The sequence below is a fragment of the Telopea speciosissima genome, chromosome 3 (assembly GCF_018873765.1).
Source record: "Telopea speciosissima isolate NSW1024214 ecotype Mountain lineage chromosome 3, Tspe_v1, whole genome shotgun sequence".
Taxonomy (NCBI): domain Eukaryota; kingdom Viridiplantae; phylum Streptophyta; class Magnoliopsida; order Proteales; family Proteaceae; genus Telopea; species Telopea speciosissima.
In genome coordinates this window covers 1740641-1812729 of record NC_057918.1, presented here as the reverse complement: position 1 = coordinate 1812729, position 72089 = coordinate 1740641, and the positions used below count along the sequence as shown (strand labels likewise).

Below are 72089 nucleotides of genomic sequence, written 5' to 3'. Positions count from 1 at the left end.
CTCCTTTGAGACATGAAAAATTCAGCGAGACCAATGTCGTGCAGCTATCAGGAAAACAGCTCAGCCACTGTCCCCTGCGATCCTCAACATCAATTTCTTGCAAGTCTAGCTCCTTCAGAACCCTACATATTTGAATAAATAACAACATCTTAGGGTATTACTCTTCGATTTCAACTTACATTGAACAAACACAAGAACATGCTCTACACCATCTTCGGCAAAGAATAAGGCAAATTATGGTAGCTCACAGTAAAAATAAAAACCTTCTGAGATTAAACAACATGCCATTAAATATTAGCACAGCAACAAAAAAAAAAAAAAAAAAAAAAACAGCAGGAAATAGCTGAGATTATCTCTCTCAATCTTTTTTTTTTTGGGGGGGGGGGTGTGGGAGGGTGGTGGGGGTTGCTGTGGGTCAGCAGCAGCTACAAGACATTCAATGGTGTCGCTAGTGCAACCAATCAACTAAAACATGGAATATAGAGTCCAAATCAGTATTGATTTTGCAACAATTAGAGACATTTGATTACCCAGTAAACGAGTTTTCTAATTAGAATGGTTAGAATTATTAGATGATCGTGACGACTGGTGAACTCATCCATCATTCCTCCTACATATTTGATAATCACATTTCGGAGGTCATAATCAAACAACAGATTGAATACTCAAAAACAAGTAGTAATACATGGAGAAGAAAATTGCATATTTCAAGCTAATAACAGTTACTACAAAACAATGCTGGAAAGCTAAAGATAGATAAATAAAGAATAGAGTGATAGACGATCTTACCTACAATTGGCAGCTATGGCTGCTAGGCCGTCTGTAGTAAATCCTTCACAACTAACCAGAACCAGAGACTTGAAGTTTGGGAACGACCGAGAAAGCAGTTCAAGGCTCTCATCGGAAACCACTATCCTCTTAAGCCTGAGCTCCTCGAGACCCGGATAGCTCTTAGCCATGGCCTCGATCCATGGATGCACGAAACCACCCCAATCATGAGGAACCAGATTGAAGTCGGCAAAATGTGGCTTTCCTTTCAACGTAAGAGCCTTAATTCTGGGAAACCTTGCAATTAATCTCTCTGGAGTAATGGCATAACAATTCCCTACAAAAACCCTCTGTCTACTCCATCTCTCCAACCTATACCAAGACTTGCAGACGAGAGACACCGCATTTCGATCCCGGTGCGAAAGGAAATCAAACATGTGCTCTACAACCTCTTCAGGGAAATAAGTCATCTTTCAACACGGAAGGATGAAAAACAGGAAAAAAAAACACACACACACACACACTCGACACAGATTTGAAGAAAATGATCTGCTCGAAGGAATCTAAGTGGTGACCTAGGGAGAAAATTTTCTGGTGTCGGCTCTTGCAAGATAAATAAATCACTGGGCTTTGTCACCCAAAAACCCTAACAGGTAAAAAAGAGAAAGAGAGTAAGACCAAGATTCAACAACCGAAACCTCCCAAAGCCTCTACTCAACAAGCTTATATACAACAGAAATTAAGATCTCAAGAAAAAATTATGCAATCTAGCGAGAGCCCCGCTTAGATCTGCCATGACGACTAGAAATCTTAACATCGAAAACCAGAGATCTACTGACCCAAAAGTACTTATGCTTCACATAAAACTACATAATAGGAAAATTCTCTTAAATCCCCTCCCTTACATTAGATCTACGCGGAAGATGAAAACTAAATCTCCATGGAGATATAATTTTAAAAAAGAAAATGAGATCTTCTTTTTCCAAGTTATCACCCATACATCAAAACGTGATGATTACAGTGATGAGAAACCTTCTGCAAGAGATAAAATTCATAGATCTGCATCTTAAAAATTTCCATTTCAAAAGGGAATGGAAAAAAATTATCCCAAAAGAAATCAGATCTAATCTAAACTTAGAGATCTCTCCCTAAAAAAAAAAAGTACACAAAAGGGACAGGGAAGGGAACCCTCCCTCATCAAAGAAAAAAGCAGCTTTCTCTCCCTCTCTCTCTCTCTCTCTCTCTCTCTCTCTCTCTCTCTCTCCCCTACCCCAACAACAGTAAGTAGTACTACTCAGGCGTCTCACTTCTCAGTTTCTCCCTCTCTCTCTCTCTCTCATACAGTCAGACTCTATCTTCCCAGCAAGAATATTTGGAGTATCATCCAAAAACATTCAAAAGTGTTTTTAAAAACCCAACTCAGATAAACAGAGACACCTAAACTGACCGTGGTGAAGATTCCAACTGGTATTGACTAACCACGGTTAGGTTAGACTTAACACTTAGATCGGACGGTAGAGATTGCTTTGTTGAGACTGGTCAGGGGAATCTTTAGGATTTGAATAATGATCTGTGATGGCAGCAGGCGTTTGTCCTTATCTCTCTGGTCTCAGAGAAAAAAGAGAGAGAGAGAGACTTTTGTTTTTGGTAGAAGAGAGAGCGAGAGAGAGAGAGACATTGGCGCTTTAAAAATTAAAAAGAATAAAAAGACACTGCTACGTTCCACGTTTACAGGATAGGATATGGAAAATAAAACAAAGGAGAGAGAGAGAGAGAGGGAATTGGACATTTGGATTTTGGAAATGAGTGAGTGAGTGAGGTCTTTAAGCTGCATTTGGTATGATTTTTCGGAATGTATCATTTGATTCAATAGATATGTATATATACGTACACTGTCGGTATATCTATAGGAGACAAAAATAGTATTACACACCTAATCAAACATGTCCATTTCAGGGCTGAAGTGTTCACTATGTGGAAATTCTTCTGTTTTTTGTTTTTTCTTTTATATCTTTTTGAAAATTCCTTTTTTTTTTCTCCCTAATCAAATTTCATTTTTGTTCTCCTTTCATTTTTTTTTTCCCCTCCCTTTTCTTTCGTATAATGGATAAGATTTCCCCTTTATATAATCTGAATAACACCTTTTTTCTTACCAAATAAAAAAGAGACCTTTTTATTAATCTTGACACCTTTCGTTAAAATGTCTTTTTTTTTATTCTTAAAAGTTATTAAGACATGGGTGTAAAAAGGTTTTCAAAAAAAAAAGTTGGTAATGACATATCATTTTGTATATCATTATCAAAAGATTTCATTGTTATGTATATTTTTTCAAGTATGCATGTGACATAGAACTATTATTCTTGTTAGAAATTTTTTTTTTTTTTTTCACACTAGTAGGTCAAAAAGTATGGTTACAAATTATTTGACATCCTTCAATAATTTGTAATCTTATTTTTTTACCAATTTAATATTATATCAATTTTTTTTAGTAGAGGACAAATATTATCGTTTCACATATACACTACTCTAAATATATGTGTATGATAATGATACATTTTGTCTTACCAAAAAAAATAAGGTTGATACCTTTAATAATGACATAATAATATATTACTATCAACTTATTTTTGAAAATCCTTTTATACCCCCTATCTTGAAGAACTTTTAAGAATACGATAGCAAACAGTCAAAATGTGTCAAGTTCTAAATACACTTACAGAGATGTCATTCAAACACTCTCCTTTGTGAAAGGTTTTGTTCTAAATACAATTGTCACTTCAATTGTCAAATGAGCATTATTGATAATATGTGTAAGATTATTTATGCCTCCTACTAGACGAAGTCCCAATCATTTATTTGAAGTGTATTTACTGTTTAATGTTCATGTATTGTTTTGGACTTTTTGTGTAGTTGGGTGAATTTTGGGTCTAAGATAAAGTGATCTAACCAGCAAATGGTTGGGGGCTCACATTACATCCCAACTGCAAATAGTTGGATAATTCATCCATCATCAACAATACTCTTCTCAACCATCCTGATTTCTTGTGTCATCCTCATCTTATGATTGATATTTGGAAAGGGTTTGGGTGGAGATGCATGCCTAGAATTGGAATCTATGAACTCAGTCTCAGTGGGAAACTTCAAGCTTTGAAAAGTTGGGGAAAGAATTGGATAGTTGATTAATCATTTGGGGAAGTTGTTTACTACTAAACATGTTTTAGCAACCCAATTACTGATGCAATTTAATGGTTATCAAAACAATCAATTTAGATGGTAAAATGTGAAAAGAGCAATAAGCAGAGGATATAGTTATGATGATAAGGGCTATTTCCTCATCCAAACCAATAAACATAGAGGATATAGTTATGATGATAAGGTATATTTCCACATCCAAACCCAAAACCAAAAGGGATGAAAAAGGCACTTCAGTATCGATAACCAATTGGACAGGCCGGGTACAATTTGGCCCACAGGTTGGGCTATTGATTAGTGGTGAAGGCCCTGATCACTTTTTTTTTTTTTTTTTTTTTTTTTTTTTTTGTCTTCCCTTTTTTAATAATCACAGAGAGAGAGAGATTATTATCGGGGCTATTTATAAAGTGAAGGAGGAATTAATGTCTTAATAGTGAGCTTCATTGGATATGGGAAGCTGCTTTTTAGGCTTGGTATCATTAGAGGTTTGAGTTACTAAAAGGGATGATTAGAATCAATTATAGGGTAGTAAAGCAGTGGGTTTATTGGTAATTTTCTTCACTGTGACTATTCAATCTGTAGGTATATTTTGGTCCTACAATTTTAGTTCCCTCTTCTCCCCCCCCCCCCCCCCGGCCCCTCAGGTAAAGGCAAAATCCAATCCTAAGATGTAGTGACAATAAGCCATTATCCTTGTCAGCTATACCTGTTGCCACCTTCACATGTAAGCATAGAATTATTACATCCAAGTAAATGCACAGGTTGGCCACTTTGCTTTTCCTTTCTATTTTTTTGCTTCTCACTTTTTAATGGCCCATCAAGAGAACCCTCTAATGAAGGCCTGAAGTTCTATGTAGTGTTGGTTTTGTTGGTGCTTAAACTGTGCACACTAATTGCCAATCTCATCACCTATCTAATTGCAAATCTCAATTTTGGTAGTTGTCTTCTTATTATGAGAAAGAAAAAAAAAAAAAAAAAAAAGATGATTCTTGTTCTCGAAACGCAACTCTTTCTCTCTTTCAAACTAGGAGAATTGGCATTTGGACCCCAAACTTGTCATAAGTATCATCCAATGGTTTAAAACCATGTTTGTGGTCAATCCAAAGCCATTCAAAAAAAAAAATGTTATCACCATTTTCTTTCCAAGAAATTTTCAATCTAGTTGGGACTTAGGACAAATATATACATATATAGATGCAAAGATTTAAGTTTCTTTCAGCCATGGAGATGGAAGAATTCCTTCTCCACCATTGGTGATGTGACCTTTGTTCTTGGACTCACGTATCATAATCAACTCTCGATCCCCTATTGTAAGGACATAAAAAAAATACCTTTTTCCAACCTAATCAAAATGTCAAATCTCTATGATAAGGAGATTCTCTTTTCAACATAAGTGGGGGGAAAAAATGAATCCTAAATGCAAACTGGCAATCAAAGCCAACCAGGGCATCACCATTGCATTTTTTCCAAGCCAATGTTCTAAGCAGGGTTTTAATGCATTGGTATTGGTATTGATACCGGTATCAATATTCTGATGCAGATCGGACAATATTAGGTCCAAGTCAGGCTTGTGGTTCTCACCTGAAAAGTGACCATTGAAACCTAAAATGAATCGATAATATGAATGGAATAGTATGACTGTTATCGGTTGAACCCAACCAATTTGATATATATACAATGAAATCACTGTATAGAGAGAGAGAGAGAGAGAGAGAGAGTTAAAACATGGCTATTCGATGCTCTTGCGTCGCCATCCACGATTCAGCCTCTAAGTCCTTGGCATACACACGGGCTAAACACGACAGGGCATTCTCTTCCAAAGGAAGTAGTGACAAGTGAGTCATGTGTTCAAATGAAATTAAAGAAATTGTTTTGAGAATGGTGGTGCGTGTTGCCTTGAAGTTGAGCTGTTGCTGTTGATCATGAACATGGAAGTTTATACATACATATATAAATATATTAAACAAAATAAATTAATCTAAGTGGGACTCGGAAGGGTTTCTTCTTTCTTGGCTGGCTCTCTTTGTCTGCACTCTGAAATTGTGAGCAGAGTGGCGGGACCAAGTTGTCATACACACTGGTGTGACCAAGACTTGTCGGTCGGCCAACGATTAACTTTTATGATGGATTAATTAGAGGGCTAATCACAAATGAAAATAATTATTAAGATTAAGAGAGAGAGAGAGAGAGCATCCTTGTCAATGGGTTTCATACACATACCACCACCATCCTCCACCTTCTCTAGTGTACCATTATTGGCAACAATTGCAACCAGCAGGATGTGACATTATCTTTAGGAACCTGGCTAGGGTGTATTCTTAATGCATCAAAATCCTGCTTGAAAGAAACCGCTCGGTTTAAGGTGAGAAACAATCTCTTCGCAAACCAGTGGTGAGGTTACGAACATTCTGGGAATACCCTTAAAAGAAAAGAAAAAGGAGGAAGAATAAATGCTCGGAAACCTTTGGCACAAAACCTTACATGTTGGCTGCACCATCATGAATTCATGATAACACATGGTAATTGGAAAACCTGAATGCAAACCCAAGTCATAACTTCAAGGGTATTAAGTTGTAACTTGAACCTCCAATATATATTTTTGTTTTTGAGGGGAAAAACAAAGCTTTACTGACAAGAATTTGTAGTGAACATAGATTCTAAATTACAAGCTTCATAAACCATAAAATGAAACATTATATGTAAAATTATCACTCAATAGATATTTGCACCGGCCTAGGGCCCTAGACACCAAACTAGAAAACTACTCCCATATGATTATTGGAGGAGGAGGATTACGACGGTGACGTTGACTCTCTGGATAATTAGAGCTCTCCCCCCACTGGAGTCCAAAATACAGACCTTTTATTCAAAACTTTTGAATTCCGCATAAAGCCCTTAAGCATCCAATTGACTCGTTGAGAGATTTGAGATAGAAGAAACTAGATTAGTAGAGTAAGAATTTAGAAGTAGAGCAGTGGCCCAAGGAATGTATAACCAACATAAACCTCAAGGTTTCTTGGTCTACGTAGATCATATAATCCTCTACCTATACCATACGCTCATTTTCTGAGACAGAAATTTTGGGTCTATGTGGAGCCCAATGATCCCTCATATCAATTTTCAACCTAAAACTCGATTCCAGAGTTATACTACACTCCGTTGCTGTTTTTCTTTTTTTCTTTTTCTGCATGTACTATAATGAATTAAAACCCTCCAACCTTCAGCTCCAGGTACTGGAATCAAAATTTCGGACAATTGCTCTTCCAACCCTAATTTTTCCACAAGAAAAAAACGAAAATAGCATTAAAGAGTGTCTAATTATTCATCCACCTGTTTTTCCTCTCCCACTTTCCTCTTCTTTCTCCAGGTCAGATTGCAAAATCCTGTAAGACAACTAAGTTTATTAAGGTCCAAGTGCATACGAGTCATAGTAGCCACCGAAAAAAACAGGATCTTAATACAATAGAAAAGTGCTAGCCATTAGATATGGAGAGCCTTTGTTATTAACCAAATTGCTAGTATAGATTGTAACGGGCTGTATATCCTTGTTGAGAGCAGTACATAGTGTTGGCTATAAGTAGAACAGTGTAAGAAAAGAATAAATCCATAGGCTGTTAAGAATCTTCCACTGTTTTTATATCTAACATTACTCAGCTGTTCTTAGTTCATGGAAGTAACATAGGCCTCAGCTCGAAACCTTCCTAATACTAATAAAGACAAGCAGTGACAACTATTCCTTTTTTTTTTTTCTTTCTTTCTTTCTTTTAGGCTAAACACTGACAACAATAGAGATTGGTTCACAGGTAAAGGGCTTCAGACAACTCCTACAATAATATTTTCCAGAGAAAGGAATAACGATTTACAGTTATTCTACAAAGAAAATAAAAATATACAAATTGCCTTGGTTTCGGGGGATTTGGCATATAACGATAGAGTCTGCCAGTGTTGGAGGCTATACTTACTTAGATAACAAAATAAGTATTAAAGATGGAGAAAGGAGTTTGAAATATGCAAGTCACAACTATGAAATAGGAACAGTGACAAAAAACAAGTGTGTACGACAGAAGAAAGAGGGGCAAAAAACTTCAATGTAAAGATACTGCATAGTCCAACTCAGGTCACACAAAACCACTTTCCACCATGAAAATTGTTAAGGTAGCCAAGCAGGCAGGGAATAATATAATCTACAATAATATCATGTTCAACCATATTCCAGGGGAACATGAAACAAAGAAATCAACAGATGCTCAACTGAGCATGACACAGTATTTGCAAACTGGAGCTGCTATAGACTTGATCTAAGATGCACAAGGACCCTTGCTCTGGCCTTTCCATCTTAAGACAGAAGTGGATGATCAAAGTGTAACCACATATACTCCACCAGGAAATGTAGTTACTGTTAATTGCTGGATGAAAACCCTGGCTTTATTGCAATCGAAAAGTAGGATTTTATCATTCTAGTCTTGCCTACAGTGAATGAACATGCAGCCAAGCCATGGATGTCAGCGAACAACAAAATGCTGTCAAAGGCAATAAATTTGGTTACAGTGGATTAATGTATACCATCCCCAGCCCTATTGTAGAGGGTGATGCAGCTTTGGTCATTAGATGGTCAGGCTCTGATGAAAGTGAACCATAAGTAATGCATCTGGTTAGACACACAGCATTTCTTCCTGCCTCTCGGAATATCTCATTCTGTTGGAGGGCTGGATTTACTGACTCCTCAACAGACAAATTATCTAATTAGGTACTGCTAGAGCTGTTATTATATAGGCCCATATGCCAAAAAATAATAACAGTCCAACATTGTTTCATTTTACATTATATTATAAATGCACAGTTGCTTGGGTAGATGCAAATAGAATTTTTATCTTTAGGTCATTTGTAGACGATAAAGTGTTACAGTCTATGATGTGATTTTGTGGTCCATGGTGGACTTCAGAATAATCCCTCAGATGTTAGCCTCTGAAATGCCTGAAACAATGAAGACTCAGTCTTGTGTGCTTTCATGGATGTTAGAAATGACAGGTATGGGCCTACGGCACCAAATGGCAAAATTTTAGGCTTCAAAAGGATGTCCGCCCTGTACTTGCCAATAAAGAGAATTTACGAATGCAGTAACCATAGAGAAAACACACGATCAGGATTATTTTAATTAATCAATAATTAAGAGAGTTAACAAAGAGAACTTTTTTCCCGTATTAGATAGATAAAACATAAAACATTTGCTTCTTGAGGAGAAGCTACTAAGAACCGATAAGCTTTTCCCAATACACACATATAAATGTAGATATGCGGGATCTGTGCAAGGAACCAAAAACTAGTATGCAGCACACTGTCCAGAACCTAGCTACCTTACTTACAATGGTGAATGAAAGAGCAACTACTCTGTAGGCTCTCAAAGTAACTACCATTAATGGCAAAGGGAGGAAATTTTCACACTATTGAGAAATATGAAGGCAAATAAACTGTTCCAACATCAAAGAATAGCAATTTAGATTGTAGAATAAGCAAAGCCAACATCTTGATATTTTACCTTTAAACATTTCATAGCTGGAAGTTTTAAAGACAGTAAAAGCCAAAGAACAATCCATTCTGGACTCGAAGTGTAGGTCTACTTGGTGCAGTTGTGGGGACAAATGCCAAAAATGTCACCAATATGCCTGGGGTGGGGCAAGAGGACCAAAGAGAACCAATGGCATATAAAAAAGTTACCTGACTGGCTGACTCGCTCCTATTAGATCCTAAGATCAGAATTAACTTGGGGAAGCTTTACAACCCTTAATTCAAGGTAGGTGAATTGGATATGATCAAGGTCAACATCTCAACCAGATGAGATGATCTACCAAAGTCAACAAGCTATAACTCAACCTGGCATCTAGACTTGCAACATTTCCTTTGTGCTTGAGGAACTTGGACAATGGAGGTTAGGAGATCCAACTTTCCAAAAAAACTCAATAGCTACTTCAGGCAGTCGGAGTTTAAGAATAATACTACCAAACAAAGGGAGTTAATGGCATTTAGCCTCTAAAACAAACTCTTTCAGTTCCAATTGATAACATATATCATTCAATCCCAATACTAGTTCAATTCCAGCATGCAACTTTGAGTGTTCTATCCTTTGGGATCTTGAAAACAAGGATCATGCTGAAAACAACTATCAGCACAACCTCCTCTAGCACTTGTGAGTAGATCTATATATATGGGCTAAACTGCCGACACATACAGCAAAATTTAGCCTTTAAATTATTAAATGGTTCTTGTAAAGTCCTGAAAAAATAACAATAATGGTGAGAAGTACTATGAAGAGTACATACAGTTTAAAAACCGTCTAATGATTCATCAAAATCACTTTTCTAAGTCTGCCAGAAGCGAACTAAGATATAGAGTATATAAATAACTACCTTCAAAGTTCAAACTAGACATTCCACGGTTCATCTGCTTTAGAAACGCCAAGACAAGCAAAGAACCAAGTGTGATGTTGATCCCAACTTGACGGAGACAGAAATCATTTCCATGACAAGCAAATAGAGGTATTATATAGAGTCATTTGACGGCAAAAGAGGAGACAAAGAGGGGGAAGGCGCAGAAGATTGTAAATTTAGGTCATTAATTGGTCCAATTTAAGCAAAACTAAACATGTCGCTTAAATTGACCAATATCATGTACTCGGTCATACTACATTGTATTCCAGACAATGAATTAGCAGACTTCCATCTCCAAATTATCATCTTGAACTCCAAAATTTAAAACCTAAAATGTGGTTCAGACCAACTGACCTTGTTCAAATTAGGCATCACTATCGTCACTGTCATCATCATCGCCGAGATCGTTAACAATATAAGCTCCCGGCTGGGCGACCCGCCTCCGCGTCCTTAAAGGTAGGATGTTTTCGAGATCGACTTCAGCAAGCGGATCATCGGAAAGGTCAGTGTCCTCGTCGGAGGGATTTCCATCGTCGCTAGAATCATCTTCACTTCTGTTTTCAACCTTCAATTTACCCTTCTCTTTGTCTTCGACCATTATTCCTTTACCCTTACTATCAATCACAGATTTTCCGTTGGAATGCTCACCGTTCTCGTCTACAACTTCATCGTCTGAGTCATCGCCATATTCATCTTCGTCGTTTCCACCGTTTGCTTCTGCATCTGAGTCATTTTTGCTAGATTTTTCTTCAATGAGTGGGGGATTATTACCAGAAACCTCAGGTTTTATCTTCTTTGGATTATCATCCTCATCGAGTAATTCAAGATCAGATTTTCTCTTCACATGAGCTTCTTCCAGAGTTTCTTTTACGAGTTCCGCCATGATCTTATCTCTGAGGTGTCACTCAATAGAGTGCTACTAAGTCTAGGGTTGTGGCGGGACCGGGCACGGAACTGAAAAACCTTCCGGCAGGGTTTTACTTCGTGCTGTTATGTTAGGGCTTTGCATCAGCGTATCAGTCTCTCAGGGTTTTAAAACATGGAATCGGGGGCGGAATCGGTCATTGGTGATTCTTATCAGAATCGGCCCAAATCGGTGCTCAAGAACCCTAAATCGGTCATCATTTCCCCCAAAAAAAAAGGAATTTATAGGTTTAGTTTACTCAGAAACAAAACCTTGCCCAAGATAGTTTCAAAGAATCAATCCAAGTGCTTGATCAAAATAGGTGGAGTTATGAACTGGATCTGATCCTGTTGGAGATTTCCTGTTTCAAGCCATTGTGCTCTCAATCTGAACCTGATGAGGTTTTTTCTTAGATATCCATGAATCTGGTGAATCTTGATCACCAGATTCATGATCAGAAGATATAAACAGTAAAATACATCTTCTAAAGACAAAAGTTTGACAAATTTTGTAACCAAAAAGCAAATAAATAGATAAAACAACAATGAAGTTTAAATCGAAAATAAGACGATAGCAATTCAGTAAGATCTTGATATAGAGCTCTTCTAATTGGCTAAGATGGTCATTAAATCAGGGATTTAGGTTCGTTTGAATAGGGCTTGGACCTGATGGTCGAACCAAACGGTTCAAACGGTTGACATGGTCATCTGACCCAAATTCATTGTCCATTTGAATAGGGCATGTCCTTCTATTATGAATTATTGGGCTTGGAGCTGATGATGGAACCAAACGGTTGACATGGTCCTCTGACGTCCCAAATCCATTATGAATTGGATCCAGACCACCTGGAACTTCATGTTGGACATGAACACCTCCTTGTGGGTTTTGACCTGAGGGAGTTTTGCTCTTTAAATCCATGTGCATTGGTCTTGCTTCAGCAATAAGAGCATGACTTGAATGCAATAACACAACGATCAGATCAGAATAACTACTAGCATCTTTGGTACAAGGTGACTTTGAGGCTTCCATTGCTTCAAGAAGAAGTTCTAGGGAAGATCTGATCGATGAGTCTCCTCTGCTTGGGAGATGGTTGGTTTATATAGGAGTTTTAGGAAGCATTGACAATACCCACTTAAGGAAAATTGTCAAAATAGAAATATTGGAGAGATCTTGAGCTAAAATTGGAAAGAGATCCCACTCCCCAAAATTTGGAAAGTAGAAGAGCGCATAGAGATTTCTCTTCCCACCTTAAAGACTGAATTTTCTTAGCGGAAAAAACGCCCCTTCACGTTGTCAAGGGTAAGAAGGAGAAGAAAAAAAACTGAAGAAGAATTTTATATTTTTGGTACAATTTTACAATTCTTACTTCCATTTTAATGAAGCGGATTTGAACTGTTTGGTAATGACCAATTGGGTCTATTTTTGTAATCTGTGTGAATAAACCCAGTTCTATCATGCCTACAAGGCTACAACATAACTTTTATTGAAGGTGTATTCACATAGGGTAAAGACAGGATCTCTTCACCATAGTGCTTTAACATTCTGATTAGACTCTTAGAATAATAAATATCATCATTAATCCCGCCCACCAAGGTTCATATTACTTGTATTAAGAGATTCTCTCTTCACGTCACAGGTATACAAACATCAAGTCACTCTTGCTTGCCTGAAGTGGTCTGTCTTCTAACAATCTAACCCATCTGAAAATTTGAATTGGACCTCAGCTATAACTAAATCCCAACACAAAGAAAGTTTTTGCTGGGCTTTTTTAACCAAGGGCTTATGCTACGTCTGTTCAAGTTGGCCCAATATGTGCCAAACCTTTAAACTTTTTTTTCCTCTTTCCAACGCATGGCTCTAAGCATTGGTATCAGATTTTTTTTTTGTTTTTTTGATAAAGGCATGTGTATCAGATAAATCCAATATGATTCAAACTTTAAACGTGTTTTTTCCCCTTCCCACGAATGTTTCCGAGTATTGTATATCGAATCAGCAGTGTCGGCCAAAAAGTGAATCATTTGTAAATTTTCATCCAATACAGACCGATACAGTCAGATAAATATTATGTCGGTATTGGCGGTGACCGATATGGCCACTGATACTATACTTACAATTTTGTACCATGGTGCTAGAGTTCAATTTCTCACCAATTGACGTTAATTTTCGCATAGCAGGAAATAGTTCGTTTACGTGGACATTTAATATGGAGAAAAAGTGTAGGGCCCATCATAGAATATGAGTCAGCATAGGATAGAATATTCACAGTGTGATGGGCATCTTTTCCCATTTGCGATTTCAAGGGGAAACCTTCTCCTTGTCTCTCATAAAGTCATAATAATGATCGATGGCTTTTAGGCCACATGGTGGGTGATTCTTAGGACCCATGACTAATGGTTTGTAAGCCCTATAAATTAATTATGGGTAGGAGATTGTTATCTGATCATGTTGCGTCAGTGTGGGGTCAATGAAAAGGTATGTAAATGGATTAGGATCGTCTCTATGGAGCCCAGTGCTCAAGGGGCATCCAACGATTAGATTGTGCCACATATATCTCTATGCACGCCTAGGGATGTGATGCACCCTGGGCGTACAAGGTTCTTTAGAGACGGGCTAAATCAATATAGATATAATTTTTTATTTCATGGGACAAGGTGGTATTTTCACAAACTCTTGTGTTTGAGAACAGAGTCACATGATTAGATAGCATTCTTTTTCCCATTAACCATGTATCAAATTTGGGATTTCATTTTTCACCAAAAATTAAATAAATAAATTGGGATTTCATCTCAACAATATGTCATGCTATTTTGAACATTTTTGCTTATATAGTTCAATAATTTAACCTAATTATATTTTATTGCACATTGATTAATCTTTTTTAATTGGAAAGACATTCTTTCTTCTTTTGATATATTGGGAAAATGCATCTGAAGTGGTTGTGTAGGTCATTCCATCTCTCTCTTTTGACACCTCGTCTTTGTCTCTGTCTCATATTGATGAAAGGGAATAACTTTTTTTTTTTGTAAGAATGAAAGGGAATAACTTGTTGTCACCAAAAGGTTGAACTAAAAAATTGTAATATTTACTTGTTTTAAAAAGATTTTTAAAAAATTGAAAGTCATTTAATGCAATTTTCACGTGAAATCACAGGATATATTATCATTCTAAAAAAAAAAAGATGTACTCCTAAAAAGTAAAAAAATAAGATTATAATCTTATTGTAATTCTACAAAAAAAAAAATTCTTATTGTAATCAAACCTTGGTTACAACAAGATGAGAAGCCCACCAATAAAGAGAGGACATGGCAATTACAAAAAGGGTTCACTATGCTTATACATGATATGTAGTATGGTTGGTTCACCTATCTCAGCCTTTTTTCTAAGATCAAGCAGTATGATTGGGTCTAGCCCATGGTGTAAGGTATCGGTTGTATTGGTTGGTCCGTATTGATACCAACACCAATCCCTGAAACAGTACAGATGAGGGTAAAAATGTAAAAATTGAGATCTGATATCGGTATTTTTGGGGTAAAACTGTCCGATACAACCGATACATGTCACAAAATCAGTTATAATAATGATAAGACCGATACCATAGTGATACCGAAACCTAAAACCATTGTCTAGCCGCTAATTTTGACATGTTGCCAATAAAAATAATACTCCTTCTATCCAATTATCCAAAGTATCCATCCCTTCATGTGACGTAAATGATCAGATGTGTTTAAAACATTCTAAGCTGTCTTTCTATTTCATGTGTACAACTTTGCAACTCAATTCAACTAAGTTTTTATATTATACTTTGAAGGTCTTATATGAGTCATGATGCTTGCACTATACACGTTTCCTTTTCTTTTTTTAAATAAATTGATCAAATTATCTCCGTATAACATTTAATGATAATGCTGACTTTACTTTTGTTATATACTTATAATTGAATGACATACATGTTATGGTAAAATGATTTATTTTTAAAGACAAAGTTTTCTGAGTTGTAAGGGAGGGAACATTAATTTTCTATTTTCTCTCCTTACATGAAATGATCGTGTTGCCCCTCTCTTATTTTTTTTCCCTTCCATTTTCTCATAGGTACCTCATGTTTTTGGATCTCTAATGGCTCAGTGAGTCAGCCCCACATCATTTATACGAGATTAGGAAAAGCTAGCTTGTGTCTGGTATGCATTCTGGGTCAATGCATTTCAAGAAATCATTCTAAACACATCCTTAGTCTTTCTTCCATGATCTTAAACATCTGGACTTGCAATTTATTTAACGTATATTTGTCATCTCATCTTTTCAACCTCAAGATTTTATGGGTCCCAAGTACCCCATCCTCTGGAGATCTGAACTATAAATCATGATTAAATAATTTGTATTTTACAATTATACGTAAAAAAAATTTGAATCGTATAGCATTCCAAATACTAATTAGTCTAAAATTACGTTTGATATGATTTATTTGAATACAATTTCGACCCCGAATGCACTCAAAAAAATGCATACCAAACACAACATAATATGCTTATGGAATGAAAATTCTATAAGTTGACCATGCTAGCACTCCCGCTCTTGCTATGTCTTCACTTGAAATGAATTATCTGCCCCTATTTACCCGTCACCTCCTCATTGGTGAACCCCCTAGGTTGCTTGCACACAGAATTCTCTCCCTACTCTTATAGTATATTATGCACCATAAGTCTTCCCACATGTTTAATTCAACTTTATAAAAACACAAAAACAATTCTCATAATAATGCAGCCTCGATTGCGTGATAATAAGAAATTCAACACCAGCACTTTTTTGGGTGATTCCAGACTTTCCAGTTCCAAATACAGAATGGCAAGGCCACGCGCGGGTGGCAAACTGCCGGACTCTGGATGATTCCGTGGTGTCATGAGTTAGTGGTTAGTCCCATGTTTAGTATTAATTATTCTGAAAAACAGTAAATTACACTTCCCCCCTTTGTATTTTACTTGAAAAGCATTTCCCTCCCTGTATGTTGACTAATGACATTCCTCTGCCTTAAAATTGAAATATTCTATCAATCATATTCGTTTCGTAAAAAAATATTATTAAGTGATGACATCAACCTTAATATATTTATTTAATTTCAAAAATACCTTTATATAGTGTGATATTTCAAAATTACCCTCCCTAATAATAAGAGAATTAAGAACCAAGCTCGTTTGAACTGATCGGCCCCTTTAGCCTTTACCCACAAAACTAGCTCTAATAGAAAAAGCTTGATCAGATTCCAACAGGAAGCAACAATTCTAGTTCACGGATTTGAAAAAATTAAATTTTCAGAAACAAGAAAGAATCATCTTCTTCAAGACATGAAAGTCCGGCAATAACTTGGGTCTATCTCTTTAAGACATGGAAGTTTGGAGGACCTTTCTGCAACCTCTGCCCTTGCTGTGAGCTCCACAGCGGTCCCCACTTCATTGCATCGCTCTTTCTCCCATGCCTTTCTAGGTCGAAGCCATCTTCAATAATGCCATCGATGGTGATGGTGATGGAAGGTTGGGTTGTTGCCGTTTGATGTAGAAGAAGAACATGGTCACAACAACGGTTTCTTCCATGGAATCAGGTGACCATTCTTTAAAACTTGCAATGACAGCGAGATTTGTTTGGTAGTGGGTTGTCACAACAACCTACATTTGTTGATGGAAGTCAATTGGGTAAAACAACCCCTTTTTATTGTTTTTTGAGTTGAGCAGAGTAGATGTTCCAGATTTGTTGAAAGTGAAGTATATTTTTTTCTTCCTGAGCAATCATTGTTCACGAGAGTGTCATTGATGGCGATTTCAGGGAGAAGCAATTTGGGGATTTTCACACGATTGCCCATAACCATGCCGGCCTGTAAATCCTCCATTGTTATTTAACATTTCCCACAATACTCTGATGCATGGGATGAAAAACCATAATGGTTGGGACCATCAGCTTCTCTCCTACCATAATTCTCGCTATCGTCCTTTGTTGATTCAAGGGATTGGAGTATGATGCAACCATCCACGTTGTTCTTGAACACAAGCCCGTGAACTTGGGCACTTCACCTGGGAATTTCGCAGCTCAAATTGGTCAAATCTCAAGTTGGGTTGAGATTGGGCACTTCATGTAGGATTTTCAGTAGTTGTCGATCCGTGGGATTTAGGATGGGTAATGACGGTGCTGCTAACTGATACACGACGGTGCTCGGATGTCACTAAGGACGATACCGGTGGTGAGGGCGGCGATGTCTGATCACTCAGAGTTGCAGTGGGGACGGGTGGGGTTGCAGGAGGAAGAACAAGAAGAAAGAAGGATGTGAGGTTAGAGATAAGGGTATTATTATCTTTTTAATTGTATTTCTAATACGTCAACCAATATAAATACGATTAATAGAATCTTTCTATTTTAAGGGAGGGGAGTGTTATTAGTCAATATTTAGAGGCGGGAAGTACCTTTAAAGCAACATACAGGGGACGGGAGTGTAATTTCCAAAAGAAAAAAAATGAAAAGATAGAGAGTGTGGAAGACGTGCAGTTTGAGTCTTGTCAGCTACTGGTCGTTTTGTTTGGTTTGGTTTGGTTTGGTTTCCTTTAATTTCCTGTGGGTGTCTCTCATTTTTCTCGTGCTCAGGCGGGGTTACCTTTCTCTGACCTCTTTCTCAAAGTTAGACCTTCTTGGGGCTGCCGGGCATAAAGCATTTTATAACTTTATATAACTTTGCTTCTCATTGTCACTTCTTCACTCTTCGTCGCTCCAAAGAAGTCTAGGTAACCTAATTCCATTTTGACCGGGAAACACGAAAGGATGTCGAAGGCAACAGCAGAGCTCGATTTCCTCGGAGTGGAGAGGGAGACCTCCTCCTCCTCCTCCTCCAAGTCTCAGTTTCAAAAGCTTCTTGAGCCACAAAGATCTTTTCGAGGTCTATCTCTCTCTCGCTCTAAGGGATCAGGAATCTCTTTTTGTTTTCACATCAGCAAGTGTCTCTAATCTACCTATTTTCTTCTTGTACGACTTTCTCAGCCCCATTATTCTTCTGTTACAGGTATTCAAGGCGCCATTTCGGGGATAAACCCTCAGCTTCTTAAGAATTTGATCGACTCCGGAACTGGTTCTTCCGAAGGAAAACGGCAGGAACTTCTGTTCCCCTCGCCGTCGACTACATATGGAAATCAAACCTTTCTTCCATCTTTACCTGTTCTCAACCCTATCTCTAGGTAATTTAATTTTTTTTTGTACTTACTATAGTTCATCAAATAAGCAATCAATCAATTCAAGGTTTATAAATCTTCCCCATCGTCGGCTTTTGAGGGAAAACTACTTTTTTTTCTTTTGGATTTTAAGTATCTTATCCCGTTTTCAAAATTTCAGGTCTACTTCTGAAATTCCACCAGAAAATACTCGATTAACCATTTTCTATAATGGTACCGTCTCCGTGTTCGATGTTCCTAGCGACAAGGTTTTTATTTCTGTACTCTTTTATTTTCTTTTATATTTTGTTCACCTTTCCAACAATGATAATAGTAAGAAAATTTTCGATTAGAAGCATTTGCTCAAACTCTTGAGAAACAAACACTGACAAGCTTCTTTGTTTTGTTTTGTGTAGGCTGAGAAAATCATAAAACTTGCAGAAACCGAATCGCCTAATCCGAAACTCATAGCTTCTTCGAGCGCCGAACCTCGGCTGTTCGATAACCTTAACGGAGGTTAGACTTACTTTCTGTTATTTTCTGATTTGGGTGATCGATCTGAAATCTATAGTAGATATATACTGTAAGATATTTGACAGAAAAAGGAGTGTCGGTTCAACTGTTCCATTTCTGAACTTTTGGTATATCTCTAAAAATTGAGATAAAAAAAATTTCATCCGTTCTATACAGATTTGCCGATTGCTCGGAAAAAGTCTTTGCGGAGGTTTCTTGAGAAGCGAAAGGAGAGGTAATTTCTTGTTTCTTCTTCTTCTTCTTCTTCTTCTTCCTGTGGATCATTCATATATAGGCCCACACTATGACTTCAGGAACGAGCAGAAGGACCACCTAGAAAGTTTTGCGCGGGTTTCTACTTTGAAAATTGGTCAAAAATAAAGGAAAAGTTTCGAAATCTCAACGAGTCACCGAAAAAACTGGCGAGGTAAACAGTAAAACACAGAATATTAGAGGAGACAGCCAATCTAAATCTGTACAGTATTTAATTGTGTACATTACACCTGAGTTCAGTACACTTCAAGTGCTTTTGTTTAAAACAAAACACTCCCCAAGTGCATGTACACCGTCAGATGTATCTATTTGATACACTTGAGGTATACTGTACTAGAGTAATAAAAATTCCATGCTCCAAGGCTTATTATTCTGACTTCTGAGTGTTCCATTTCTGTTCTACTTTTGCTGTATAAGTATAGAATTTTAAAGTAGATATCTTTTCCCCCCCTAGTTGAAGAAGTTCCCACTTCTCTCTATAGTTCTATGGGCTGTCGCTATGTGCCGGTTTTAGGAATTAGAATCGGATTCGATATCGGTTGGGGTGTATTCTCCCGTGTTGGAATCGGCTTTGATCCATATTGATGAATCGATTATGGTGAAGAGAGAATATCTTCATTCATGTGTTGTGATTGAACTCTTAGAATAGTCTTTTTTTTTTTTTTTTTTGGCTAAAGCTTAGGAAAGTATGTATTAATTTTAAAAATTGTGGTGTTACATAAAATACTAGAAAGCTATCAATAAACCTTCTCCGAAGTCTGATCTTTCACCTTCAACAATACTATCGGCAAAAAGCCTAACCCAGAAAAACTAATTACATCCATGAAATGGAAAAAATCCCAAAGTCCTAAAAGAGAGAATTATGTAAATCTGTACTAGGTGCAGTGAAGTGCATCCCACTAGACAGCTTGAGAAATGAAGTTAGGAGTAACTTGAACTCTTGGAATAGTCATTATTAATAATATTATTATTATTATTTTGATAATTAATAGTCATCATTATCTTACCTAGGAAAATTCGGTCCTTCAAATGTTACTTTTTCCCCATGTTTCAAGGAATCAAAATCAGATCAGGACCAAATCTGAATCGTCTTGTGTGATTTTTATTCTCTAAATTTTTTTTGGTTTATTATTTCATTCTTTTCGTTAGTAAAATAACCCTCAAAAAAAAAATAGTGATACTTACTTCTTGTAACAAGAACACCAAAATTATTGATTTAAAACACCTAAAAAAATCATAGATTTTGAAACCAAACCTGATTCCTGCATCCGTCTTATTTGCTGTTTGATCTCCAATTTTTTATCATTATTTATTATTTTATTCAAAAAAATATTGAAAAGAAATATATTCTAACAAAGAATCCTAAATTTATTCAATAACAAAAAATATATTTATCTTCTTTGTGATTTAATTTTTGTAAAAAGATCAGATCAATTCCATTGTTAAGGGGGAAAAACTTGAATTTATTTAACCAAAAAAAAAGGGAAAAACTTGAATTTATGCTTGTTTGAGTTGTCCACGTAATCTTTTCAGCCCACGCATTACATGTGCCTTTTTACTTTTTCTTTCTTGTTTTGATTTTGGGAGACGTGTGGGTGAACGGGAACGTCGTGAAGGCGGTCATTGTGCCGTGTCTCATTAGTGGGTTGCTATGGCTGCTACGGGCAACAGGCCATAGACAATCTTGATCCGTGAATTTAGATCATCTACGGCCTACCTGATCGTAGCAGCCATAGCAACACCCTAATGAGGTGCAGTGCAATGATCGCCTTACCCCTGCCCGACCCGAGTGCCTTGCTCAAGTAGGGGTAAGACGATCATTATGCCGTGCCTCATTAGTAAGCTGCCATGACTGCTACGGACAGCAGGCCATGGACGATCGTGATCCACTTTTTAGTAAAAGAAATTTTGGGCGGCCAAAAATTGCGTCCTTATATCTAATAATTATCTATGATTAGCAAAGATCTTCATTTTAGTTTCCAAGTAAAAACCACGTGATGATTTTCATTTTTAAGCTTTTTTTCGTGGGACCATGAGGGTTACTTTCTGGAAACAACAATCCCGTGTAAGGGTTACTTCCTGGAAACAGCAATCCCGTGTGTCACCGAACCTCTATTATGTATCGCTGCACCGTCGATACTGCATAGGATCCTGGTCCAGTCAGTCTCTCGTCTTTACTTTGTTAACTCAGTTGCCATTTCATTACTCTTTATCCTGTCAGATTACTGAAACTGCCAAAAAAAAAAACACTTGTTATTATTCTTTACCTTACTGTTACAGTAATATATTATTATTATTATTATATAAAAAACCCAAATAAGAAGAAGAAAAAAAGCAACAAGAAGTAAATAACACGTGAAGTTGACTGGTCAAGATTATATTAATTGATTATTTTCGTATTAGTTATAAGCTGAGTGCAAAGTATATAGACAAGAGTGGTGTTGGTGGTCGTGCGAGACCAGGGAGGGTGGTGACAGTGGCCGTCGGTGAAAGACATAGATTAATTATAAATTCAAATTTCTCTCTATTATGATTTTGAATTTGAAAATATATATGGTCTCAGATTCAATTGATAATTTGATACTAATCTATACAGAGTCCAAATTTCTATCGGTATTGGTCGAGATATGAGTTTTTAATGAAAAATTAGTATTTTGATATAAGAGGAATGTTTTTTGTGCCGGAGGTGTAAGCTGCGTCTAGACACATGGGGGTGTGCATAATAATCATCCTACCCCCTGAATGGTACGCCTATATGTCTATGCACAATCTGCGTTGCAACATAGAGAACATGAACCTTTTGATATATTCAATATGATTGATAGATATCAATATCTGAATCGGAGTCTGTATCTATAGCAATCAAATTCAAAACCGTCACGAATACTATGAACTAAATCCGTACCTGATACCGTGTTTTATAAACCTTGGGTGGGAGTGACTTATGTGCACCATTGATAACACATGTTTTTATTAAAAAAAAATTATTTAATGGTGATGGTTGCAGGTTGACTTCAGTGACACCTTATGAATCAATTGGAACCTGTGGCGGTGGAAGTGGAGGTGGAGGTGGAGGAGAAGACAAGAAGGATAACTAGTTCACCTGTAATTCATTTATTATAAGAGACTATAGATAATGGTAGTTGGTCTGACAGACTTTCCTAATATATAAATATATATAAATATGTAGTAAGGGAAAAAGATTTGTAATTCCACAACCTAACACCAAACACTACAGCCCTCGTGAATGTTAATGTTTACCCTCATGTTACCCATCCTCTCCTGCTGGCTGGTGGTTCCCATTCCTTCTAATCGTGTGATTTAGATGCGTTTTATTTTATTAACAACGTTCGAACTTTGATGAACCTTTTTTATTGGTGAAATTGTTTGAGCTTTTTTATTTTATTATTCTTATTCATTAAATGATAGATTTAATCAGAAAAGGTTATCTATTTATACATACATACACACACAAAAGAGGATCAATTTTTATTAAGTCATTCCCTTGAATTGCACACTTAAAAATAAATATAAAGAATAAGTAAAAGATCAAATTAACCTTCACACATTGTAAAAGAATCACATCACGGAGTCACGGGCTTCACCATGGCGGTGCTACTGGATTGACATGTATAGAGGTAATTTAGGCCTTGAATAATATGGGTGAGAGTTATGGCAGCATCTGATCTAGAGGGGAGTGAATGTTCATGTACGTGAATGACTCACAATCGTTCAGATGGAATATTCCCACAATTCTGAGTCATTCACGTACGTGAACCCTGGTTCATGATCTCAGTATTGGTTGGATAGGATCTGAATTGCTCAAATTCGGGTAAATATGACATTTTTGTCCTTGTTTTCTTATAAATAATTTATTATTTTTTTTATATTTTTATCCTTATCCTTACAGTTGGATCGAATCAGTATTAGGATCGGTCTCGGCCAATACCGATCCGATCCGATACCTCAAACCATGACGTGAACATTCCCTGCACTTTACGATACATCACTAATAAAGAATAGGATGAAGGAAAACCTTGTCGGAAAAAAAAAAAATTTGGGTTTTCTTCAAATTCCCTAACAAACAAATGACCCCAATGAACTTTCACTAATTACAAATACACCCTTACTTTCTAAACTATGTAATACTCTAGTCCTTCTCGTTAGTCTGAGACGTTAGATTCTAACGGCTGACATTTTTGGAATATAGTTAAACCATTCTGCCCTTACCTTTAAAAAAAAAAAAAAAAAACCCTGCAACTCATCTCTTCAAATATCTATTAATTTTTATTTTTTTTTTAAAACCTTAAACGATTTGGAGAAGATGAGTTGCAGGTTTGGTCTTCATGCAACTGAATCTGATGTCCAGTTCGAATGGCTTTGTGGTTGGAGAAGCGTCGTTATTCGGTGATTCGCATCAACCGTCGATCAGGTAGGTCTCTTGGCTTTTCTTATTTTTCTTCTCTTTCGCGAAGAAAAAAAAACTCCGTTAGCAGATCCTATCAGAGCATGGGTGAACTGAAACCTTACCTCAATCTCATAAGCTGCTACGTCGACGATAGATGTCTGGGTCGGAGATCCTCTTAATCGGATTCCAGGCGATTCGGTTCAGTTTCCTTCGCTTAGTTTAATATATATCCATCGTACCCTACTGGAAACCAAAGAATGGTTAAACCGTAGCAGAAGCGATTTTTGGTTCTGCCATTTCTCTGTTGACTTGAGGATTTGAAAACCAACTGAAGATTGCAGGAGGGATTACGATAAAGTGATTAAAATGACGCTGGCATTTTATTTCTCTTCCTCCGATCGGACAATGACCCTACTTCCGGCGCACGTCAGATCCAGTTGCAGGAAGACCTTAAAAACTGCAATTCATCTTCCTCAAATTATTTAGGATTTGAAAAAAAAGAAAAAAATTGTAAATTTTTGGGGAAGATGAGTTACAGATTTTTTTTTATTTTTTTCTTTCAGGGAAAGGTAAATTGGTCTAATTTGTTCAAAAAATGCCAAACAAAGGCATAACATTAGAACATAACGTCCACACCAACGGGGAGTACTAGACTGTTACATAGTTTGGAAAATAGGGGTGTATTTGAAATTAGTGAAAGTTCAGGAGCACATTTGTATGTTTGGGCAATTTGAGAGGGACATTGGAGAGAAAAGAAAAGAGTGTTTTGTGGCGCTGCGCTTGGTCTTGTTTTTGTCATTTTTATGTAATTTTTCAGGGGAAGTGATCCTTGTGGGGGAGTGTGAGCGTGGCTCCTGTGCAAGCACAAGAACCAATGAGAGCCCGTGAGAAAGTATCAACGAAGGCATCATTTTGCATTTCATGGGGGAGAGGGTAGTCATTTCACCTTATGTATCTGGACATAGGTGCCATTTTCCCCAACAGAAACCATTTTCACATAGGTGCATATGATCTTCAACCGCACTTTGGCAAATATCTACTGCAATTTTCAAATGGTCCGTTCACTATACCTCAGCTCCAATGATTCATTGGAATTGTTAACTACATGATCAAGTTTATCCCTACTCAAACCCGGTACACAGGACCACTCAACAAGCTCCTCCAACAAACCCCACGTCCCTGGTCTTCTGAGCATACCCAAGCAATCCAGGCACTCAAACAGGTAGTACAACTGTAGCGCACAAACACGCAACCTAACAACCCACCTGTGTGTTGGGCTACGTTCCTGTGCACTGCAGACCATCGAATGGTGCACTACACGCTGTGTCACGCTACAGAGTACCCAAATCCCAAAATTGTACCCCTAGCATTATTGTCTCTTGCCAAAACTTCCTTTAATGGAGAATAATTTGTAAGCTTGAAAAGATTGGGTTGAGTTCTTTGCATGCAAGGATTTGGTGTCATGACCTGTTCATTTTGCTTCCATAAATACCCCTCTTCATTTTTAAATGGCTGCAAGTTGAACAGGTATTCACATTTAACCCATATGTGTGCATCATGGTTTTAAGTATCGGTATCGTATTGCCCGTATCAGGCGATACATACCCATTTTACTAGTCATCAATACCAATATCGTGCCGATACTTTATCGGTAGCACAGTACCGCCAAAAGGTAAAATGATCAGAAAACTCATTTTTTAAGAAAATTCAGGGATAATTTTGTCCGATCCAATCCGATACCATATCGGTATAGTATCGGTTTTGCAAAATACCGATACCATGCACTAAAACCATGGTGTGCATAGGAAATCTCTCTCTCTCTCTCTCTAATTCCCATTTGTAGGATTTGAAAGCTAATCTAAATCTCTAGGTAACAACAACAACCAAATGACTTACATGGAACTTTCCAAGCAAGGTCTCCAAAAGCAAAACTAAAACAATACCACCACCAAAAATTACTGTACCAACTGTACACAGCATTAAAAAGAAATTATGTTAGCCTGTTTGAAGTGTGTATGAACAAGGATCCTCTCTCAGACCATCGAAAGGGGAATGGGGTCCAACCAGAAATTTTTCCTGATTTCCCAAGGTATATAGATGGCTGAAACTAACCACCTTTTGGCCAACGAAAATTTCTCCCATTCAAACTTTATCTATTTAGTCGAGCTTCATCCTGCCTTGTTGCTCCTGCTGCTGTTTTCTGGGCTCAGTCGGAAAATATTTAATGCCCACGAGATCACCAATTTCACTAATTACCTAAACAACACAAGACAAAAAACCATAAAATCACAACCAGTTAGATCGTCACGTCATTGGAAACCATCAAAACGTTATGATGCTGAAATTACCAGGCTCTGTTTGTTTCACATTGAGGTGGGGTGGGGTGGGGTGGGGTGGGGTGGGGTGGGGGGGGGGAGGGGGGAGGCACGAATCAACAACAGGATATGAAATTTGATAAAAAACAAAAAAAAGAGGGGGAGGGGGGGGGGGGTTAGAAATAGTATTGTCCACTGGGGAAGCACTTTGGAGGGAAGTGGGTGTTTGTAGATAACAGAAAAAGCAAGTTGGTAACTGCTTGAGTGCTTGCTTGGAATGTAACAGTAATAAGATTCTTTTGTCATTCATTACTGAACTGACGGTTTAAAAAGTAGTTGTCAAGGCAAGGCAACCGAAGGCAGTGGAGGGGTGCCTAAGTGCTTAAGCGATAAGGTGCCCGCCACCCAAGTGTTATTTTTTATTTTTCCTCTTTTCTAACATTATTTAGTATGCTACAACATATACCTTGTATCATCAAAAATCAACATTAAGTCACATCAAGTCAGAAAAAATCAACACTAAGTCACATCAAGTCATCAAAAATCAATATAAAACTAGAAGACAACAGTACTGAAGAAGCAAGCTATTGGAAGTTTGGAACAATCAAAACATACATTTGGTTTATACTGTTTTTGGAATTGGTCATTGTCCTGGTATACCTAGTCTCACATTTGATTTATACTGTTATTAGAAAATATAATATGATTTTCATTGAAAGTGTTATGTCCGATCAAACCTTATTTGGTGGATGTGAATGCTACCAAAATTGCTTTGAATGAAAACATTTTTTTAGATATCAAAACAAATGAATATTTTACCGCTCTTTTGGTTTTTAGCAAGGTTTACCATATTAAGATTTATGGAATTTTTAGATTTGAGAAAAACCCCAGCATTAGAAAATTGAAATTTTCACGTGTTAAAGACTACTCACAATAGGAGTGTCCCTATCGTGGTGTAGTTGTGAGTCCTTAATTTAGTGTCTATTTTAGTCTCCGAGTTGTATTTAGACTTCATCTCAGATTCCTATTACAAATAGGAGTCTAGGGTTATGTCATCTGATGAGTATAAATACAGTCATTGGGGGGGGGGGGGACTGCTACCGCCGAAAATCCAATTTTTATCCTTCAACTGGGGGGGTTGACTTTTTATCTTTTTGGAATTTAATTTTTTAACTATTTTTATTAGATTCAAAATAGGGTATATTTGCTTATTTATGAATAATATCTTTAAGTAAATGAAATAAAAAATAATATTTTATTTACTTAAATGATATTTGGCATAAATAAGGGCCAAACCTGGTTCAATATGGGATTCTTCTTGCTCAAATATAAAAAGATTTGCTTATCATCCAAGGAAGAACAGGAAACATGCATTAATTCATCTTCAACATCCCATAGAGCTTGTAACCAACTCCAGCTTCAGATATGGGATTCTTCTTGCTAAAGCACTATATCTCCTAGCTGTGCTTGTGTTTAAGCGATTGTCTTGCTGTTATTTGCTGTTTACAGTGGTTTTATTACTCCCTTGATTGGGCAGCTAGAAACCTAGTAGAGGACATATTATCTTTGATTTCTGGTTTTGTTGTTGTAGATTTTTGTTTCATTGCTCGTGTCTCCAATAGGGAGGCTCATTTTATAGCTAAAGGAGTTTCTGTTTTAGGAATTTCTCGAATATGTTGGGTTCACCCACCCAAATGTCTTATAAACTTTGCGTTCCTAGTGAGAAGTTTTGATGCAGATTCATCACCGCAATGGGCTTATTTCTTTAGAAATAAGTCTAGGGTTGGGTTATATGTATGTTGGGCCCTTTGATCCCATGGGTTTTCTATGTAATATGCCACTTTAATGAGCCTAAACTAGGGGTATATAGGTTGCATACGGGATTAGCCCAATATTTAGTTTATTTTTATGTTTTTAATTGAACTGGTTCAAATTGGTTGCATCCAATTGGTTCAATTTAAGTGATCATTTGACTTGGTTAAGTGGTCATGTGACAACTTAAGTGGTCATGTGATGTAAGTTGGGCTGGATTAGGACTCTATAAGTCCAACCATGTTTTGAGCCTTTCCTTTTTAGAGTAGAAGTCTATTTTTGAGTCTTTTATATAAGGTTGTAAGGGGGCAAAGCCTTGGATATGAATTTGATAAATGAAAAAAGTTTTTGCTTGTTGGCTGCCATTGTTGCTACTCCTGTGTTCCTTGTGAGTGTGCATCCTTGTGGTTCTATCAAGGTGGAAAGGGATTGGTGGAATACGATCGACTCCTTGCGCCGTGACGGCCGGGAGGATCCCAATTCGAAGGTGGTTCTATCCTTCACTTCTGTCCAAGTTGCTGCTAGTGGATTTCTGCTGCAACTTGTTCATTAATTTCTTCTTCTAATCCTCTACTCCCTTCCCCAATTGATCCCCCTTTATTTTTTTGCTTGAATTCCATTAAACCCTAATTTCATTAAACTATAGATCTCGCTGCTCAGCCATATTTGTCCATCAAAACCCTAATCCCCTCATCCTTCATTAATTTCCCCAAAACCCATAGTCGATCCTGACTTACTGCCTAGTTTTACAGAATTTTCAAAACACTTAAAACTCTATAATACCTACATTATTAGAGTCCTATAAACCTGCCTAGCCATACCCCCTAACCTAAGCCCGAGATTTGACCTAAAACTGCAATTCTATCCTACTGAAACTGCAGAACCAACAGCCCCCTAGTTCCTTGTTATTGGTCCTAGTTTAATTGGTTTCTAGTAGGGCTTTACCCTATCTAGAACTACATTAAGTTTCCCCTTTCTTAATACAAGTTTAGTAGTCTTTTGATTTTATTTTTAAAAAAAAAAACTTTCCCTAATTTCTACTTGAAATTATTCACAAGCACTTAACACCACTAAAGTTCATTTCAGAAAACAAGCTCGTCATTGAGAAAAGCAGCATGAGCACCTAGTTCAAGCTCACCAAATGCCAAAGAATCCCTGATGAAGAACGCATATCAGGATATCCTCTGTTATTGTTTTGGAATATCCTTTATCCCCGAGTCCCCAGACATGGGAATCTCCATTGCCAGGAAGAACAGCAATATTCTCAAATGGCACTAAAACCTACAGTTCCACTACACACGGCAGAAGCAGTACACAAGCTACTGAACATCATGCTAATGATGTATCAGACATCATCTCCTAGTTGCAACCTGTTGAAGTGAGAAGGAGAACCTTGGGAATAAATAGGCTAATGACAGAAGTGCTAGAAAATACTCAAGGCTGTCTTCATTCTTCAGTTGTATAGAAACTGGAAAAGAAGAAAGACAGGAAAGAAAAGGAAACTTTTCTCATGCTGTGTTCATTAGGACAAATTCAGAGAAAACGAGGAAAAACACTAAATAGATTAAAAATTATGTTGAGTCATTTGTGGGGGAGAGAGATGAGCTAATAGTCTCTTTACACCTCTCTGCCTCGCTAGGGTAAGCCAGTATTAAGTATGTCTAGTTGCTAGTATTTTTATTTTATTTTTGCAATTAATATTAATTTGGTAACATTCTCTGATTTTTTTGATAGTCGCCAATTAAAAGGAGATATTTCTTCTCAATTATTGTTATAGCAATTGCAGCCGCTTCATTGGGTTAGCTATAGTTTCATCAATTTTTCGAAACAGAAAATCAACTCGTATCAATCAACCGAATTTGTTGAATTAAAAAATGAATAAATATAAAATAATAAAATTAAGTAGAATAAAAATAAAATCATCTATATAAAAAACCAACTCGAATTGGCATCTAAGACAATCACGTATGACTAAGTTGGCTAAAATGAATATAAGGTTTGCTAAAAGGTAAGAAATCTAAATATTTTGGCCTTCTCTCATCAGCAGATCCGGAAGTAAAGTAAATTGATCAAAAAAAATTCTGATAAATCATGTATTCATCTGGTATCTATAACATTTACTACTTTATTTTTACTAGATCGAAAATTTATGACATTCAAGAATTTATAGATCCAATGCCACATTCAGTAAAGAAATATGACACATGTATAGAATGTACTCAATGTGTACGAGCCTGCCCCACATATGTATTCGACATGATACCTTGGGACAGATGTAAAGCTAAGCAAATTGCCTTTGCTCCAAGAATGAAGCATGATATGAATTTGTATGATGTTGATGCAATTACTGTATGATGCATAAATTATATAAATTGTTATATGGATGAATCCCATGAAGATGACTTAGATGTTTACATGATAATATTTGAATGTTGAATGAAGTATGACATGCGAAGTTTATATGAAGTGAATAAGTGATGATATGCATATGGCCTATGAAAGTGATGAAATTTGATATGCTTTGCAATGAACGTTATATTGAATGGTTATACATGTTATAACAAGAGAAATGAAAGAACGATTTATGAAATGAAAGAGTAATGAAGAGATGAAGTAAATGAATGAAAGAGATGTATGTGTGTATGGTTAATGGTAATTTGTATAACAACCCTGTGACTATCGCCTCTTTCCAGTAGGGGGTTATGTTCTTGATGAGGGCCTACAATGTGCCTAGTGCTTACCCTCTCCCAAGGCTATGGTGCCCGGGTACATGGGAGAAGGTAGGACTAGATGTTATGACCTAGTGCTTACCCCCCCCCCCCCAAAGGCTACGGTGTTTGGGTACATGGGAGAAGGTTAGACTAGTGGAAAGTATGAACTAGAACTTGTCCTCCACCAGGGCTGCAGTGGAAAGTATGAACTAGAGATCATTTTAGAAGAGGAAAAAGAAACAAGTGATCCAAGACTGGAAATTGCTTTGAACCTCTTAATTGTCAACACCCCTAGTGTGAGAAGGGGAGGTGGGGGCCAAAGCAATTAGATCAGAAAGGGGGAAAAAACCATCAACCCAGAACCAATAATTGCCATTATGTTTATTATTCATGGGTCTAATAATGTGCTAACGTCTCTGGAGTGAGGAAGTGAGAGGTCTTACCAGGAAAATTTCTGAGCTTTATGGCCAGGAGGGGAAGTGAACAGAATGAGAATGTAGGTTTCTCACAAGAATCTGCAGAAATCTTGCTTCCAACCAGTAAATAAGGAAAGGGAGGAAAACCTTGATTTAAGGGATGAGGATCTTCTTGCCAAATGAGAAGGCATGAAAGCAATTTCTTTCCAGGGGTTCCACCATATTTTGTGTTTTAAAAGTTAAATTTATGATTTGAACAGAGTCTAAAAGATACATAGTCGAAAGAAAGAATAGAACACCTATATTCTGGACAGACAATTTACCTCTAGAGCTTTGATCAGGTCTTCCTTAGTATGAGAAGCAGATATGCAGATACGCGCCCTGGCCAACAGTAGTGGGGTTGCTGGGAACGCAACCGTCACGACAGCCACCTTCAAGATCACCATTTAATGTTAACAAGCCACAGAAATTGTAATTGATATTCACTGTGAAAAGCAAGTGTCAACAGAATGAAGGAGAAGAATTACATCCAAACATGAGAGAAATTATGGTCAGTGATTAACAGAAATAGAAAATACTCAACGGGGCCCACTACTTGAAATATTCCCCAAGAGATACTCAAATTGAAATGTTCTCAAATAGATGAGAGAAATCACCAGGTTACATGTGTGTGTGGGATTGGATGTTTATGAGCTAATGTATCATTGCATGTAAACAATTCATTGTAAATAACCAGGTAATGAATTGACTTACATTTTGCTTAAGACACTCCCTGGAAAAGGCAGGAATTTTGGCTGGATTGTAAAGCATTATTGGCATTACAGGAGAGTCATAATCACCTAAAACCTCAAATCCCATCCTCTGAAGTTCTGACCGGAAAAAATTGCTGTTCTCACGTATCCGTGCAAGTTTCTGAGCCCCTATATGGGACCAAAGGTAGCATAAGTCACATCAAGATAAACCAAATTAACCCTAGTCATTACAAAGCAAATTACATAGAAAGGCTTCAAGCCTCCAAAACAACACCACAAATTCAAAGATGTGAAGTTTCAAGGGAGGAATGTCATTTGAACCTCTACTAGAACCATCCTCTCCAAGAATAACCTTTATGGCAGATATAATTTGCTGGGCAGCTGGTGGTGAGATAGATGTTGCATAAAGATGGGCAGGGCAAGTGTACTTCAGATATTGAATAAGCTCCTGAAAATGACAAGAAATGGCCTGAGTACAGAATGCACAACCTAAGTTCATAACAGACATTATTCAACCAAATATTAACAATGAATAAACTAAGCAATGGCAGTGACAATGCTTAATTTGTACTGCATGCATAAAAGAGAGAACCTTAGATCCTGCAATATAACCACCACATGACCCAAATGATTTTGTAAAAGTTCCCATCATGATATCCACTTCTGCAGTATCCACTCCTAAGAGCTCACAAACACCTCGTCCTGTTTTCCCAACTGCCCCAATGCTATGGGCCTCATCCAAGTACGTGAAAGCCTGTACAAAATAAAAGGAAAAAATAAGAATTGCAAACAAATAGATAGTAAGTGAAGATATGGAAGGAAGACAAGCATGAGCATGAAAAGCTTTCCTTTATTACTATAAAGAATCACCAAGTCTGACAAAGGAGAATAGTCCTGCACACGAATGTACATATTTCACAACACAGGTATAAATACAATAGCATATAAATAGCTCTAGGTGCTTACTAATCTTATGCACTAGCAACCTGCCAACTTTCACATGCCAGGTTACCAGAACAAACAAAACAAGGGATTAAAAATGATAATTGGTATACAAAGCCAGTAAACTGATCAGAATGGAGCAGTCTCACTGGCTTTGAATTTTGAATCTACCATGACACAATCTGATCAGAACTGTCCCAAACCATGCTTGATTGCTGGAATCTCACCAACTAGGCAACTAATGGCATATTGGGAGCCAACTATTGTCTGCAGGTAAGAGGGAACCAGCTAACATCATCTAGGTACAGCTGTGATGCTGGACATGAAGTATTGATCTGGATGTAAAAACTTACTAATCATACAGATCTCAGGATGAAAAGACTTACAGTTATAGTTGCAACTTAAAAAAAAACAGAATATAAATCACATTTTTAATCATTCATCAGTTTCCAAAAAACGGTTTTAAAACTAAAAAATGCTTCCCAGAATAGAATTTTTCTAATGCGATTGAGCAATGTCAGAAACTATATCCATACAGTACTATATGGCCCCCAAAAGGACTTGCTCAATTCAAGTAAAATAGTTGGTGGTGAGCATATGCCGAATCTCTATCAACTTTATTTTAAGCTTATAAAAATAATCCAGTCTAGGATAAGATCTCAAGAAATTTATTAAATTAATCTTTTCAATGTTACAAGCGGCCAATACAGATAATTCACTTTCATTTTATTTCGTCATTAATAGTGAGATCCACATAACAGCTTGCCAGCTTGAAGTTTTCAAAATATTTACAGACCATATCACATATCATAGAATTCCAACTATAATTTTTTCTCTAATGCCATTGGTCTAACCAAGGTTAACCTGAAACAAATGAAAACGAATAGTTATTACTAAAGGAGCTTCTTTTGGAGATTTCAACTGGAGAGTTTTCATTTCATGAAGTATTCATCATATTTTTAAGTTTTTATTATTTCTTTCCTTAAGAATTAACATGCATATCTAACCATTCAACATACTGATCCACAAAAGACCATTAAACTTTACATAAATTACTACCAAGATACAAAAGTTGGCAACGCTAATGAAATTTGAAAAGTTTCCATCTCACATAGGCACAACCTTATATTTCTTGCAGACTGTTATAATCTCAGGAAGTTTACAAAGCTCCCCCTCCATGCTGTAGATTCCCTCCACAACAACAATTATCTTTTTCCAAGGTCTATGGGTCCGTGGTTGTCCCTCAGCAATTTGTTCTCTCAAGACTTCCTCCAAGTGCGAAGGTGCTAAAAGCAAGATAAGAAAAGCTCATGTGGGTGAAAACACCTTGAGATAAAAATTCGGAGGCTAAATTTTGTAAGTCTTAAACTTGAAGCAATAGTTGGTCACACTACAAACTTACTATTATGAAGAAAGACCCTAACTGTGGCTCCTGATCCCCGAGCACCATTGACAATTGAGTTGTGGTTCAAGGAATCACTAATTATCAAACCCCCCTGTAGATGGCCATCATAATTATTAACATACGAAATATCACTTTATCAAAGTTAAAACAGAATGCCCATGTAATGAATGAACCTAAATTACTGAGTAATATGATTTAAGTAACCATACGGACCTTCCCAATCAGGACGGGAAGGATAGCCGAGTTTGTAACATAGCCCATCCCAAATACTAAAGCAGCTGGCTTTCCCACAAACTTTGCGACATACTCCTCCAGATCAGAATGCAATCTGGTAGTGCCTGATGGTGTAAGTGCATTAGCTGAAATTTGAGCCACATAAAATAATTACATGCTCCGATTTGAAAAACATACCACCATCTGCACGAGCACTACACGTACTCGCTGAAAATCTCTTCAAAGAGTCAATCACACGGGGAGTGCAATATTCATCTGATGCCGCAAATCCAAGGTAATTGTACGAACCAAGGTTGAGGCATCTATTTATTTTTGCAGTTCGTCTGCATCAGAAAACAACCTTGTTGGATCATATTCTCATAATCTTTAGCTATGTTTTTCAGAAATATTCATGAAGACAGTCATTCCATAGACAAATTTAATTTCTGGTATCAGTAAATTAGTTGGACAGTTAATAAGAAGCTGATGACTGCTCCTTGTGATTTGACATTGTCAATTACCAAAAGTTGCAAAAAGTATAATTCAATGGTACAACATAAAGAAAATTGAGATACTGTATAATAGATAGAAGATAAAAAGGATAAGGAGCTTCTCAAAGACAAAGCTAAACACTTATTAAAAAAATTTGGTAACTCAACTCACTTTAGAGTCTTGTTATTGTCAGTGGAGTAACGCTCAACCACATCGAACCAAGCATCAGGAGCACTTGCTATTGGTCGTCCAAAGCAGTCCTACCAAAAAAGATTGGGAAGAGATAAATGCATTTTGGAGCTCCATTCTTACACATAACACATCGGGAATCAACATTATGGTTATAATTGGCAAAGTTTAGACAGTTTATTTTATGTTATCCTGTAGTAATCCACAGCAGGGTTAAAGCCCGATGCTTTAACGGAGGATATGAAACCTGCCACTATAGATAGCTTGGAACGGAGAATCAAGATTCATAAAGCCAAGCCCAAAAAGTATGGCACAGTTTTGGCCTATGGAGGATGGTGAGGTGAATGTGTATTGACAATTCCAGGAGGACATTAAGTAAAGTACTGAAGAAGCAAAAATAATTGTGACATTTATTGGTAAGTATCCAAAGGAAAATAAGAGAAGCAAATACAGAGCTAAACATTAAATAATTAAAAACATAATTTGATGAATACATGCAGTGATGCACATCTTAGTAAATTTGACATATTGAATAACTTACTCATTCTCCCCCTTACAGGTTCCAATGATTTGTATCATTATAACTTTATTACTACAATCCTAGAACGAATATCAACAATTAAGAGTTATTATGTAATGAAACTAAGCTGAAATCTTAGATTCCAACCTTGAATACTTCAATTGAAGATAATCAAGACATATCCAAGATAAATGTCCATAAAGAATAATTTGAGAAGAATCACTTATTTGATTACAAAAAGAGGGGGCAATGGAATGTATTTCAAAATCTAAACTAACTTCACATTCCAGTCCTAATCCAAACCTGAAGTGGACCTAAACTGGGCCCGAATCAAGTAAGAATTAAATATCAAATCCCTGCCCCAGCCTCAATACAACTCCATGTTCCTCTCCAGGCTAAAGTTAATCATCACAAATATAACCAATAAATAATCTACTAAAATAAGAAGAGTTGTAAAGTTGGCAGTACAATGTGGCACAATGGTTATTGCTATAGATTTAAATATGTCAGCTACACTCATGGAAGAAAAACTCTGTTGAAACTGCAGGTTTCGATCTAGTTGTCTCGGTTTCGCAGCCTACCGAGATGAGATGTGGGTCGACTTTATTTTCGACCTGGTTTCAACCCTGTTTCAAACATATTTTGGTACTTACACAAGTTTAGATCTGAACACCTATATAAATTCACTTATCCCCATCGAAACTTGAGAAAACCTAGCTCGAAACCAAGACAGACATTTATGTATCCAAGACATTTTCAACTCCTCTAAATTTGAGAGCATTGAAAAATCATCAGGAAATTTTGAAATATTGGTTCGACGCAGATCAATACTACGCAAACACCTCCTTCTCCCCATTGATCTTGGTAGCCTCATTAGTGTATGCCAACATGAAGCATTTAATACCTCATTTTTCTCTAATAGTCCAACACAATTGGGCAATTCCACAATTCCATACAAGTCGGGCAAATCATCACTTTCATAATATGCCAAAAATGAGCTCAACCAATGGTTTTATATCACCAATGAACTCAGGCAACTTCTTGAGTGATGGGCACATCACGAAGATAAGCTTTTTTAGAGAACACAGCTTGGAAATGCTGTCTGGAAGTTCTTCTATTTTTGTCCATCACAAGTCAAGTTCGACTAGTGATTTTAGATTACAAATGAAATTAGGCAACTCCTTGATTAGCCCACACATCCCAAGATTAAGACTTTTGACCTGATTTAATTGCCCGATGGATTTGTCCAACTTATTCAAGTTTTCGCAGATTGAAAGATTTAATTGCTCCAAGTAAGGAAACCATGAAAAGTCTGGGGACTTCGATAGACTTACACAATGACTAAGATTGAGAACTTTCAACTCTTGAAACCGCTAACAAACAAAGAGAAAACATATATAATAAATGAGACATTTCACAGGGGTGGTGCTTTAGTAATCTGAGTCTTATGAGGAGTGCCCGCATACAATTTTGAAATTAAACTGGTGTTGTACAAATCTTTTACCATATATCTATATATATGTATGTATGTGTGGGGAAGGGGGGAGGGGGGAATCTTGTTGCAACCAAGGTTTAGTTTACAACCTTGGTTTTACTAAAACATATGAGAGCGAGATTCCTATCGAGCCCAATAAATCCTAGTCGTTTACGTCCATGGAATACTATTAGATATCCTAAATGATTGATTTCATTAATCAAATTAATTCCTCGGATTTCATGCCTGATTATACAGAGCCCGTTACCTGTAAGTAAAGTACCCTTTTAAAGCATCTCTCTATAGAATATTGAAAGTGTCTGTCTCAATCAATATTTGTCCAGTGCACAAGGCTTGCGCCACTGCAGGGTCTGGGGAGGGCCATAACTCCTGCGCTACCCCACAGAGAACGCTCCCCCGAAAACAATCATAAAAAAATACCATCAATTTATGTCCAAAGTTTGTCTGTTATATGATATAGCATAAGATGGGTTTTTATAGCTCTAACCGAGCTTCTCCCCAGAAATATTGCTATTAATATATTTTAGGAAATCTATATCATTTGTTTGATTTTTATTTTTTTTAAGTTGACGGATGAATCATCGAGTTTACTTGACTCAATTGATTTTAGTTCTAGTCTAGTGCATTTCAGGTTTTGAAACACAGGCCTTCAAGAGTGAAATTTTATGTTTGAACATTAATTATTTTAGGTTTTAGAAGCATGATACATCAGGGACCATGGTCCGCAAACGACCTTCGTTGAACTGATGCTGCGGGTGCTATTGTCCTGATTCTTGTTCACCTTGAAGAGATAACATGTAAAAGGGTTTAGAGGAATTCACAGCTTAATGATTCTATCATAGAGGTGATCACTGATTCTCTTGAAGCAATAATTAAACTGTATTTATCAGTTAAAATCTTGCGTCTTCAACATGGGAAGCCACATGGCTTCTAAATGACATAAAGAAGCTGAAATCTTCTTTCAGATACAAATTTAATTGCCTCAGATATGTAACCTAGAGTATTTTTTTTCAACCCTAGAGTTGATAATTAAATATTGACTTATCATATATCTTCAACTGTCAAATCTCTGAGCTGCATTGACTCCATCATCAAAACAAGTTCATCTATCTTCACGGAAATGTTCTTTCATTGGATTGCTAGGATCTGTATCTATCTGGTGCAGTATATTTTCAGTAGATAAAGAGGGAGGATCATTCACGATCTGTTGTATGACTTTTATTGGACATTATGATTTGTGATGATCACTCACAAGGATTTTTCAGACTAGTAGAGGAAGAAAGCCACAAAGCTCAGGCTTTTTCAAACTATTAGAGGTAGAAAAGCTAACAAAGCTCCAAATATCATAATGTCCCACAACCACCTTGTTTAGTAAAAGCCCAGATATATCCTTTGCTGTCAGAGTTATTAGTCAATTTATGCAGTGTCCAAAGAAAATTCACTGGGATGCTGCTTGCCGTTCATTGCGATGTCTAAAAAGTACTCCCGGTAAGGGCCTTATTTATCGGTCTAATCGGAATGCTAATCTGGTTGGGTTTTCTGATGCTGATTGGGCTGGTACTGATGGTGATCAACCTTCTACTACTAGTTATTGTACTTTTGTGGGCGGTAATTTGGTCACCTAGAAAACAAGAAACAAACCACCGTTGTTGGATCGAATGTTGTAGTCGAATACCAAGCGATGGCACATACTACAGCTAAGTTGATGTGGGTAAAGTCTTTGCTCCAGGAGTTGGGATTTCCCATCATTCAACCTATGCAGATGTTTTGTGATATTTAAGCCGCTATCTATATTGCCAGTAATCGTATTTCATGATAGGACCAAGCACATTGAGGTTGATTGTCACTTTGTTCGAGATGTTGTTATGAAGAAATTAATTGCTACTCCATTTGTCCCTACTACCAATCAACTTGGTCAAGACATACACTTATTTATGCCAAATATCATTTAAGAAGATTTACTTACAAAATTATTCATAAATAAACAATTACCCCCTATTTGAATCTAATAAAAATAATTAAAAAATCAAATTCTAAAAGGATAAAAAAATAACCCCCCAGTTCAAGAACAAAAACTAGATTTTCGGCGGTAAGTGCAATTTCAACTTTTAAACGATGGGGTTTTTCTTAAATCTAAAAATTCCATAAATCCTAATACGATAAAACATTGCTAAAAACCAAAAGAGTGGTAAAACATTCATTTGTTTTGATGTCTAAAAACTTATTTCCATTCAGAACGATTTTAAACAGTATTCGTGCACACCAAATTAGCAAAACTTTCAAACAAATCCAAGAGTGTTTAAATCTGATTTATATTGAAGGAGTAATATTCCGGTCAACCTTACTCGATATCATGTCCAAGAACAATATACACTATCAAACTTGGGCAAACCCACAAGTATTATTTTGAGTGTTATCTATGTGAAACTAATGCATGGATTGGGTTCAAAATGTCAAAAATAGGCAGCACAACAAGAATCAGGGTTAAAAAAAAAACTTCTGGGCATTGAAACCAAGGTTTCGAGTTGGCTTGGAGAAAGTACCAAGTTTCAACCTAGATATGGTCGAAACCTGGGAAATTTCGGTTTTTGACTGGTCGAAACCGGTGTCTGCACCGAGTTCTTGATCCTTGGCTACACTACACAATCACTAGTAAAGTGTGTAATGTAGGATGTTAGAGGTTTCCATGAGAGAGGAAACCAAATACATTGTATTTGATGTAAAATCTTAAAAATAAGGTTCTAAAGGGAAATAGGCTACGGTTTGATATGAGAAATAACAGCAGAGAAATGCAAAAAGTTAAGGAGAAAAATGAGAAAAAAAAAAAAAAAGAAGAAACAAACAGCTATCAAATATAAGTTTTAAAACAAATCTGACTTGAAGTTGAATGCATTCCATTCATCATCTCAAAACTTGAAAGTGCATGGAACATATGAAGACTTTGGATTCCTAACTACACCATGACTTCTTTTTTTTGTTGGGGGGGGGGGGGGGGGATCCAGTTACAGATCAATACCTTGCTAGTGTTTTCATGATAACTTTCTAAAACAACTCAGAATTATAATAAATTGGTCTCATTATAGAAAAAAAAAATTTAATCACCTTTCAATGACACCAATAGTGTGCAAAAGGAAAACTTTTTTGCACCTGAAATTAAACCTAAATTTTTTTTTCCCAAATATGCTGAATATGGAAAACAAACACCATCCTTTGAGAAGTCAAGCAAGGAACTTGCACACCTGGACCCAAAAATAGAAAAACTATAATTATCCCTTGCACCCCAAAACAAATAAAACAAAACTACCAATATGATATATCAGTTTAGCCACACTGAAAGCAACCTTCTTCAAGGGTGTGAGGACCTAAGAAAGGAGTACCCATGTGGCCACACAACCTACTGTACTATTTGCTTTTTATCAGTGTCATTCTTTGTTTAGACAACATTTCCTTTTTATTCTTTATTTATTTTTTCTCTCTTTTCTTTTTGGTGAGAAACTAAAAATTTGGAAAGTGTTCCACAACATTACAGCAGAGGGTGGACTGCTTTAGGCAAGAGAATATTATCTCTTTGAGCTGTCTATGGTTCTCATGTCCCTTTGGTTCGCGTAAATTCTAGCATTGTTACTTTGAATGTTCTCATGCCATTCAGTCGATGTCAACAATATCTACTTAACTCCCCTTTAGATTTAACTGTATTTGTTTTATAGTACTGATGCAGGCAAGGAGTATATTACTTACTCCCGCAAGAAGAAGAAGAACCAGCTCGGCTAAGTCCAGCCTAGTTAATGGGCTTAGTATTAGTTAGTCTTTTATTTTAAGTTGTCTTTTAAGCTGTCCAATTAATTTTGAACTCTCTCACTCATGCGTGAGCCGTTTACTTTTAGAATTATGTTTCCTTTTGGGTTAGTTGCTATTAGCAATAGGATTTTACATTCATAGTCAGATTAGGATTGATTTTTAGTTTTCTATAAATAGCTTGTAAGAGCCATTGGCTCCTCACAAATTTTTATGAATAAAGAACTTGAACTTTGTCTTCAATGATGCTGTGCGATTCAGTAGAGGGTGGGAAACCCTAGGGAACAGTGAGATTTTGGTCCAGGTTTGGTGGGAAGCCGTTAGTTATCTTATTCTCTTTTTACACTTAATTTTTTTTTACAAGTAAATTACTGTTTTACTTTCTCAATCAATTGATATTGCTGATCTGTGTTTGATTCCCTGTTTGGAGTTAAATCATCCTTCATTAGTCTACTGTTAATCCTTGTCTTCTGTTCGTGTTGATTTGTTAACCCACTCACAGGCAAGATTGAAGACGTTGTCGATGACAGATAAATTATGGTGTGTAATGGCGGCGGTTATCACAATTCACAAGTTTCTTTTCCAATGGAAGGGACGACCGAGGACCGATTACACATGGATCCATGCGGACAACTTCAAGCGACTCAACCTGGATCTCTACGAGCAATAAATGTCACTTTTACATTTGTCGGGTATGAATGGTTTCAAGCCAGTGAGAGTTAATGCAGGCAAGGAGTATATTACTTACTCCCGCAAGAGAAGAAGAAGAACCAGCTCAGTTAAGTCCAGCCCAGTTAATGGGCTTAGTATTAGTTAGACTTTTATTTTAAGTTGTCTTTTAAGCTGTCTAATTAATTTTGAACTCTCTCACTTATGTGTGAGCTGCTTCCTTTTAGCACTATGTTTCCTTTTGAGTTATGTTGTTATTATCAATAAGATTTTACATTCATAGTTAGATTAGGATTGATTTTTAGTTTTCTATAAATAGCTTGTAAGAGCCATTGGCTCCTCACAATTTTTTATGAATAAAGAACTTGAGCTTTGGCTTCAATGGAGTTGTCTGATTCAGTAGTGGTGGGAAACCCTAGGGAACAGTGCGATTCTGGTCCAGGTTTGGCGGAAAGCCATTAGTTATCTTATTCACTTCTTGTACTCTCTTTTTTCCCCTAAAAGTTACTTTTTTACTACCTAAATTAATATTGCTGATCTGTGTTTGATTCCCTGTTTGGAGTTGAATCAACTTCATTAGTCTATTGTTAATCCTTGTATTCTGTTTGTGTTGATTTATATCTGAAGAGGTCCTATTATACTCTGCGGATGATCTGTATTTGATTCCCTGTTTGGAGTTAAATCAACCTTTGTTAATTCTTGTATTCTGTTTGTGTTGATTTATATCTGAAGAGGTCCTATTATACTCTGCGGATGATCTGTGTCTGATTCCCTGTTTGGAGTTAAATCAACCTTCATTAGTCTACTGTTAATCCTTGTATTCTGTTTGTGTTGATTTATATCTGAAGAGGTCCTGTTATACGCTGTGGATGCTGTGTTTTAGATCTTGTTTTCTGGTAGAATTGAATCAACGCTTGGGTAAGATCTGACCATTAGATCAAAGTGATTTTTTGGGGTCTTCAAGACCTTACCTAAAGAGGCCATCGACCAAGGTTTGCAGCTGATCATATTTACTGATCTGATTATATAAGATTTCTCCTAAATCTGAAGATTATTTAATTACTCTAGATCTAGCCCGTGTTTTGGGAATTGAAAGGACCAACTAGGATTGACGCTCGACCAGAATGAGAGACTGATCTGACTCTCTGAGTGTCTGCGATTAAAAATCTCCTCTTCTTGAATTTTTTGTTTTTTCAGATTTGAATATCCTTTGATTGTGTTTAATCCAGTCCTTAGATCTCTACTGTAGTCTGGGAATCATCTATTATAGCTGTTTGTGAGTGTTGGTTAAAGTTTGACCTTCATCTGAGAAAGTTGACTTTTATTGACTTTTCTTATTTGGGTTTTACTTGGAAGAGGGGTGTATAGCTTGAACCTAGGGTTAATCCTACCTTCCCCCACCAACTATCGTCACAATCTATCTATCTCTTCATCCATTAACATGCACGTCTGTCACATCTTGGAGGTTGCCAAGGGATTCGTATTCTGTCAAAATCATAAAAATTGCTAGAGTGAACACTAAAAACCAAATTCTCTAAAATTTTACGCCTACAGCGTCTGGAAGTTTAAATTTGCATATAACGCATCAACCATCCCCCCCCCCCACCCCCACAAACCAGTAACTCAATGATCCGCAATATCAACAATTTAAGATAAAGGGGCAGCAACAGTTCAGAGGGATACGAATAATTGTGAAAATTTCATTAAGATTGATAATCAAATAAAAACTTAAACGGACGAAAAAAACGAAGGGAAAATAAATAAATTACCTGAATACGGAGATACAAACGTCGGACATAAAAATCCTCCAGCCCTAAGCAGATCGGCGCGTATCCCTGCTCAAAGGAAATACATGAATTATATGAAAAAACCAATCAATGATAACTAAGAAGAAGGCATACAAGTTTGTGAATGAAACGCAAAACAAAAGAGGACGATGGTGTACCTGAAGATTGCTGGATTTCCGCCAGTCGATAATTTTTCTGAAGAAATCTCTTATTTGGCCGAAAGCGAAAAACAATCCGTAGCTGAAATAAGTGGTAAGGGCAGTTAAATATGGAATGGTGATCATCTCGAACTGCAACTAGAACCTCGAGAATTCGCTAGGAGATCCAAGCCCCAATCATTCGAGAAATGAAGACCGGAAATGGAAACGAAGATGATTTGTACAAGTAGAGGGCTCAGATCCAAAGAGGATTTTGAAAATTGGTGGTCTTAAACTTGAAGTCAAGCAGAAAACTAATCCAGATTCCAGAGTCGGGAGCCCGACAGACAGAGAGAGAAAGAGAGAGACCCAATCCTCTCTTCGGGATTTTGACTTTGTTTTCTAAACTCGTTAGCCCTGTATGGGTGTCAAATTAGAAGCGGAATCGAAACCAAAACCGACCCATTAAACCATATCGAATTGAAAGGAAGGGGTGGGGGGGAGAAATCAGTTCGATTTTGGTTTTGGAAAATAAAAATTCATTCGGTTTTGATTGGATTCCGTCGCAGTCTAGGTTTAAAATTCAGGTATCGGACTCGGGATCGGTCATGGCAGAAACCATTCTGGATCGGGATTGAATCAGTCCAAATCGGTCAAGATCGGTCAAAAAACCCCCTAAAATCGTTTTTTATGGATCGGGTCTTGTATCGGCCAGAGTTGGTGGGTGTTGTGATCTCAGGATCGGATTGGCCGATATTATCTGGATCGGATTGGTCAAAATTAGTTGGTATCGGTCAGTATTGATCAAGATAATATAAAAAACTTAAAAAAAAAAACTAACAAACTTGGAAAAAATTTTTAAAAAAATATTCAGCTAGATCGGTCAAGGAAAGGGTTGGATCAGATCGGCCAATCCAACTGAGTTGGGCGATCCAATCGACAATCTAGTCAAACCTTGTTGTATCGATCAAATCTCAGGATCAGCCTCGACCGATACCGATCCAATTAGGTCAATATCGACCGATCCGATCCAATACCTCAAACCATGGTCGCAGTCTAAAATTTCTCGATTTTAATGGAATCAAATTAAATAAACAAACCATATAAATCAAATTGAACCAAATCTTAACATTACTAAATCCTACAATCATGAGTCTTTTTTTGTTTGGGTGATGTTCTATGCCCAAGGTTGCATCTAGACACATGAAGCGAGGCGGGATGGTCATTTCTATCATTCTTGGGGGTGGGGTAGGGTGGTCATTTTGCTCATCCCATGAGTGTGGGTGTATCTTGTGCAGTACAGAGAACATTTCCCCTCTTTTTTATGATCTTAATAATAATGTGTTCAGGGTGTGTGAATTTACCTACCATGGATTTCTTTGTCAAATTGAGTAAATTGAGTTGAAAGGTACTAGATTTGACAATGGGGGACTCTATCTTGTTGACGTTTGTAATTTCCTTTCTAATTTTATTTGTTTCAGCATGTTATTTTCATTTTAATCGAATTACCAAGAATATGTAAGAGATGAACAAAACCAAATACAAAAAAAAAAAAAAAACACACAAATAAAATCGAATTAATTCAGTTCAATTTCATTTTGAGATCATGTATCATATTCGGTTTCAATTCAGTTTTCAATTTGTATATATTATGTCATGAACCAAACCTTAATCAAACCGAAAAATTGGAACCGATCAAATGACACCCTTAGCTGTATGTATAGTGCAACTATGCAGTTGTTATGCCATACATGTGACCAAAGAAGTTCCACCAACCGTGGTCAACCTACAAATAGAAAAAAAGTTTCACCAACCGGTGTCAGGTGTGAGTTGTGAGTTGTGAGTTGTGATTTGTTAGTTGTTTGTTGTGACATCAGTCACAATCCTTTAAACCGTCTAAATGACACCTTTATGTTGGTCGTAGTATACTTATTAATTCAGTGCTTGCTTCGACTCCGGCCTTCTTAATGAACTGTTTTCGTTTCTCTTTGCAAACTTGTTGCAAAATGGATTCCTTGTGTCTCAATTTTTGGCTGGGAAATGGTAACGGCTGGCAAAAAAATACCACACTTATTTCTTGGAATAAAATGTGCACCCCTAAAAGTCATGGGGGGCTTGGTTTTCGGAAGGCAAAACATCATAACACTGCCCTTTTGACGAAGTTGGGATGGAGACTGATCACTAAGCCCCAATCTTTATGGACCCGATTATTCAAAGCTAAATATTTCCATAACCAATCTTTGTTCGATCCCTCAGTCAAAAGACGAAAAGGATCATGGGTGTGGCATAGCATTTCACATGTTATACCTAATCTAGACAAACTGGTGCTCAAAAAACTGGGCAATGGATCTTCTACTTATTTCTGGTATGATAAATAGATTCCCGACTTAACAGGTAACCTTTCTGCATTATCTTCCTGTCCGATATCTTCTATTGACAAATCTAAGCTTGTTTAGTCGTTTTTACAAAGTAATCTTTGGGATTCTAGCCTTCTTAATTCTTGCATCCCTCCATCTATATCTACCCGTATACAATCCATTGGTATTTCTGCATCTGATGACAAATGGTGGTGCATCAAATCTAAAAATGGTATCTTAACCACCAAATTAGTTGCTCTCGAACTTCAATCACATTGCACTAATGTTTCTGATGTTGATGTTACTTGGTGGAATTTCTTTTGGAAAATTCAGATTCACCCTAAATTTAAATTCTTTGTATGGCGTTTGTTAAATGCAAGAATTCCCACTAAGGCTACTCTCTCCAAATGGATCTAGATGGACTCCACATATGCTCTTTGTGGAACTGGTGTTGAATCATCATGGCACTTGTTCTTTTTTTGTGATTTGGTCAAACACATTTGGGCGGGAGGTCCTTTGAGGCTAAGAACCGATTTCATAGCCTTGAATGATATGAAATCTGCTTGCCTGATCTTTTTTCTCCAATTCAAGTCAGATAAACATCTTCTCCTCTGGTTTTTTAGTGTCTTTTTTATCACCTGTTACTTCATTTGGGTTGTTAGAAATAGGGTTTTAGTGTGTTTGGAAAAGCCTAACCCATTATGGGTTTTGAAAAATATTCAACAGTGGATCTCGGATTTGAACTTAACCCCCCCCCCCACCTTTCCATCCTTGGATGTAATGGATAACGTTGATACATTATCAATTTCTCTTTCTTCTTTTAAATTACCTTGGCATAACTTTCCTGTTTTAATCTGTGCAGGATACTCTAGAATTGGAGTAACTACAGCTGGATGGTCCTATTTCTTTTTTATTGCTGTCAAACTAAAGTTTTTTGATACAGGAACTATTCCACATTCACCAGAATTAGTGGCCCTTCTTTTTGCTCATCAGAAAGGGTGTGACCATGCTGCCAGCATTGGGTTGAAGATAAAAGAAGTTTGGGTTGATCACAAGTTGATTACGGATACTCTTCCATCTCCAACCAAATGTTCATGGCCATGGGTTTTATTTAAGGACCTTTTGTATATTTCGGACCATACCCAAGATATACAGTTTTCGATGACTGGTGATAAGTTGTGTCTAACTATAGCTAGGAACTTGGCGAGGAATACGTACTCGCAGGATATATCAAACACTGTATATTCACCTTATGTTTAATTACTTTTCTTTTGTTTTCACCTATATATATATATATATATATATATATATATATATATATATATATATGATACATTTATGCTCATTAAAAAATAAATACACCTATAACTTGTAACCTTCTTTCCATGTGGCCTTATCTTATTTTAAAAAAAATAATAACAAAGATTTTTTAAATAGTTGAAGGAGACTTATCATCATGTCTTTATCAAAAGTTGTTATTGTAAAATTTTCATTCACATGAGAATTTTGAATGAAATATTATCAGTTATTTGAAGATAATATTCTCATTGGTAGTTTTCTATTGGTCTCCAAACCTAATAAATCATTATCATTGTTGCTAAACATTATGGGTTTTGATGTACCAAAGGGTAATTTCCTTTGGACTATTTAATTATTTATTGATGTATTAGATTCATAATGTTGATTGTAGATGAAAGAAATATGTACAAGAAGGAATCCACTCTCATATTAGGTGAATGTTAAAGAGAGAATATCTGAACGTGATTAAATGAAAATCCAGATTCATTCATGTTTTATATAATATATATAAAAAAGTTTTTAAAATATTAATTTGTATTAATATTTATTTCTGAATGTTTTGGAAAACATTTTAAGTTATCGAATCGAAAGTCATATTTTCTGTATGACATTTCGATAAACCTGGATTGTGACAGTTATTATTTTCTTACCTAGAGGTTTGTCATTTGATATTGTTAAGTGGAGAGACAGAAGCGATGATTGATTACTACAATTTTGGGAAGAATAAGAGTTATATCTACTCGTGATATATTTTTATTGTTAAATATCTTTAGCTGGGACTTGTCGATATTTTTCGATAGGCATATGTGATGGATTTTCTCATTGATATCATACATTTTCCTAGTGTTAGTGGCATAGTATTATACATGCGGCATTATTTATTAATTATTAGAGAGAGAGAGAGAGAGAGCGATTCATCAATTAATAAGGTGCTACTAAGAATGTGAAAATCTTCTTGTAACTAAGGCTGGTTACAACAAGATTGTAACATTGCATTTTTATCCCTTATTTATTCCTAAAAGTTATTTATTGTAAGGGTAAATAGAGATTTTCAAACAAGATATGGATTAAATGTTGCATTAAATACTTTCAGTTTTTTGAAAATCTATTTTTACCTCTACATTAAATATTATATTAATATATTGTAGGAATATGACAAGGGGCAAAAACACTAAGGTTATAGCTTGTTAGTTCATCACTTTGGTGACAATAAATTATTTTCCATTAATTATTGGGATTTTCTTATTCAATAGATTTGTACCCTTATTTTATTTTCAATAAATTATTTAATACATTAATTTAATGCAGAGATAAAAAGAATTTTCAAAAAGTCGAAAGTCATTAATGGAACAATTGATACCGTTAATGTATGAATTGATAGAGATAAGACAAGAGACATTTAATTAATGTATCAAATTCTAAATACACCAATATATGTGTATTTTAGATTTTAGATACTCCTTTAAATTTTAGATTTTTCACTTTATTAATTAGTGAGATTGATTAATATATTAATAAAACTAAAGATAATTCTATCATCTCCCCTCCCACCAGATGTCATCTTTTGGATAAAATATAATTAAAAAAGAAAAGGAAAGATGATAATAATAAAAGAATGGATAAATGACATCTAGGGTATCCAACATTTAATAAAATTGTACATTGGATATCCAAAAAAATAATTGATGTAGGGCCACATGCTGCATGTGATTAGGTAGCATTCGCTTTCCCTAAAAAATAATTGAAAATGACTTATCATTATATCATTATCCAAAGTATTATTATTTTGCACATTTTTCAAATATATATATAGAAAAACAATATTTATCATTTCTGTCATGTGTCTAATGGAACTACTCTAGTGTATGGGTGTTAGATTGGACCAGCATAGTATATGATAGGTTAAAAGACTTGATTTATAACGTTTCATCACCACGTCATGAGTTCGAGTCACGAAGAAGGCTACCTGGAGTAGAGTAAAAACTGCCTATAATGAGAATCGAGAAACGGCCATGACTGATCCCAATTTCGACCAATTTGACATGGCCGATTCACACTCAAAACCCTACATATTTTCTTGTTTTTTGAATCTATGGATCGAGTCTAGGGCTTTTAAAGGCCGATTCCGACCTGATCCGTATTGGAATCGCCACTGTCCTATTCCGTCTCCGATTCAGCATTTTAAAACCCTGATCTCATATCATTAGTTTTCTGAGCAGTATGAGAGTAAACCTACCATTCCTGAGAAGTATTCCACCAATGAATTTTGGGATTGAAATCCATGTAACTACTACAAATTTTGAAATGGTTTGATCTTTTAACTCTAATGAGAGTAGAGGAGCTGCGCCCCGAAAAACCAACACGGTATATACAAAAACCAACTTCTCGTGCATACGCTTGGCTGTTGCAGGGCTGCACCAGCAATGGCAATGCGAGGAAGTGGGGATGGGAATCCATCGTAATATCCTTTAGAGGTTGGCAACTGTTTGAATTGTTTGCTTGGAACGTTTTTTTCTGAACATGTATGTGAAAGTAGGCCTCTTGGGTGGTACAAACTTTGTAGATCATTGATGGAATGTGGGACAAAAATAGTGTTCATTAAAGGTTATGCACAACCCCTCTAATTTGATGAGGCAATGGAGTTGTTCATCAGGCTTCATAGAGAGGATCACGAGCTTAATCCACTTGTCTTTACAACAATTCCAAAGTTGCTCGTATGGGTTTCGCAGAGCTTTGTTGGCAAATTCATGCCTGCATTTTCAAGCTTGGCCATGAATCAAACACCTTATTCGCAATTACTCTTATTGATGCACCCTTGTTGCAACTGCTCTTATTGATGCCTATTCAGTGTGTGGAGACCGGGATGATAGCCTGCTATGCAGAAAATGAATATATCGATGAGGCTTTGGAACTCTTCTACCAAATGAGGAAGGTCAGCAACGAATTCACTTTTGTTAGTTCACTTAAGGCCTGTGTCTGCCTGCCTTCTTTTGACTTGGGCCAGGAGCGTTCATGGATGTGCCTTAAAACTTGGTATGTGCTGGAACGATATGTAGGCTGTGCTTTATTGATTTGTCTGCAGATATTAATGATGCTCAGATTGTTTTGGAGGAAATGCCCTATAAACATGTGATTCATTGGAGCTTCATAATCGCCCGTTATGCTCAGAGTGATCAAGAGGCCTTGATGCTATTTTTTAGGTTGAGACAGGGCTTTAGCGGTTCCTAATTAGTTTACATTTGCTAGTGTTTTATTAGCCTGTGCAACTATGGAAGGCCTAGTATCAGGGAAGCAAACACTTGGCCATGTCATGAGGTTGGACGTGAGTTTGGCATTTTTTATAAGAAATGTCCTTATGGTTGTCTATGCTTAATATGGAATGATGAAGGGTTCTATGAATAGTTTGTGTTGGAAGTGTGTCCATTAAACCTTATTATTTAAATTAAATTGTTTAATTTATGTAATTATTAAGCGTGATTCATTTAATGGTCTTGGTAGTCCTTTGGTCTTAACTTAAAATTGTTCATGACTAGGGACGGGACTGGACACCTGCCGTTCATATGGCTGTCGCATTGTGTGTACTTAGGAATAGAGATTTCAGGGCACAAGTGTGAGTGTACATACTGTGTGTACATTGAACCGGATCATACGAGAAATTTCACATGTACGTTACTGTTGGTTTATTTGGAACAAAATTCTTGTCAGTAGTGTATGGGTTGGTCCCTTGACTTGAGGGTCTTTATTGATGTGGTTACGCATTATGAATTTGGAACATCAACAATTGATGTCTCCCTGTCTATATATCGATGTACTGGATTCACAGAGTTTGTAAGTTTGTGAAAATTAATTAATATTTTTCGCACACATTTTTTGAAATGTTTTAAAAGTTCAATCAGAATTACAGATTTGGAGGGACTGATGCATAATTATCTACTATAATTGAGAGATTTTGGTTACACCTACTTAGTTGTATATGTATTGATAAATGCCACATTTGGAATGTGGCATTGAACTAACACATGACATGCTGAATGGAATCTCAATAGGATCCTCCCCCTTCCTGATTTGAATTGGCCACGAGGATATCCTTTGGATTGGAATCTTGACGTGAGATATGATCTCATGTCAATTATTAGGAGATGATGAGAGGGAGAATGCCTTGACCAAGTGTTATGCTAGAATCATGACATAATGGGATGAGATCCCATAAAGAATGATTTTAGGAACTGGATAGAAATTGGATTCTTAATGGAAAGCCAATAAATCCACCTTAATTGGTTAAGGTTGATGGGGGGATTTTTACTGATAAGAATTACACCCTTTCTCTTTCCTTGAGTCCCTCTTATCAGCACAATTTCACAATCTCCATAGAGAACACCCATCGATTTCTCCCTCTCCCCAGTGTGTGGGTGGTGGAAAAACTTAGGTTTTTGAGAAAATCCTATGAGTGAGGTATTAGTGGTGGTGGTGGCTGACTGCGACAAGAACGGGTTGCTACTATGGTGAGAAGAACACTTTGGTGGAAGGGCTAAGATTGCGTGGAGGGTCTGTGACTGTGAACCTAGAGGTAACCATTGATCTTCTCCTTGTTGTTTTGATTAAAAATTTTGAACGCCTGACCCTACTGGTGGGACAATCCCTGTCCGTTCCAACAGTTTGTGAGGTCACCACAAAGAAATGGTGTGACTTGGAACACTGGTTGTGGGGTATGTGGAGTTGGGGTATGTAGAGGAAGCACTGGTACCGTTCTCTGAGATAATTGATTATCAATTGCCGCCAACCCCATTTACATACTCTAGTATTCTTCACGCTTGTGCAACCTTAACAGCATTGGGGCCAGGGTTTCATATCTACTGTTTAATTGTAAAACCATCTTTGATAGAGACACAGTAGTCTGTAATGCTTTGAATGACATGTATGTCAAGTGTGTAAGCATTAATGATGCCCGCTCCATATTTGATTCTATGAGCGAACAAGATGAAGTTTCTTGGAATTCTATGATCTTAGGATATTCTGTACATGGTTTAAGTAAAGATGATCTGTTGATTATTGACAAGATGAAGGAAACAGAGATTAGACCCAAGAAAACCTTAATTGGGGGTCCTATCGCCTATCAACAGAGGGTTCAATGGATTGTGGCCAGTCTTATTTTTACTCCATGGCTCAGGACTATTGCATTGACCCATGCATAAATATCTAGTGTGTTCATGTCGTCTTGATGAGGTTCTGTGTTTCATTGAGGAAATTTCAATTGAGCCAATGTTATGGTCTGGAGAGCTCTGCTTGGTGCCTGCGTAATGCACAATGATATTGATCTTGGGAGAATTTCTATGCAGCGGGTCCTTGAAATGGAACCCCATGGTGAGGTAACCTGTGTGTTATTGTCAAATATGTATCCCATTTCAAGAAGATAGGACAGTTTAGTTACCATAAGGAAATACATGAAAAGAGTTAAGAAGGAACCAGGCTTTAGCTGGAATGAAAGCCAAAGCAATGTTCACTATTTCAGTGTGGGTGACAGATCACACCCTGATATACAGATAATCAGTGGGATGCTGGTTTGGTTGAACATAAAGATTAGAAGGGAAGGTGTGCTCCCAACTGTAATGTTGTTTTTCTTGATGTGGAGGAGGATGAAAACAAACTCCTCCTTTGGCTACATTGTGAGAGACTAGCCTTAGCTTATGGGGTTTTTAGAACACCACCTGGGCATGCAATTCGTATCATTAAGAAACTCAGAATATGTGTGGATGGACTTGCTGCAATCAAGTTGATGTCGAAGGTAGTCCAGCGTGAAATTGTTGTTTAACATATGAAAGCTTTCATCATTTTCAGGATGGTTTTTTGCTCCTGTGGCAATTATTGGTGATGCTTGTACACTAACGACAGCAAACGATCCTGTACACGGAAGTGCCCATTGCTTGGGTTTTAATATATGGCAAGTTGGAGAGACCTTGGTTCTGTGCTGTTGACAAAACCATCTCTTGACATTTATTGTGATCGTAACAATATCATACAGCCTAACTCTAACAAATTGATGGCTCATTGACAACTACATTTAGGAAACAAACTAAGGTGCATAAAGCCAAGAGGAGAATCAACCAATGCCATAATGCAGTGATTCACTTGCAGGGAATGTGGCACCTTTGCCATCCTTCATTTGTTTGGTTTGCTTATAAAGTTTCCTACCCCATGGATCGTCCTGGTTGGATGATTTCAATATCCACCCATATACTCCTGGTAGTTTGCCATTATATATATATGTTTTCTTCTCTGTGGGAGAGGAAAGAAAGAATGATAATGATATGTATGAAAGAAAAGAGAAGCGGACTAGAGATCTGTGGATATACGCTACCTATACTTTCAGCCTCAGCGAAATTTGTCTCAGGGTGCAAATCTACCTTAGTTACAGTATCACAGAATCAGCCAAAAGTTCTCATGAATGAAATAAATTAGACTCTATGATATTCAGATTAGGTCACTTTTTGACAAATGATATCTGTTATTTGGGACCTGCCCAATGGTGGATCCCATACCTAATGATGTGTTTTCACATGTGCTATGTCTACTACTTCACAGAGGCGTTGGTTGACCAGGTTCCAACCAATGTAGACAATCTTTTTTGTTTTTTTTTTCCTAAAGAAATAACACAATTTTATTATATAGTTGGTCACCACGTCAAGAAGTTTGAGTTGTTTATCAATTCGATCAAATTATCTTCTGTTTAGCTTTTTTAACTCCAGATAATATCAGGAGGGGAAATTTTGGGATGTGTAATTTTTTAAATCCTATTCTTCATGTAGGATAGTGATCTATGTAAAGCAAAAGGGTAAGCGTCTACTTTTGGTGTCAATAGTTTTTCATCTTAAATTCCACATATTCCACTTGTGTTTAACACTTGTATTGGTTTTAGAGGTGCTCTAAACTTTGTCTGAGGAACCCAATATGGTGGTAGGCGTATCCTCCATGTAGGAAGGTGAATGATGTAAGGCTCAAAGATAAGATTCAACTAATCTTTCTCATGATATAAATGGAAATTTCATTATAGTATGTCTAACAATGCCATGTTTGCTAGTTTATGTTTGGTGTTTCTACTTAATTTCTTAGATGTTAGTGTAATGGCCCTGGGAATTTTAGAGGAACTAATGGTGTAACAACTTCATTTGAGTATTAAGGTAAAAGGAAAATTACCCATTTAAAAGTTTGACTGAGAGAAGATAGCACACTAAATTTCACTATTTTTACCCTGCTCTAGCAAGATATTTTCTGCTTATTTGCCCTTCATTTTCAGCCATTTTTGCAATATCTTACCCAGGGTAGAAGAGATCTGCTTCAGTACAAGAAGGTTGAATTGGGTAAGCTTCTTTGCTTCACTCAACCTTCTTGTACTGAAGTGGATCTCTTCTACCCTGTTAACTATCTATCAGTTAATCATGGTAAATTGACTTTTTAAATAAGGAATAAACAATACACATATTCATGCAGCAAATGGCATACATACTCACCCTCCTTCCTTTTATCTGATTGATCTAGTCCTCAATGTTGAATCATACAAAAATTATCCAATTACATCATTCCATTCATTTATTATGTGCTTGTTACTGTTTATTTTTCTTTCATTTAAAGAGTAAATTTATCTTAAACAGTTTAAAAATGTTTGGTTCAAACAATGTAATTTTATTAATTCATTCCCTTTTGTCTTTTTAATATCTCATCTTGTGGGATGTTTCAAAATTTGCAATTAGTCAAAGCCAGATTCTCAGAAGCTATCAGAATTGAAGAGCCTAACTACCCTGTAAATTTTCATGTTCATGCAGTACAACAGGAGATTGACAATTTTTTTTTTCTATTGCAAGAATATAGCGATAGAAGAGATCGCTCAGCTGCTTCGCGTATTACAAAAGCCGTATTGCCTGAAGGAGGCATGCTACAAGAGCGTAGGTGAGTGGTAAGTGTAGGAGGCGTGCCCGAAGGGCAGCGGCAGCAGTGTGGTTCCAGGTATGTATATTGGACCTTTTGAGGCAATTATAGGCATTGGGAGACAATTCTAATTGGTCAATAAAAATGTGTCTCCATGCCATTGCTTTTTTGTTTTTGCTTAATTTAGCCAATCTGTCATGAAAGATAAAAAAAGGCAAAACAACCCTGTTTTGATTGGTCATGTAACTGAACGTCCTCTTCTTGTGCATGTAGAGAGGGGATAAATAAATCAATCAAATTCCGAGAGGATTCGTAAAGTGCTTCTTTAGGAGTTAAACTTCAATAAAAGTCTCGAAAATGAAAACAAAGAAAACAAAATTGGAGGGAGGGGTAAAACTTCTTGAATGAAAAAAATGAAAAAATTATGACAAAAATAAAAATGTATAAGTATAATAATAATAATATAGATTTTTTCTGAAATTTGAAAAATATTAATTTCTAGGCCAGAAAGGGTTGGTTCACAGCACTACTATTAACGAGGCAGAGGCACATATTTTTTCAGGTCTGGGGTATGACTGTTCATGTACTGTAAGAGCAGATCACATTGTCACCTTCAATCACAAGACTCATTGTAGAGAGAGAACTTTCAAGAGGTCATGTTTTTCATTAGTGCATAGCAAGAAAAGAACCAAGGTAAGACGAGCTTCCTCTTGTTCTTCATACAGTGAGGGATTTGAAGAAGGATTGAGCTTTCCCCCTCATAAGAAAGTTCTATTTGCAGTGAAACCTTCATTATCATTTCATTTTCGTGATGGTGTAGCCAAGAAGTACTTAACACATCATTAAGTCTCTGATATACATGCCTAAATGACAACCTTACCAGACAATTGATAACCATTTTTGCTTCCTTACAATGCATATCTAATAGCAGTCAGATGATAACGCTACAAGTCACATTCTATGGTAAATATGACGAGTCTAATATTTACAAAAGCAACAGCTCATGTTACAAAGAAGATTGTTTTAGTTTATTGTCACGGACATGATTAGCAGAAAAAAATCTTATGAACCAATTACAAAGTACTATTCTGGAAATCAGATGATCAAAATTTTGAGATGTACACTCAGCTACTGCTCCAATATTTCCACTAACAGCTTACTTGCTAAGGAACCCAACCAATGGACTAAAATATGATTCTGCCATCAATAATCCAAGAACAGGTCCATATAATCTTCTAGAACCCGGATCAGGTAAAAACTTGTTGCAGTGGCTGTCTGTTGGTACCTTAACTTGCCAAATAATGAAGGTCATGCTTGACAATCATTTCACTTGCTTTATCTTTTACTGATCTTTGATAGTTTTTCTCTGCTATGTTGAGAAAAATGACTACAGCCATTTAGCCTGGTTTAACTATTGTGACATTATTCCTGGCAAACTTTGAGATATTAGATATTCTTTTTACATTTCAAATAATTTTGATCCTTTTAGTTTTAACCACATGATTTGGTTGAGATTGTTTCACCTCTCTGGACTTCCAAAACTCCTATGGAGGTGGTAGTAACAAAAAAAAAAAAAAATTTAATTTTTTTTTGGGGGTGGGGAGGTTGAACAGTTGATCATACTTCTGGCCTTATAACACACACAATACACCGGGTACTTAGTCCATTGTGAACCTATCAGAGAGCTTCAATTCATTGTCTTTAAGTTTATTAATCAATTTTGAATTGTAACAAGTATCACTCTTCCTCTCATCGATTCTTTTGAAAAATCACCCAAATGGTCCTATTGGGACTTGGTTAGAACTCATCATTAAAAGTTAGCCATTAATGAGAGGGTACCCAAGTCCTTATAAGCCGCAACATCGCGTTGTTTTCGTGGGGAACCCCTCCAGGCCCAAATTGGATCAAACAACAGTGGTAGCCTCATTTTCTTTTCACACGGTTCCAAGAAATAAATCCATCTGACCTCATCCATGATTCTGATGTTTGAACCCTCAACAGGTATGACATTTTGGGCTAAAACCAAGAAATTGGCTTACCAATCTGAGTGGTTAAAATCAGTCTTTTAACATTTTCAGTGGTTAAAGCCAGAATAGAGGCCAAGCCATGAACTTGGCAGCCCAATTAGGTCCAACAATGAAATGCTCAGCCTCAATGGTCTCATCCAATGGTTTGACCCAATGAAGATGATCTTCCCATAAACCCTGAACGGTCCATAGTTCCAAACAGTTAATGGTTTATGAGACAAGTAGAACTGAATTATCATGACCTCCGCCAAAACCTCGTCCCAACCCTACAAAACCATCTTGACCAGGATCTTGGACTTGGAACAGTATTAGAGCTGTTTTACCAACCTTTAGAAAAATGGTCCGATGGCAGATTGGTTCTGGATCCTCCATCAATATCTGGGATGACCCCTGGATCCCATCATCCTCTTTTACTACCTTAAGCCAAGTTGTACCAAGGAATCCACCTTTTAACAATGTTAATGAAGTCTTATCCAACAGATCCTGGAATATTCCCTTGCTGAATTCTATCCTGCCTTCACCCATTGTGCATTGTATTACCTCTATCCCAATTTCTATTAATCCCTTCCATGACCACATATTTTCACCTGCCTCAAAAACAGGAAACTGACAACCAAACAAATTGCCTCTGTTCTCACATATCCATTTTTGGATAACTCTCTGCCATCAACAGCCTCCCTTTGGAACCAGATTTGGAAATTGAAGATTCCCCCAGGTTCCCACTGTTCCTGTGGAAATTACTCCACGATGGTATCCCCACCAAATCAAAATTGTTTTTAAAACATGATGCTAATCCTTTGTGTCCACTATGTAACTTGGCAAATGAAATTCCTTGGCATCTGTTTTTCTCTTGTGATTTTACCAAAAGGATTTGGAGTGCTACCCCACTAGGCATCAGGACTGAACACCTTGTGGGAAACACTTTTTGTGAGGCTATAATAAATCTTATGCAGGTGGGTGGTACCTCAAAATCCCATATCACCCTTATACTCAGTATGTTGGCCATCGCCTTCTACTTCATTTGGACCCATCGCAACCAGGTGGTTTTTCAGGACAAACAACCAAATCCATATCTGGTTTTAAATAATATTTTCAGATGGGTGCATGATCTTAAACTGCTATCTTTTGGGGAATCCAATGAACCAGCCCCAAGCTTCACTGACCAATCTGTTCCAAATTGCTCTCCTTTGACAAAGTCTTTCTATCTGAGCCTGTTCTCAACAGAGGCCTGTTACATAGTTAAGGATGGAAGCTACTGCCCCTCCACTTCTCATGGGTGATGGTGGTGCCTGATCATAAATAACAATTTTTTTTTTGCCTCCTCTATGAATTATGGTCCGTAGGAATCGCGCAAGAAGCAGAGTTGCGAGGAATCCAAGAAGGACTCCAGAAAGCACTTCCATTGACAAGACAACAAATGATTGTGTGGACGGACTCGTAGGAGATCACGGATTGGATTACAAGCCCCGAGAAGTTTCCTTGGCCATATCAGTTTTATACCTGGTTATATGACATTTCTCAGCTTATTGCTACTATTGGGTCTGTAATATTTCTCAAACAATCTAGAGTTTATATTGCACCTGTGGATAGGATTGCTAGGTTTGCTAGGCTTAATTCGGTTTCTTCGGTTTGTTTGGAGGACAATGTATCTCTTATGTTTAATCAATAGTAGTTCTACTTCTTCACCCAAAAAAAAAAAAAAAAATCTCGTCCCAACAATGTGGTAGAGCGTAGAGACTCTTCCACCATCCCCACCCAATATACGGTCATAATCTTGAATTGGATCACATATAGAGAGACTCATGGGTTTTTCTCAAATGGCCCAAAGTCATTTTGGGCTTTGTGTACGTAAGTCCTCTTTTGGATATTAAACTATCAAAGGAAAACAATATTCCAATGGTAATCATGCCAAGAAATTAACAATGCAGATCGTCTACTGCCCAGTTGCTCGTAGCAGCCTGTGTGGCGTAGACTGGGCTGTGCGTGCAATGACCGCCTTATCCCCTGCCCAACGCCTTGCCCGAACGGGGGTAAGGTGGTCATTGCACGCATGGCCCTGTCACGTAGCACCGGCTGCTATGGGCAATTGGGTCGTAGGAGATCTGGATCCAAAAATTAAACGGGCTTTTCCCCACTTAAAGCCTCAAGGTTTTGGGTTGGATCCTTCAACATGGCATCAAAGCCCAAGTTTCTTTTTTATCCTTCTTATGTTATATTTCCACTTATTATCCACACAAACTGATGTGGGACTATAACTTTATAACTCTCAACCTCTAATCAAATCCACCGCACCCCTTATTGAAAGTCTGAATTACCCTTTTCCAAGTCCAACTAGACTCGTGGAAGAAGAGATTCTCTCCTCATCATGAGTTAAAAGAAAATGGGTCATTCAATTTGCTTTGATTATTTTTAATGAAATTCTAGATCACCCCTAAAAAAGTTATTATTTTTATTATCTTAATAAATTATGGATAAGAATGAACAGCAAGTGGCTCGACCATGAATTCCATGACAGTCCTTCCCACGTTAAAATGTTGAATTTTTATATTATTAAAAAGAAAAAGAAAAAGAAAAGAAGAACTGCAGAAACATTTGGGAAAATTTTGATTGATTGTTAATAAGAAAGAAAACAAATTTTAGAAAAAACAATAATAATAATATGACGAAAGTTGGGACCAAACCTATGAAATTCCGTATTAGAGCCTAGAGGTGCAGGAGGAGGAAATAATTAATACTAATTAACAAGTCCTCCCATGGACTTCGTAGGATTGGGTGCTTCATGCTATCTTTAGAATTTTGTACTGTTTTAGTACCTCCCACACCCCCCACCAAAAAAAAATAAAAAATAATAAAAATTATAAATATAGCTGTACGTGTAAATCCTAACAAGCTGACTAATTAAAATAAAAATTATATTTAGCTGTCTTAAATTTAATTAAAGTAAATGACAGACATAATATATGTAGCAAAATAGAAATCAAATTAAGATTAAATTACAAATAGAAATGAAGAGAAATAGGGGGAGAAAAATAGAGGATAATCTATGATGTTTTAGAATAATTAATTAATTAATTATGGATTAGAAAAGAGAAGTGTAGGGGGGCCGTGGAGGAAGTCCACCACATATGTGGAGTAGTAAGCGAGTAAACGACTCCTAAGACAACCCCCCTTCCCTCTCCAACTCCAGCACGCGTAGTCAGGCAGGCAGGCAGGCAGGCAGGTGGGACCCACATACATACGTACATACATTCTCTCTCTCACGTCCCATGGGCCATGGCCCATGAGAAGCGTGGTGATTTAATTATAATTAAATTATTAGTTAAATAATAATTATAATTATTAATTAAAACTTACTTACATTTTGAAATGTGCAGGAGCTGTCGGGAATATTACCGGCGGCCTCCTTTGGTATCCCTAATTCCCTTCTCCTTTCAACTTTCAACTTTCAACCACCAAAACCAAACGGCAAATTGCAAACCAATTAATCTAACTTAATCTAATAAGAGAGAGAGAGAAACCTTTTTTTTTTTTAAAGAGAAAGAGAGGAGCTTATTTGCCAGCTCACACTCAAATCATCCTCGTGGATAATTTATATAATGTATTTTTATTTATTTATTATTTTCTTTATTTCCATTTTCTATTCCATAATCGATATACTTAGATATAATTAATTAGGAGCCCTTCTCACGTCTTGACAGTTCAAAACCTCTTAAGTACGTCTTTAAAAATTAATTTAAAAAAGTAAAATCTTATTTAAATTTATAATCATCCTTATTACAATATTATTATAGGTTTACGAGTACATTGTCGTATTCCTTTGTAGTCCTTGGGGGTAATGGCAATAGAATTACATAAATTATATTATATATACATATTTTTTTTAATAAACAAAAGAATGGTTGTCAATACTATACTACGGCTGTACCTGAAGCTCATAAACCCAATGCAATTGGATATTTGGATTAAATCTCACAAAACAAAAAAATTTATATTAGGTTGGAAAGGGAAATGATAATTTAATTAAAAAAAAAAAAACTAAAATAGATGTTTGTTTTTATAGTCATATATTATACTAATATAAATTGTATGTAACAAACTCCAAAACATTCGTGGATATAAAAATTCAATCAGTTATTAAATTTTAATTTTTTTTAAAAAATAAAAAATTATATAAATATAACTAAATATAGTAGTTAAGAGTTTTAAATAATTTTTTTACATAAACATGATTACAAATATATTTATATTTTAAACCAATTTCATTTCCCTTTCTTTGTTAGATATATACATTGCCTACCCACTAACTCACCCAATATATATGCATGGCATCCACGACTCTCGTCGATGAATTTTGACGACAAAAGATTTCATGTATGCATGAGCCCTCTAAGAATGGAGACTTGGATCCAAGTTAGCTAGGCATAATGTATCACAAAAAAAGAATGCACAGTTTCATTAAAGGATCCCTTTTGTATTATAAACAATGTCTGTTGCTCTTGTGGGTTAAAGTGTATGTGAGAGATGCATGCCAAATTACAATGAGAATGGATCATCTATACACATGTATATGTGAGAGGCAATGTCCACCTGTCCTTTTTGTTTCTATATTCGAACATGGATCATCTGTACGTATGTGCAAGTCAATATATATTTCAGAACAAATCACATATTTATTTTATTTTTATAAATACCCTTCCTCCCCTTGTAAACGACAGTCGCAACAAGAGACGCAAAGAAGCACCCCTAAACCCCTGAGGTGTTGATCACTCGATCCTGATCGATCAATCTCCTTTTATTGCTATCTCGTGCACAAAGGATTGCTCATCTTGGTCTTCCATCTTTAAATTTAGGTTCCGACTCAATCGGTTGTCCTCTCTGATTGGGGCAAAGGAGAAGAAGGCAAAGAGAGCAGACCATCCTTTTCCCAAAAGAGACGTTTTTATTCCTTGACAGCTTGTAGTAAACTCCTAGCTAGTGTGTTATATTGTAGACCCGGCCTCCTTGATCCTCTCAAAAAGGGTGCTCCTAATCTGGGAAAGGTGGTTACCTCTCACATGTATGTGCACCTGTACGTACATGCGGAGGAACTAGGGATCCTTATCTCCTCCAGTTCCTTGCCCGTCCCAGTTCCCCCAGTGCCTGTAATATAGGGGGGAGGGGGTGCAATGACCACCCTACCCTTTCCCGAACACTCTGCTTGGGTGGGGTCCACCCCTGTATTACAGGCACTGGGGGAATTGAACTGAATAGGGAACTGGAGGAGATAATTTTTCGAAGAACTGGATATTACGTTTACATCCGTTGCATAGTATTGTGAATGCACCATGCAGGGATCCTGGTGTAGAGAGAGAGAGAGGCTTTTGTAGTGGAGTAACACTAATTATAATAACAGATCAGATAAAGAATGAGGGGAAAAAACCATAGATAAACACAGACGAAGTTGGAATTTGGAAATGATGAGGTTTGATTGATGAAGAGTGGAACACAGTGAAACTGAGAAGGGGTGGGGAACATTGGAGAAGAATGGAATATTTTGGGGTTGGCGAGCGACATGCAAAGGGTTCGTGGGACATCAAAAAAAAAAAATAAAAAAAATCATCAAATAAGTAAGCAAAAATATTGTAAGACGTGAGAAAACTTGAGAGTTGAGTGTGTGCGTGTGAGTGTGTGTATTTAGGGTTTTTTTTTTTATTTTCTAAGAAAAAAAGCCCAAATTCAGGGGAGCTGTTATTGGAAAGTTGGCCCTCTTTATACTTTGAAATGATCGCTTCCCCTGGAGTCCCGTTCCCCACTTTCCACTAACCCACAAGCCTATTCCAAAACTATCAAATAAACCTACAAAAGCCACCCTTTTGGCCTCTTCCCACTATCCTCTTAGAGAGAGAGAGAGAGAGAGAGAGACTGTGTATCTTTCTCTCAAGGACAAGTCCATATCACAAGATTGCTAAACGAAGAAGCATGTCCTCTGTCTGTTTGTATTTTGCACTACGTGTGTATATAAGAGAGAGAGAGAGAGAGAGAGAGAGAGAGAGTTTTCATGTAGAGAACCTTAGCTTCTAAGGTAGACCAAGACTAAGTTAAGGATTATGGAGAAGGAGATAGTGCATTGTCTCGTAACTCTGATGTCATAAATCTCACCAAATTCGGATTTCCTTTTATCTTGTATGTATGCATTCACAATTTCACCCTTTTTTTTTTTTTAATTAAGAAAAATTCATACCTTTACCTTTTCAACTGAATTAAAATTCGTTTTCAGACAATACACCATCATTCTTGCAAAACTCATGCCTTATCAAAACCCCTCAAAAAAAAAAAAAAAAAAAAATTATATTCTGATGAACCTAGATGGGGTCTATGTGATAAAGGATCAACATCCATCTCACCACTCAGTCTGAAATATGGTTTGAAATTAAAAAATAAAAATATATATATATATATATATAATTCCTTACAATCAAAGCGATGGAATTGCTACTAAATTTTTTATCACATGAATCTAAGTCATGTTTGAGCTTTTCAATTACGTGGACTAATGATTTGGCTCATTAATCATTGAAAAAGTTTGAAATTATATTAATTAGGCACTTGTCAAATTGGGTGATCTATCTATCTTCAGTTTCTTCTCGATGATATATACAACCTTTCCTTAGATTTTACTATGATTCTTATAGTTATAGATTTCCCCTATTTATATTCACAAAGGAAAATAAGATTACGTACAGTTATATATAGCAACATATGGGAGTTCAGATTTTCTATCCACATGGGGATGGGTGGGGACAGATCTGAACTCTCCATGGGGGTGTGGGACCCATGCCCCATGAACGGGTCAGATCTGTCCCCACCCGTCCCCATATGGGTAGCTGATCCGGACTCACATATGGAGGTCGATCACCAAAAAGGTTGGTTGTACAAAAGTGGTTTCCATGGCAACTGAACCAAATTATAGGAACTAATAATATCAAATAATTTGTGATCTCAATGAGGGGGATGTTGACTATTAATAATGAAACATTCCCACTCAAACTCCACTATCTAGAAACCCAAAATTAATCTACCAAAAACTCAATCATTTAGGCTTCACATGTTATGGAAACTACAAAAGGTTTAGTTCCCTCCTACTCCTACTCGTATGTGTTGAATTCCATTACGTTATGCATGTGCCTCTTGAAGAACAAAATGGAGATTGGAGATACATTAAAGGTGGAAAAGAGGGGTATTGCTATGTATTTGATTAGTTTTGGGTTTTTAGTTTTTTCACTCTGGATAGACTTACTTTCAAGTAAATTAATAGGAGGATTAAGTAAATTAATAAGAGGTTTAAGAGTATATATATATATTTTTTAATTTTTATGGAGCTCATCTACTATGGAATCTATATATTCATAGATAGGGTTGTAATTTTGTATCAAAGATAAGAAAGGGTACTTAAAATAATTTAAAAATGATTTATCATTTATGATATTACACATTTTTCCAGAATACATATGAAATGACATGATTTACCCTCCGAAAAAAAAGATATATTAAAAAGGAAAAAATGTAAGATTACAAATTATTTGACTTATAGGGTGTCAATATAAGAAAATCTAAAATTAAGTAAGTGATTGATCAACATTTTGAAAGGGTAGCACTTGTCAATAATCATTGGATAAAAAATAAAAATATAATGAAAAAACAATTCTGTTTTTAAAATTTTAAATATACATATTACAATCACATTATTTGGTTCACTGTAAAATGTTATAAATAATATGAAGTTAGAATAAAAATAAAATGAAAAATTTTCTAATAACTACCATCAATAGTTGTATAATTAACTAAAAAATTTCTTAAATGTTTAACTATTTTTGTTTTGAAACATAATTACTTAGATTTAGCAGGAAAATATGACACAAATTAAAAGAGAAATTATATTTCACATTTCAACTATTACTTATATGTCGTCAAATGTGCAATTCAATCATTGAATGGGAAGACGGGTACTCTCTATTGGTCATGTGTAAAATTTCAGGTTCTAACTTAATTGAAAATATCCCATCATTTATTTTGCAATTTATGTTTTTTTTTAAATGTTTTATAATCATCCCACCATGAGTGGTTTTTAATCACTTTTATCCATTTGATTTTAATCACCTTTCAATTTTCAATTTTTTATTCTTTAAATATTTAATATTAATTCTTCATTTTAATTTACATTTAATTAGATGAATTTTTTTATATGTAACACATCTACTCCATTCAAAAGAAAAAAAACAAAAGAACAAAATTAGTACAGAGAAACCCATCACCACTAATAACCTCCACAAGAAAAGGTTGTAGAATTAAAGGTCAACCCGTATTTACCATATATTTATTTATTTATTGTACTCCTTATTTTCGTATCTTTTTGGATTGTGGAGAGAGAGTGATATATAAATGAGTAAAATACCATGTATCCCACCCATTACATTAATTACATATTGATATCTTTCAGTGTGAATTGATAAAATATAATATTTGCTGGTGCATACAAACTATGACATTAAAGGAGAAATTATTTGAGTGATACATGCCATAAGTCACCCTATAAATGCTTAAAATTTTAGTTTACCAGAAAAAGTTAAAATATTTAGAGAAATTATTGGAAGAATAAAAAATATTTTTAAGGTCCCCATATTTGGTATGTTGTTAAAATTATAAAAGAATGAACACTTCAAGTATTCATAGATTTAAAGAAAATAGGAAAAAGAGATTAAACATAACTAAACCACCCCACTTCTCCCCCCCCCCCCCCTTTTGTTTTTTTTTTTTGGTTTTGGGGTACTAAAGGTTGCTTAACATTGACTCGAGGAAAAAACACTATTTTAAGACTGTAAGACATGATTCAAACAGGCTAGCGTGGTAGTGTAAACACGTATAGCTTGCATTAAGGGATTATGTTTCCATTGGTTATGACAAGATTATAATCTTATTTTTCTGCCGTTTTAGTATAGAACATTTGTTTTTTCAACAAGAATAAATCTTGTCATTTCGTATAAAAACTGCATTAAATACTATATTAATAACTTTTAATATTTGAAAAACATTTTTTTAACCTGTATTGTATTAAATAACTTTTGAGAATAAGAAAGGGCCAATTAAAAAAAGATTACAAATTCTTAGTTTACCATTTTGATGACAAAAAGTTATTTGTTCCCATTTAATTAAATTTGAGTTGAGAGTTGAAAAAAACAAGGGCCGAAGATCGCTATTAGGCTATGTGGAAAACCTGTGCAGGAACATCAATGGAGTGGGATTTTTTCACTTTTAGGAATGGGACGATCATTTTGTGCCGTCTTGTGTATGAAGTCTGAATTCTTCACGCAATCTGACAAAGATCTTTTCCCCAATAAAAATAAGAGGGAGAGCTTTCTTCCTCTACAAAAGAGGGTAGGCGAGAGTATGGGGGTTTCAACGTTCTACTTATGGGAGCATTGACAATTGTTTGTTCTACGGAACCATTGTGTCTTATGAAGATTAAAGGAAGTTGGATTCTTCTCTTGTATCCACGATGTTGTCAACGAAAAATATTGAATTTAAGTGACATCTTCTGTAGCATGTCCATCTTTCCTTTTCTCACAGACAGAGAGAGAGAGATATGAAAAACATGTATGATGGATGCCACTATCTTGGCATGCTTCACGGTTCATTTTTTATTGTTCATGGTGTGTATTTTTTTTTTTTTTTTTTGGTTATATATTTATTATTTTTATTTTTTAAGATCATGGTGTGTGTTGTCAACCATGGGAAAATTTTCTTATAATTAAAAAAAAATGGAGAGAGACCGAGTTTTCTTTCATCCTCGGATTATAGCATTGGAAGGTAGGTAGTTTCGGCATCGTCAAAAGATGTGAGAGTGTAATGATGATCTAAGAGTTCAATCACAATGTTACTTCTCCTTTAGAGAAGGAATTCGTAATTTTCTCAAAAAAAAAAAAAAAAAAAAAAAAAAGGAAAAATATACTGTAACCTATGCGGTTGATTCCGAGAACCTTTTCCCCTGGCTAAATTTGGAGATCAGATATCTGGATTTTGCTTCGTAGAAGACTGGGAGAAGACATGTATTCAAGTGGCCCAAGAAGGAAGGAGGGAAAATGAAATTCTGTACTTGATTCATGAAAGTGATTGTTCAATTGTCCAAGTTCTTAAAATAGAATTGTTATTTTTTTTTTTGCTGACATATGGTGAATTGAGTTGAAAAAAATGAAAATTAACACATTATGAAACAATATTTTGAATAACATGAAATTAATTAACTTACATTGGGTCTTGAAATAGTTTTAGGGGATGTTGATGTTGAAATCCCAACTTCTTGTATTAGTTTTAAAAAAATGGTGCATACAGCATTTACCAATTGGGATAATAGCAATTTTTTACTTAAACTCTTTACTACCATTATGAACTAAGAGGGCCACAAACTCTGATCTCTTGTCTCACTTTCATGTGGTCTTCATCAAAGAAATATTAAAATAAAATTAAAATCTTTAAGGTCTGTACGTGTGTATGTGTTTGCTGAGTGGTTGTTTTTTCTAGAGTTTATAGTTTCACCCTATTCATGTTCATATGTAATATGTAGCACTAGCATTTTTCCAATTTTTTTTTAATGAGAGAGGGTTCTCGAAGTAAGCAACATATGAGAACACACCCACGAAGGGCGACGAAACAATTTTATAAATAGAAGGTAGACATGTAATTTCATGTGAAGAGAGGAGAGAGAGAGAGAGAGACTAGTATACCCTTTGTAGTAAGTTCAGAGAACTTTTTTCATTGAAAAATAAACCCTATATGCCCAACCATAGATTAGAATTCGCATTGCAAGGATAACCCCTTGCATGCCATCTCCAAGGGTGAGAAAAAAAAATTAAAACATATTTTATTCAATAACATCTTAAAGGGAAAAATAAAATCAGAGGATAATCCTTACATTTCTCCTCAATTCAATTTGTTTGGTAAAAAAATAATAATTGATGACTACCAAAATATACTCACGATCGTTGTAAGGCTTGGGTATAATTTATCCCCTAGCTCATTTGCTTCATACGTAGAAACCCGTATTTGGATCATTGATTTATTGTCGAGTTGTCCGATAGGATCCTACTGCCAAGACACAGCAAGGTGATAAATGACCGCCTTACTCCCACTCGGACAAGCCGCTCGGGCAAGGGTAAGGCGATCATTTACCGCCTTGTTGTGTCTTGACAGTAGGATCCTATCGGGCAGCTCGGCAATAGAGGATTTGAATCCATAGAAATCCACCTATACGGATGCATAAAAATTGGATGAATGTACAATGATACATGTAAAGATCTGACACGAAAATAAATACATTTAATCATTAACAAAGTCGAAAAATATGGAACATTAGATTTTACGATTAATGTTTATGTAATTTAGGTTGACAGAAAAAAAAAATTAAAAATAAATATACAGAAGACAAATATCGATCATTATGATGTTGATACAAGATTGATGTCAAATTTGAATTTCGAATACCAAAAATACATGATATTATACAAAAATCAAGTCAAAGCCAAAGCTATCATGCTGATTTTCGTAAGATGGCTCCAACTCCTCCAAGTACATAGCTGGTGCTTGGTTGTACTAAAGATAACCCCAAGATTTTATTAGAGAATAAATAGGAATAGACTTAGATTAAAATATTGGACAAAAGAAAGAAAGATAGATAGATAAATAGCAGAAAAGTACAAGTACGTTAAATAAGTAGTCCTCAAAAGACAAAGCAACACAGTTATGAGTGGAAGAACTGCTACTGCTAGCTGAGGAGGAGGATGATGATGATGATGATGGGGCTATGGCAGAAGTATGGCCACATGGAGATGGCGGTGTAGATCGATGGGAGCGTGCCTCTCACTGCCTCCTCTGATCACTGCTGACTGCTGACTCCTGCGTCTGCATGCGCACAGAAATAACCGCATGACATGCACTTTTACTTTTCCTCGCACGCATCACCCAACCCATCCATCCATGCAAATTCCTAATTTATATATATGAATTATGCACTATCCATGCATGCATGCATGCATTCATTCTAATTCCATTTTTATTTTTACTTTTTGTTTTGGATTACGATTTTATATCTCTTCTCAAACATAATTTTCCTAAAACATATATGTATGTAAATTGACTCATAAATAAAATTCCAACGCATAAACAACCATATGAACAAAAATTTTCCTCACCTAAAGTAATTTTTTTTTTTTTTGGATAAAAAACCCCGAGAACAGACCCCAATATTTTAATTACCATTCACCAACATACAAATCACATGCAGGACTGACACATTCACTCATTAGCCCACATGCACATGCATGTAAATTACACTATGTACCCCTCTCTCTCTCTCTCCTTCTCTCCCTCTCTCCTTCCTTCTCACAAAGCTAGAGAGACTACTAATGCAGTACTACAGCTCCTTGTTTCATGGAAAAAGATGGAAGGGAACAATTTGGATCTTCTATTGCCGAGCTCCTCGGCAAGATCGTGCTTAGATACGATGCTGTGTGCAAAGACCGCCTTATTCTCATTCGGGCAAGACATTTGGGCAGGGGTAAGGCAGACATTGCATGCAGCACCATGTCTGGGCAGCACTATCCTGCCGGGCAGCTCAGTAGTAGAGGATCCAGATCCGAAAGGGAAGGATTTTTCTGTGTTGGCTATTTCTAATTCCTTCGTTTTCTATCCTTTTTGTTATATATGCTCAACACAAGTCCCATACCTAGATGATAGATCACTCATATATATGAGGTGCGTTAAGTGAATGGGCGGCACCAATGGAGACTTTGAGACAGGCATCATAAAGGAGGGGTAAGGGAGTCATTTCAAAGGGGAGAAGAGAGAGAAGTAGACAAAGCAGGTGCTAGCTTGCGGTATATCGATGGTGTGCCCAACATGTGTCATCCTCTGTCCTCTCTCTTTGGAAAAGACCTTAGTGCCCTCTTATGTCCAGCTCTGTGGTTAGCGACATGCCCAACACTCTCTCATATATATATATATATATATATATATATATTTATATGGGAAAAGGCTGGATATGGTATACCATATACTGGTACTCTATGTGTTTATCTCTCTCTTTCTCCCTTTGAGGGGTAAGAGAGTCATTTCAAAGGGTGTAGCATACCTATCCCTCTCCCTATATATATAAAAGATACAGCCTGGCATTGACCTCGAGATTACTACTAATGTACTTCTCTACTGGCAGGTTCGAGTCGAGAAACAACCACTCTACAAAGTGGGGGTAAAGTTGTATATATTAGGACCCTTCCCAAACCCCGCAGTGGTGGAAGGCTGATCATGCACTACATAGGCCCTTTCTTAAAACCTAATTAAATTGAGAAGCATACATATAAATTATGATCCAGATGTCTTATGTCCCGGCTGCCTGTAGCAGCCTGTGCGACGTGACAGGGCTGCGCACATAATGACCGCATTACCCCCGCTCGGGTAAGGCACTGGATAGGGGGTAAGAGGGTCATTGCGCCCAGGGCCCAAAGCTATGGGCAACTGGGCCGTAGACGATCTGCATTGTATAAATTAAGCTGCAATTAAGCTGGCCATATATAAAACCACAGAGATTATCTATAGGTAGAAGGTACAACCCAATAAACCTGTATTAGTACTCTCGACATAAATGAATACGTACGCACGTACTACCCAAATTATAAATTAAGATGCATGCATGCCTCAAATTATCTTCAATGCTAATCTTAATTAACACACCACTGTTCCTCTCTATAGAGGAAATTAAGAGATGCTCAACACACCTGCTATGTAAGAGGAATCTCTTTCTTTCTCTCTCTCTGTTTAAATCAAATTAAGCTATATATATATATCTATTGGTACAGCTGAAACAAGAAATACTACTACTACTACTACTACTACCTTCGATCGTTTGAAACCCTTTGATATATCTTTCAAAACTTCTTGATATATAAGAAGTAGAATTCTTTCGACCCACCAATCAGCAACGGCCCCATGATTCACCACCACCTCCTTAGAACAATTTAGAATGGAGCATGAGACAATCCTGCAGCTGGCAGCAAATTTGTGTAAAGACCTTCAGCTTCCACAGCCTTCAAAAACCTTAGCAGAGAGCACGAGGAAGAGACGTGAGAAGACAAAGGGTTCCTGGAAGTTATGGGAAGGTGATGAGTGAGAAGATGATGGTAGGGTGACGACATGACGACGACATTAAAACAAAAACAAAGCAACGCAAAGCAAAGTTATCTATCTTTTCTTCTTCGATCTACTCATCCTTATTCTCTGAAATTGTCTCTCTTTTTGCTTTCAACTATACTTTTAAGTGGGGAAGGAGAAGCGGAAACCACTTTCTCGTCTAATGGGGTCATCCACATTTAATTGTCCTTTTTTTTTTAAATAATATTTTTTTATGTCTCCCATTCTTTACGGTTCTTATTATATCTTGCGTGGACTCTAATGCTTCAATTCCATATTCAATCCATATGCTCTCTCAATCTCTCTCACACACACACACACATTAAACCCTTTTCCTTGAATCCAACCTTGGAGTTTGGACATTTAATTAACAGTTTTTTCCTTGAATGTAACTCATTTACCCCTATGCCAAGTCCCACCCTTTATTTGTTAGAAACCCTTCATAAGGAAAAGTGAAAAACACATTAAACCCTTTTCCTTCTAAATCTGTTGTTCGTAGGAGTTTTAAGCTTGCAATGACAGACAGGAACTTTGCCACATTGGGAAAGGGCAAGATGCGATATGGGCACCATTTTATTACCCTAAACATTGAAGAGCACACATGCACACCTGTGTAAGTGAGAAGGAAGGGGTGGTGGTGATCGAATTCCTAAATTATTGAGATTGAGAGTGACTTTTGTTAGAAAGATTTCTGTGACAAGGCCCAATGCTTTAGGAATATCTGTATTCATTTGGGATAGTTGAAAATTCAAATTCGATTCGTATCCATATATTTGTAGGAATATCGATCTATATTCGTCATAGCTAGGGTATACTGATTCGAATCTGAATAATCCGCAACAAAATATATCCGATCCAAATAGATATCAATTAATAATAAGAAATTAAATATCTTAAAGTTGGACATGTTCTAGAGAACGAGGAACATAGCTAAAGCAAATAAGCGACATGGATTAAGAGC

The 72089-nt window shown here is 36.4% G+C and overlaps 4 protein-coding genes and 1 pseudogene across 6 annotated transcripts in view; 2 read left to right on the top strand and 3 right to left on the bottom strand.

Moving 5' to 3' along the window:
- Positions 1-1285, bottom strand: part of LOC122654301 (protein AUXIN SIGNALING F-BOX 2-like) — a 2632-nt gene extending 1347 nt beyond the window's left edge. Inside the window, exons 1-2 of the mRNA XM_043848327.1 lie at positions 790-1285; positions 1-122 (exon numbers count right to left, since the gene is read on the bottom strand). The exon at positions 1-122 is cut by the window's left edge and continues 374 nt beyond it. Of these exons, the coding sequence (XP_043704262.1) occupies positions 1-122; positions 790-1238 (571 nt within the window). The 5' untranslated portion in view covers positions 1239-1285. The remainder of the gene's footprint in view (positions 123-789) is intronic.
- A 9151-nt stretch (positions 1286-10436) lies between these two features.
- LOC122654302 (histone H2A.Z-specific chaperone CHZ1-like) lies at positions 10437-11394 on the bottom strand. The gene has a single exon (XM_043848328.1). It carries the CDS (start codon positions 11266-11268, stop codon positions 10750-10752), a length of 519 nt encoding a protein of 172 aa, XP_043704263.1. The 5' UTR covers positions 11269-11394; the 3' UTR covers positions 10437-10749.
- Positions 11395-18052: 6658 nt separating this feature from the next.
- Positions 18053-22391, top strand: LOC122656250 (protein TIFY 9). Of its 2 annotated transcripts, none has more exons than XM_043850732.1 (6): positions 18053-18199; positions 18323-18494; positions 18649-18736; positions 18884-18983; positions 19158-19215; positions 22261-22391. In XM_043850732.1, exons 1-6 carry the CDS (start codon positions 18085-18087, stop codon positions 22349-22351), a joined length of 624 nt encoding a protein of 207 aa, XP_043706667.1. In that variant the 5' UTR covers positions 18053-18084; the 3' UTR covers positions 22352-22391. The 2 variants fall into 2 exon arrangements, with proteins under 2 accessions (XP_043706667.1, XP_043706669.1); XM_043850734.1 differs by lacking the exon at positions 22261-22391 and adding an exon at positions 19295-19392.
- A 3263-nt stretch (positions 22392-25654) lies between these two features.
- LOC122656373 (long chain base biosynthesis protein 2a) lies at positions 25655-43619 on the bottom strand. 2 transcript variants are annotated; one of them, XM_043850860.1, is made up of 12 exons: positions 43333-43619; positions 43157-43225; positions 34891-34979; positions 34426-34571; positions 34228-34352; positions 34012-34105; positions 33732-33895; positions 32260-32421; positions 31989-32115; positions 31669-31835; positions 31239-31346; positions 25655-25917 (listed from the first exon to the last, which is right to left on the bottom strand). In XM_043850860.1, the coding sequence occupies exons 1-12, from the start codon at positions 43456-43458 to the stop codon at positions 25819-25821; spliced, it is 1476 nt and encodes a 491-aa protein (XP_043706795.1). In that variant the 5' UTR covers positions 43459-43619; the 3' UTR covers positions 25655-25818. The 2 variants fall into 2 exon arrangements, with proteins under 2 accessions (XP_043706795.1, XP_043706796.1); XM_043850861.1 differs by having other exon boundaries at positions 43157-43222; positions 43333-43618.
- Positions 43620-49293: 5674 nt separating this feature from the next.
- On the top strand, positions 49294-52776 carry LOC122653862 (annotated as a pseudogene).
- Positions 52777-72089: the final 19313 nt, after the last annotated feature.

Bases quoted from the DNA above. Each gene is read 5' to 3' on its own strand.
- LOC122654302 (XM_043848328.1), bottom strand. From the start codon at position 11,268: ATGGCGGAACTCGTAAAAGAAACTCTGGAAGAAGCTCATGTGAAGAGA.
- LOC122656250 (XM_043850732.1), top strand. From the start codon at position 18,085: ATGTCGAAGGCAACAGCAGAGCTCGATTTCCTCGGAGTGGAGAGGGAG. The intron at 18,200-18,322 runs GTCTATCTCTCT...CTTCTGTTACAG, and splicing joins GCCACAAAGATCTTTTCGAG to GTATTCAAGGCGCCATTTCG. The intron at 18,984-19,157 runs GTTAGACTTACT...CGTTCTATACAG, and splicing joins GTTCGATAACCTTAACGGAG to ATTTGCCGATTGCTCGGAAA.
- LOC122656373 (XM_043850860.1), bottom strand. From the start codon at position 43,458: ATGATCACCATTCCATATTTAACTGCCCTTACCACTTATTTCAGCTAC. The intron at 34,572-34,890 runs GTGAGTTGAGTT...TTTCTGATGCAG, and splicing joins GACAATAACAAGACTCTAAA to ACGAACTGCAAAAATAAATA. The intron at 34,353-34,425 runs GTATGTTTTTCA...TTACACCATCAG, and splicing joins TAGTGCTCGTGCAGATGGTG to GCACTACCAGATTGCATTCT.